General features: G+C 41.7%; 1 protein-coding gene across 1 annotated transcript; it reads right to left on the minus strand.

The window, feature by feature from the left end:
- Positions 1-8,823: 8,823 nt before the first annotated feature.
- On the minus strand, positions 8,824-33,073 carry RGS13 (regulator of G protein signaling 13). Its single transcript, XM_045509518.2, has 7 exons — positions 32,744-33,073; positions 31,369-31,439; positions 25,878-25,946; positions 22,673-22,734; positions 14,952-15,118; positions 13,587-13,798; positions 8,824-10,996 (listed from the first exon to the last, which is right to left on the minus strand). The coding sequence occupies exons 3-6, from the start codon at positions 25,940-25,942 to the stop codon at positions 13,613-13,615; spliced, it is 480 nt and encodes a 159-aa protein (XP_045365474.1). The 5' UTR covers positions 25,943-25,946; positions 31,369-31,439; positions 32,744-33,073; the 3' UTR covers positions 8,824-10,996; positions 13,587-13,612.
- Positions 33,074-72,089: the final 39,016 nt, after the last annotated feature.

The raw sequence follows: 72,089 nt of genomic DNA on the forward strand, positions 1-72,089 counted from the left end.
AAAATTGAGCGGAAGGAATCGAGACTTCTCATATACCTCCTGCCCCCCACCACACACACATGCGCGGCCTCCTCCCCCATTATCAACATGCCCCACCAGATGGCACATTTGCTACAACTGATGAACCTACATGGATGCATCATTGTCACCCAGAGTCTGTTTACATTGCATTTCACTGTTGGTGGTGTACATTCTATCGATTTTTTACACAAATGTGTCATGGCATGTATCATCATGGTATCATACAGAGTATTTTCAGTGTCCTAAAAATCCTCTGTTCATGCTTCCCACTTCCACCAGGCCCCACGACCACTCATCTTTTTACTGTCTCCATGGTTTTGTCTTTTCCAGAATGTCATGTAGTTGGAATTACATAATATGTAGCCATCTCAGATTAACTTCTTTCACTTAGTAATACTCACTTAAGGTTCCTCCATGTCTTTTCATGATAATTTATTTCTTTTTAGCACTGGAACTTTTTAGTTTATTTCTTTTTACACACAGACCATTGTCTCTGTCTTCTCTACAGCTTATCCATTCATCTGCTGAAGGACATCTTGGTTGCTTCCAAGTTTTGCTGATTATGAATGAAGCTGCTCTAAACATCTGTGTGCAGGAGTTTGTGTGGATGTCAGTTTCACTACTTTTAATCCCTAACCTTTCTTCTCAGCAGCCCTACTTCATTGCATTTTGCAGTTGTATTTTTGGACAATTTCATTGTTGAGAAATTTGCAAAATGACCAACTAAATATATATTAAAAACTTCTTAGTATATATTATTTACTTATTTATTTATTTTTCTGTAACTCCTATCAGGTAGAACCTACCAAGAACATACTTTTAAATATATACTCTGTGTGTGTGTGTGTGTGTGTGTGTGTGTGTGTATGTATGTTTATATATATATATGTAATATGTTAGGAATTGCATGTTGTATAGAATAATGAGGTCAGGGGAATAGAAAGAAAGAGGTGGTAATGATGATATGTTACTTTATTTAGGGTGATCAGAGAATGTCTCCCTAGGGCATTTGAGCAGAGAACTGACCTGAGAGCATCCCAGGCACAGGGACAAGTAGGTGCAGATGCCTTGGAGTAGAGAGAGAAGAGAGTGATGAACTCATAGAGGAGCAAGGAGACCCCAGTGTCTGGAGTAGAGGGAGGGGTGCTGGATCTTTGAGCAGGAAAGAATGATAGGAGGAATACGAGTTAGGCTTGACGGTGAGGTATCGGTGGGCCTAGCGGTCCATGGCAAGGATTTTGGGTTTTTTCCTTGAGTGCTGTTGAAATTATTGGATAATTTTGAAGAGTGACATCATCTGACACATTTTCAAAAGAATACTCTGGCTTGTATGTGAGAATACTCGCATGTGTGTGTATTGGGAAAAATGATGGAAGTGGAGAGGTAGAAGCTGGAAAGCCAACTAGGAGTCTACTGCAAAAATCCAAACACAACCTGACGGTGGTTTGGTCAAAGTAGTGAAGACAATGAGTTGTGACAGGATTCAGGGTACAGTTCAAAGGAAGAGATGACCAGGTTGACTGATGCATTGCATGTGGGATGTGACAGAGCAGATTTCAGGAAGATTCTGAAGATTGGGGCCTAAATTTTTATGGCCCATGAAATGCCTTTATGATGGTTGGTGTGGGCACTCAGAGGTGAGAGAGAGATGGTGATCATGAGGACTTTGGGAAAACCTGGTAGGATTTGAACTGGACATTGAGGGAGGAACAGGATTTGTTTAAAGCCAAGAGGAAGGGGCCAGACATTTCAGGCCAGTGAAACAGGGCCTGAGACAGAGAAAAGCACAGAACTAGGAAGAGTCGGTGGCATTTTCTGAGGTGAGGAAAACTGGGGAGGAATAGCTTTTGGAGGAAGATCAAGAGTTCATTTTCGGGCATATCAGTTTTGAAATAAATGTCCTGTTGGACACCCTAACTGTTTACAGGTCCTTAAGTATTTCATACTCCTTTTATGTGTAATAATTCTTTGTCTGTCAGAAGCAATAAACCAAGAACAGACAGTATTGTACTCAGAGTACTTGATAATCTCTTTGTCTCTGTCTTCAGTTATGATTCATGTGTGGATGATTTCACCCATTCCAGAGCCTATTAGGTTTTTAAAAAAAACTTTTCTCTCTCGCAGTGATTTAGTTGACAGTGATTATTTTATTCCATGTTGTACTTTTTAACTGCCTAGTTGTTTTTCAGGGTTATCACTAGCTCTGTTATTTAGAAAACTTTGTGTAATATTTATCATTATTTATTGCAGACTTCTGGTTCATTATGTTTTCTATTAATGTGATTTAGGTTTTTTTTTCCCTCTGAAGATTTATGTTACTTCATTAAAACCATGAAGCAACTTTAGCATCATCCACTTCTTACTTATGGGGACCATACTGGAGTGCCTGCTCGTTGCTCTCAGGTGACTTAGACAGTTGAAGGGAGAATGATTATTAATAAAGAATACTTTTCCTAAAACAGTGACATCAAAAAACATAATAAAATTATGTGTATCTGAGGAAGTCCTAGATGCGCATTCCTGCAAGTAGAAATTTAACGCTGGGGATAAAACTAAGTTCTGGTTTTCCTATTTCCATCTGTGTGGCCTAGATTAAATGACTTAACACCCCTGAACACTCTAAAGTCTGTTTTATCTGCAGAAAAATAAAGGTAATAATGGAACCAAATTCTTAAGTTTATGTGAGAGTTAAAGGATGTAATCCACATGAAGTGATTGGCACAGCGCCTGCACATAGGAAATGCTTAATAAATTTTATTATTATTATCATCATCATCAAAGGGAAAGCACCATATCAAATGTGCTTTTAGCATTTACTCCTTGCAGACCACCACTGATGTGGTCTCTGGTGGATAGAAAGATGGGAAACATAGTCAGCTTCCTCCGAAAATTTATACGCTGGTGGCAGAAATAAGAGTACTATTCTCGAAAAGAATATGGTGATAAAAGTATTAGAGTAGTTCAGTGAGGATGCAAATTGGAACAAAAGGCCACCAGGTTCATGGCCCATGGTTTCACTGATGGTGGTTGCTGTGGGCACTCAGAGGGGAGAGAGATGGTGAGCATGAGGACTTTGGGGAAACATGGTGGGGTTTGAACTGGACATTGAAGGGAGAGCTGGATTTATTTCAAGCCGAGAGAAAGGGGCAGATGTTTTGTTTTACTTATGGTTCTTTGAACTCTTTATTTGGTAAATTTCTTATCTACATTTTGTTTAGTTCTTTTTCTCAGGTTTTGTCTTGTTTTTTCGTTTGGAAGGTATTACTTTTTCTCCTCATTTTGCCTAACTCTCTGTGTTTTTTTCTTTATATTAGGCATATGAGATGCCTCTCCCGGTCTTTAAGGAGTAACCTTATGTGGAAGGTGTCCTGTGGGACCCAGTGGCTCATTCACCCCTGGTCACCAGCACCAGGTGCCCCAGGTGTATCCCCTGTGTGGGCTGCGTGTGCCCTTTTGCTGTAGTTGGGCTGGAATTGCTGCACGTGCTCTGGTGGGCAGGGTTGGCCCTTGACTGGCTGGCTGAGAGGACCTCATGCCAGCGCTGTGGCTGTGGGCATGTGGATGTGTTGTCCCCCAGTATAACCGGCCGTGAGGCCTAGCCATGACTCTTGTGAACGTGCTGTGGCAGGGCTGGGAGCCGCGTTGGAGAGGGCAGCTGGGGCAGGCATGTTGAGCGGGGCTGGTCCTGAGGAGAACACTGGGGTGGGCGCGTGGTTTTGGCCGAGTTGATGGAGAGTGACAGAAATGGCCCCTGCCAGGCCAGGCCAGGCCAGGTAGGTGGACAGAGAGTGAAAGAAAATGACACCTGCCAGTGCTTCTGTCCCTGAAGACCGTTTAACAGATCCCTGCCCCTCCAGCGCACACCCTGAAGTTAGTCACAAGTCTCCTTCTTCTCCAGTTGGCACTTTTCGTGAGGCCCTTTTCACGTTGCTGTCTCTGTGCTGAGAATCAGTGTGAGTGAGCAGCGTCCCAGTCTCCCGCCTCTCTGGCTCTCCCCATGTAGGTCCCATGGGGCTTCAGGGCAGACGTTACTGGGGCTCATCTTCCCGGTGCAGATCCCCCAGCAGGGGACCCAGGGTGGCTTGGACTCTCTGCTCCTCAGGGGCCCCTGTGGTCGGGGTACCCTTCCAGCCTGTGGCCGCTGCACTGGGGTGCGGGCGCTGAGTGGGCAGCCTCTCTCCTCTCCTGCCAGCCTCGGTTGTAGGACGTCTGCTCTGCTGGTCTTCAGGTTGCTGTCAGAGAGGGTTGTCCTGTGTGTGGTTGTAGTTCTGCTGTGTCTGTTGGGGGAGAATCTGAGCTCAGACACTTCCTGCTCTGCCATCTTGATCCCCAGAATGGAAGACTGTCACTTTAAAAGGGATGACAAATGATTAACCTTTGACTGGCCTTTTAATTAGGAATGTGTGAGGTAAATAAATGGGAAAAGGGCACTCCTTGTGCAAGAAACCACACACTGGATAGAGAGAACAAGGGTTTAAAGGGCTTACAGGCAGTTTCTGATGGCTGGACCACACTGTGTGTGTGTGTGTGTGAGAGAGAGTGTGTGTGTGAGTGTGTGTGTATGTGAGAGTGTGTGAGTGAGAGTGTGTGTGTGAGAGAGACAGAGAGCCAGCAAGTGATGAGAAGATTGGTAAGCAACAGTAGGAGCTTTGAAGACAAGTATCTGGTGGAGCCAGTGAGGGGTCACTGAAGAACCAGGTGACATTTGGTAGACAGTGTTGTGGATAGGAACCACCTCAGTGAGAAGGGTGTTTACATCATTAAGAAGAAAACTATAGTCATCCAGGCAGGAGTGGTGGGGAGAGTAACTAAGGCAGTAGTCACTCAGATGGAAAACTGAAGACAGCCTCAGGAGACATTTAAAGTAGAACAGACAAGACTTGGTTACTAACTTGGTTACTTGGGGGCAGAAGGAGAAGAAAGTCTCGGATGACCCCTGTGGTTCTGGCTAAGGTGACTGGGGAGCACCATTTATTAAGAAAATATTTACATATTAAGTGTGTCAAACTGTGTGTCGGGCTCTCTGACGGGTTGTAGGCACACAAAGGTGACTGAGAGCTTAATAGGAGGGACTGACACGTCAACATGCGCATATGTCACACTTGTTAAGTGATGCCGTTCATTCTGACCAAGAATACAGGAGAGAAAGAAAGCAGGCATGAATTACAAGGAGAAAAAGTGCATTCAGTTCTAGACACAAAAAATCAGGAGAGCTTTGGAGCCACGGGTAGAACGAACGGTGGAAACACCCTTCCCTCTGAGGTGGTTCCCATCCATAGCAGAACATTCCCAGAGGCAGTCAGGGCAGGAGGGACAAGAATGAGCCTTGGAATCAGAAAGACCTGGGCTCGAATCACTGCCTGGCTCCACCAGCCATTAGGTTTATGGCTGCAGGTAAGTTAACAGTCTCATCACCTGAATAATGGGATTCAGATCGCCCACTTTGCAGCGTTACCAAGGATGCATGATGGTGATGTATTGCATAGTTAGCACAGGAACTGTTCTGAAAGGTGGTGGCATTGCACAGCTCAGGTCTGGGGTTCAGGTACAAGATCTAGGCTGGGGGAAGTAAATGATGGATGATGCTTTGTTGGGTGAGAGACCAGACAAGTCTAGCAAGCAGGAGGGGCCTGGATGCTTTCTGAACATCATCCTGTTTCTGAAACATTATTCAGTTCATTTGTCTGAACAATTTCCCTGCCTTTGGGAAGACAGGAAATTACTGAAGACAGTAATATCTTTTAAAATTAAGTCTTTGTTTCTTTTTTTCTTAAAATGCACATCAGAGCGCACATATCAGTAACTTGCATGTTGCGTAGAAAAAACTTTATAACTGGTATATCTTTAGGATAATCCTCACGATATAATTTGAATAATGACAGTAGCTCTTCTGAGATTGATCAAGAAAATCAGTCAGTACTCAGTTACACGGGAGTCTTTGCAGTTTCAGGGGCTAATTCATAAGCATGTGACTGAGAGAGATTTCAGTTTTGGTCTTTAATAAGCAAAATCTCACTTGATTTATGGGAAGAGCATGGATTTCAGAAGTCAGAAAGTTTAATTTTAGTCCTGGCTTGGTTTCTTAGTCCTTGAGTGAGCTTGGACAAGTTTTTAATCTCTCTGAACCTCAGTTTTCTCATGGTTGAAATGTAGTTAATAACAACTTCTTTGCATGTTTATTGTGAGACTGAAATGAGATAAGAAATGCAAAATGACCATCACAGTGCCTGGCACCTAGTCACTTCCAAGTGTTTTCCTGGAAGCAGAACCTCCATATCTTTTTTTCCATTCCTCTTCTCAAAGAAGATGCATCGATGACATTTTCTGCCAAAACTTTAAACTAATAAAATAACATTCATCTGTGGCAACTCTAGAAACAAACTGCCAGGCTGAGACATAAAAACTGAGCTAGCACATACAGTCCAATTTTAGGTTCAATCACTTGGGATGGAACTTGCATATGAAGCCCCGAAAGGCTTCTTCTCCTCACTAGCAGAGGCCTGGGGGAAAGCACTCAGTTACCAGCACTGCCAGAAAAACACATCTATGCATCCACTAATACAGCTAAATGCAGTATTAATTAGAAGCAGCAAGACGAGCTGTAATCCTGACAAGAAGTCAAATTATCCCGTAGGGCTTCCCATCTCGTTGTGTCTACCATTCCTTTTAGAGGATACGTTTCAAACTAAGTGTGTTTACAGATCTGGCAGATTCCTTTCTGGTATTGAAGAGTTTCCTTTCCTCATTAAGAAAGGAAGCTCGCTAATGGTGGGTGTTTATCATCGCAGGGCTGCTTATTTACTCTCGTTTCTCCCCGCTCCCTGCTAGCGTTGGACGTCAGGGCTGCTGCTCCCATCTGTCTGTTGACAACACCACTTCTGCTGTTTCTCCTTGCGTGTTTCATCTGATTTTCCTCCTGTATCTGACTTACTGCGTTCCTCCATTTTCATTCTCACATGCCAGTGCTGCCTCAACTCCCATGCTGTCTTAATACCTACCTTTTTAGGCTCAGAGTGATCTGCTGGGTACAGTGGTCTGGACATCTGAATCCATCAACACACTTGTTTCACATGACACCCATGCAGGGCAGTTCCTGCTACCACCCTACTGCCGGGCTTTCGTTGTCATGCTGGAGCCTCACCGCTCGGCCGCCGCCCATGTGCTCTTTGGGTCTCAGTACTTTCCTCCTCTATGTATTGAGGGTAAAAATGCATCCTGGTAGGATTGTCTTGAGGCTCGAGTGAAATATGATTTTTTAATTTGTTAATTGTTAATTTATCAAGAGAAACTGTCCCTTAGACCAGATATTCATAGTTTATGGTTTCATAGTTCAGGAACACAGGTAAGTGACAAACTTCCATGGAACTGAACCCAAAGAAGTTCTTTACAACCAGGATCACTGTGCACTCTAGAAGATACCAACCTTCCTCTTCCCTTGAAATCTTCAATGGAATTATAATTTCCATAGAAATCTGCATATACCTTCTTTCTTGGTTCAGCCATAGCAAACTTATAGAAAGCTGCAACTCCCAGGGATTTATTGATTTTTGAAGCTGAGTTCTTCTTTCTAAGGCCTTCTGCCCATAAACTGCTAAAATTTGGAAATGCCACTGGTCAAATCCTTTTTATAAACATGCTTCTTTATACTTAGAGAAATGATCTAAGCTCTAAGTGACTGGTTCCTAATTTTGAGCAAAACGGTAGGACAGGGTCACAGTGGTAGGTGCCGGATGTAGGGTCGTGTCTTCAGAAAGTAGCAAATGCTGCTCTGTGTCTGGCTGATAGAGTTTAAAAAAAAAAAAAACCCATATGAAAAAGATGCTGCTAGTTAAAGTAAATAAAATGCCTTCATGATTTCATACTTCATTTTCTCTAAATTCATTGGCCATAGATGGCAGATTCTTTCAGCAATTCCGTTCTTTGGTTTTTGGTGTTTCTCATGATATTTTTCACCATTAGCCCACATCTGTCCCTACAGGCTCTCAGATGGAGGATGTGGCAGTTGGTACTGACTGACCGAGACTGTGGTCCTGAGCCTGGATCTCCTGCTCATTCTCATCCAGGACAGTGATGACCGCCACGGAATGCTGCGTGGTGAGTACCGTGACCTCCAGCCTCTTGACAGGCCAGTCGCCTGGCTCTGCCCCCCCCCCCACAGCTTTCATAAATATATGCTGAGTGACCATATGTGTGTTGCACTTGCTGTCTTCAGCAACACATTTGCGAATGAAAGAGAGGAGGTTTCAGCTTATTATTGGAACTTGCGGTGCCATTACATCAATCAGTTGCCTGATGATTCTTCTTTCTAGTAGAGACCTGAACTGAGAACATGAATGATGTTTTAAAGCAGTCTGCCTGAGTCTATCAGCAGCAGTGCCTAGAGAGAGCTGCAGTAGTTCCCTTCCATATTGAAACAGCCTGTAGAGGTAGCGGCATTTTTCATTTGAATTCACACTTTGTATATTGGATCATTGTGCGTTTACTTCACATTTAGCTTGTTTGTGGGAGGCTTATGGTGGGTAAGGTGTTAGGGTTAGAAGAAATTTTGTTCTAGTCCAGAGGCCCTGAAAAAGTAATAACTTCTCAAAGCCTTGGATTCCTCATCCCCAACTAGGGTTGTCAGGACGGAGGTGCCCAGAAAGTACGTGGAGAGGGTCCCCTGACTACTTTCTCCAGTATGTCCGCGTCCTGCCTCTGCTTCTCTTATCATACGGTCTGTTTTTCCTTCTTTATAGCACTTGTCATAGGCTGGTGTGACTTCATCTATTTGGTCACTGCTTTATTACATCATGGCAATGCAGACTCTGTGAGGGTAGCCATGTCTTCTGCTTGGTTTGTGGGTGAATCCGTGTCTCTGGGAACCAGGTTGGCATCGGGCAGGTGCCCCTGTAACTGTTTGTTGAATGAATGAATAATGTATCTACACACATAGCACCATATCCGCTACATGGTAAGACTCAATAAACGGTCATTATCAGTGCTATAAATACCATGACGAGCCTACGGTGAGAATGTAGGAGTCATTAGTTTGTTATTTTTCTCTGAGGTTTGATTAGGTGCTTTGGGTTTCTGCTCCCTGTTCTGCAGTTTCCCTCTAAGACCTTCTCTGGTCACTGACTCAGCTCTGCCAGCGGTTCCTGGGTCTACATTTCCACCTCTCTCTGGAGTCCCAGGTACGGCACGTGGACCCTCACACCGAGCAGGTCCCCCAAGCCTACTCATCTTCCCAAGCTGCCTTTCTCCACTCAGGGCATCAGAACTTACCCTGATACTCCTATTAGAAGCTTTGGATCAGCCTTGATCTCTCCTCACGTCCCTTATCTGACCAGCTAACCATTCTTCCCTCAGAAATGTCTCTCTTTTCCTCATTCGCCTAGCTTGGACTATCACCACCTCCCATTTGAACTTTTATGGCCACTAATAATATGATTCAGTTTTATTGAACAGAGAATCAAGACTTGCTCTGCCTTTAAATATACAAAAACCTACAAGGTAGACGTTATTAATGTTACTGTTATTATCATTTTACAGTGAAGAGAAAACAAGGTTCAGAGAGCTGAGTGCTAACTGTTTTGGAGCCAGGATTTGAACTTAGATCCGATTCAGAGCCTCCACTTTCTTTTAAATCTTCCTAATTGCCGCAGGATTTCCCTTCTTCGGTCCTCGTTTCAGTCCGCTCTGCCTCCCCTTTCCTCTGCATGATTTCTGCTTACTCTTCAAGAACCATCTGACACATCACCTCTCCTGCCCCCTCTAGGTTCTGGGAGGGGAAGACATGCTTCTGCTGGGAAGCCGCAGCTCTCTGTACACATGCCAGCCTTGGCCGTTACTGTTCTGTGTTTTGATTACCAGCTCACACATCCTTGAGAGCAGAAGCCTCATCTAATTAATGTTCATATGTCCAGTATCTGTATTCGATAGGAGTTGGGTAGATTTTTATTAAAGGAATGCATTTACAAATACTGTTTGTTTGGGAGTTTAATACTTGCTTTTCTATTTTTATAGGAATGGTATTCATTTTTTCTATTAAAATGTATAATTAGCAATTAGGGATAGCTGCTTTTTTTAATCATCCAACATCAGTTTTTTCAGTGGGAAAGAGTAGTTCAGAATAGCCTGAACAGGCACATTTTTTTCCATATACTTTATTTTATTATTATTTTTTTTATTGAGGTATAGTTGATTTACAATATTATGTTCATTTCAAGTGTACAGCATAGTGATTCAAGATTTTTTAGATGATATTCCATTTGAAGTTACTATAAAACATTGGCTGTATTCCCTGTGCTGGACAATATATCCTTATAGCTAATTTATTTTATATAAAATAGCTTGTACCTCTTAATAACTGCTTTTTAAACAAAGGCCCCCCCTTCCCCCTTTGATTTTCTGTTAACAACATAGGGAGATTTTAATAAGAAATCCCCTTCTACTTGTCCTGTTTGGCATCTGCTGGCCGTTCGTCACCAGCAGCCTTGTTCTCTCAGCCTGTTTTCCTGTGCCTGCTCCATGCCTGCAGTCTCTCTCCCCGAGTTTCTCCTTCTGCTAGGCAGCGGGTAAGGTGTCAGCACGAGTGTTCACTCTTCACTTAAAGCTTGGATTCAGATGCCACACTTCATCTTTTATGACCATGACGGGAATTTCAGGTCCCAGATATGAGAAAGATATTTGGAGGCAGTGAGATCTCATGATTTTCTTCACATCACACCCTATTATGTCTTTGAAGACAGCTTCATGCATCTCTTTTCTATAATCACTCTTCCAAAACTGGTAAAAAGCCCTTTGCAGTTGATGAAACTATGGTGTGACTGATAAATTATAAAGAGTAAAGTGTTCGTCTATGCCAAGATGCTTGAATCTGAGTTGTACAAATTCCTGTCACTATCTTCTTTTGGAGAAGTTAAGGCTTTATTTTTTTTTATGAGGAGACAATGAAGGCTTATCTTGTACATCTCCAGAGTTTGAAAATGTATGTCTAAAAACAGGAAAAAAAAAATCTTAAATATATCCAGGTTTGATATCAGAAATCTAACAATATGTTTTAATTTATTAATCCGAAAATACTAAGGATAAAACAAATGTCATGTGAAAATGTGTTAATGTGAACATATCTTTGTAGCCATTTGATAAATAACATCAATTTTTGAATTATTTTAATAAACTGAAATATTTATTATTTTTAAAAATCCCAAGAAAAATGAACAGGATTTTACATATTAAGTTAAAATGATCTGAAAGCTATTTTAACTATTAGTCATGTGAAATACATACTTCCATGTAGAATTCTTGAAGAGATAGCACTTTAAGTTTAAATTCTCTACAGACTTGTGGTTACCAGGGGGGTGGAGGGTGGGAAGGGATAGACTGGGATTTCAAAATTGTAGAATAGACTACACTGTATAGCACAGGGAAATATACACAAAATGTTATGATAACTCACAGAGAAAAAAATGTGATAATGAGTGTGTATATGTCCATGAATAACTGAAAAATTGTGCTGAACACTGGAATTTGACACAACATTGTAAAATGATTATAAATCAATAAAAAATGTTAAAAAAAAAAAAAGAAAAGAAAAAAAAAAGTTTAAATTCTCAGTTCCTAAGTAGAAAATTTCAGAACTCCCTTAACCAGTGTTAAACACGAAATGAGTAGTTCATTATCCACTTTCCCATGAAAATGTCAACTTTAGGAGGAGTTACTCTTCAAACTGAGTATTGTAGGAATGAGCTTGAGGGAAATGATGAATTCATTAGTAACAGGATGTAATAGAACATACTGCACGGGGCCCACTCCATCAGCTAGTCCCGTTTTTTGTTTGATAGATGAGGAAACTGCGGCCTCTTGGTGCTGAGGGTACAAAGGCATCAGGTGAGTGAACAGGCACTGGTCCAGTTGCTTTGTGCCTCCGTCCAGAGCTCTTTGTTCCTTATCACCAGGCGGCAAAAGCACAAGCAGAACTGAAAACTCCGACCTGTCCCGTACTGCAGTACAGGGGGAGGAATAAGCAGCAGAGGATGCTGAGAATCTGTTGTTCTGCCAGTGCTTGGCTGACTTAGTACAAGGTGGACGAGAAGGGCCTCAGGTGTTTGAAACCACGTGCATCACGGCCACGTGTGTATGGGCTTTCCGACTTGCCCATAGATAGACTGCTGGTGGAGTGAGATGTGGAGACTGTTTGAAACATGTGGAAACTTTTTTTTTCTGGCTTATTGTGGCTGGGGATCATTGTCACATTCAGATATCTAAGACTTTAACCTGTATTCTTACATGGGTATTTTTAAAAGAAAATAAATAATTCAGTGGGTTAGGTAAAATTGGACTACTGTGGTAACACCTCCTACAAGTGACTGGAGACCCTGTTAACCGGCTATGTACTTTTTAACAACAAAAAAATGTTCTTTTGCATAGCTGATTCTCCTTCTCAGAAATGAAACTCCAAGTATTGGTTCTGTGTTATAATAATTCTTTGCTTAATGAGAATAATTCCATTTAATGTTCATTTTTATGTGATGCATCTTAGGTTTAGTGTAATTTGGAAATAGTAATGCTGTTTCAGTCAAATTTGAGATCTGAGAAACACTTTTCTCACAGTAAAACTAAAATTTTTCCTGCACTTAATTCTTTGGAAAAAAACTGTGATTAAATATTTTAGGTATCTTACTCTTTATCAAAAGCACAGATTGTTTGCCCACTCCTCTGGCGCAGTCACCCTATGCCGTATGCTGATTGCAGCAAGTGAAATAGAGATTCTTTCTTCTAGAATCTTCCAAGATATTTAAGAATCTTCTATGACAGGACAAATAAAAATAGTCTTACTGGAAAAATAACTTTATCATGTCTTTGGAAAAAAATCATATACTTACAAACTTTTTAGTTTATATTTGGATTTACTGATTATCAGGACCATGAGGGATTCAAATTGTGAGAGCAAAAAAATTCTCAAAACATAGTAACCAAAATCTATATAAGTATAGAAATAAATGAAGAATTTCATACATTTAAATAGCTTAGACTCTTGGAATTTTTCACATGTACGAGATGCATGCAGTATAGAAGTTCAGTTATGGACATAATAGAAGGAGAATTTTACAGATAAAATATCTTCCAAGAACACATCTTTTTATATTGCTCATGATATAGTACAGCTGATTATACTTTGAGTACCAAGTTTATCTACTTATTAAAGTTATTATGAGCACTCTAAAGAATACGTTCATGCTAGAGACACAGCTCATTTAGCTACAGTTTTTAAAGAACTGATCTGGGCAGTATGACAGCAAAATTTCATTAATAAGGAGACATCCATTAGCTGACTTCTACAGTAATAATTTTATAGTTTTGATGTCATGAAGAAAGACCTTCCTTTTTCTTATGTATTAACTGAGCTACATATGTGTGTCGTACACTATGTTATTCATGTTATAAGAGTCCTAGAGTCCATCCTTCTTGGGATCTGTTTCTCCTTGTTGACAGTTTAATTTCTTCTATTTCATTCCTACTCTATTTCTGATTTTATGGGGTTTTTATATTAAAAGAACAAGCCCAGTATTTGAATATACCACCTTCAGTTGAAACGTCTGAGTGGTGGTCAGGAGTTGCTGTTGGGCCGACTGGTCTTCAGAAGGGCCTGGTACATTTCTGACTTCAGAAACCTGGGATAGGAGTCCCTCTCCATGTGCATATACACTATTTTCTGAGCCTCTTCAAAACATGTCTGAGTGGGTTCTTGAATATTCCTGATGATGGTTTCTCTTGTCGAACTGTCGATGTTAATCTGAAAAGAGAAAGTACACGTCGAGCGTAAGAAGGCGTGACTGAACGTGAAAATGGGATGGAAAGGTCTGACTTATACCCCACCCCCCCTTTCAGTGGAATACGGTAATTTTTTTTGCAGCTTCGTTGGTATCTAAAAAGACTTAACAAGAGATAAACTTCTTGCTTTTTATAAAGTAAACATCCAACTTCACATCTTAGATTTAAAAAACCCCCATAAAACACGAGGCCCCAAACCAGGGAAATCTCAGAAACCACTGCTTACTTAGGTGGTTGCAAGTGGTTTGTTAGTGAAGTCTACAAACAAGGAAGTTTATAGGATGGCGGCCTCTCTTTTTAAAAAAGGGAAGTTGGTGCTATTTTGAAGTTTATCTTCCTTAACAGTCCTGAATGTTGATTTAACTGAATATGCCCAGAAATGAGAAAAAAAGTGAAGTAGACAAACAGAGGCGAGAAGTGGTTATTTCAGTAAATCAATACTCTATGCTTTTGGTAAGTGGTTATTTCAATAAAACAGGTATTTCCAGACAGAAGTTCTGAGGGACAAGTCAGTAACGTAGGACTGTCCTCTGGAAGCATCCTCTGCCCTTCTCTCCTCTTGGCAAGAATCTTCATTCCTCGCTCTCTCTCCGCCAGGAGGAGTCTCAGTGTTTCTGTTTCACTCATGACTCTGTTTTCTTTCTGTAGTTGTAAGTGATTGGCAGTAAGGTCAGTGTGGATGTTTGCTGGGTTTGCTGGATTCCAGCAGAGGTGAACAGTGAGCTCTGGTGTGGTGGCGTGGACTGTGCCCGACTCCACGCGGGAGTCAACATGTCTGTTTATGGTGTGTCTGTAGTTCCTTGTAGCAAAGTCAGTTCTTCCTACTAGGTCTACTTTTTTTTTTTTTAATTTCCTGAGAATTAAGATAATTTAATGAGGAGAGACTTTGGAGTCTAAGACCTAACTTTCCCACTTAACTGCTTTGTGACACTGAACATGTTAATTAACTTCTCAGATTCAGGTTTCTTATCTGTAAAGTAGGGTTAACACTACTGACTGTATAGCACTGTAGGAGACACTGGGCGTGAAGTGCTGGCACTTATCCGTGCCTGGCAGATATTGACACCTCCCCGGGATGCGCTGATTTCTGGGTACCAGCGTTGCCAGGTAGTTACCTCTCTAGGTGACTGTGGCTGGATGTAAATTTTATAAAGCTTCTTGGCCCTGGAAGTTCTGCTCCATCGTGATGCAGTTTTCTTATAGGTTTCACATGCCATCCAGAATTTAATATTCTCATCACTATGCTCCATTTTTAAGTACGCTGCATAGACTACTGGCCCATCTAAAAGTAGAGGAGAAATCAGTTTATTCTCATGGGTCAAAATCATAAAAAATCTGAACAATGTTTAATGCAGGTTAAAACTGAAGCCTGAATCAAAGCTCCCAAATTATTTAACAAGTGAACATTGTATAATGATACACACAGACACACAGATACACACACACCCCGCCACATACACACACACCCCGCCACACACACCACACTTAGATCTGTACTTCTGAAGCTTGTTCTAACAACGCCAGTCAGTGGTAGTAGGGTCATCCCTTTATTCCCTTTTGCTGAGGTACTCAGAGCAGAATACCCACTAGTGTGAGTGCGTCTAGGATGGGCCACAAGGACCCAGAAACAGGGCTTAAATATGATCAGCGGGCAGAGCTCTGATCATGAAACTGACATGAAAATCTAAAACCCCAGGACAAACTGCAGGGTGAGAGCAAGGTTTAAAAGCTAAACAGACAGGTCAGGATTGGAAAATACCCAAACCGTGTAGAAGTGATACATTGATTAGAATGTATAGCCTGGGGTGTTTCTCAGTATCCGGTTAGAGCAGAAGAACCTGGATAATGAAAAATACAACTTCCTAGTCATGGTTTGTGGTTCACACGAGCAGTGAAGGACTAGGCAAAGAATGGAATTCAATGGGGTGTTGGAAACTGCCTCAGAATCTAGACCAGGACAGTGAGTATGTGTGGAGCAGCCATCAGGTGACACTTGATGCCAGAAATGCTCCTCCCCAGCTCCGGTCTGCCGCTGCCTTTCTGCAGTCGGTGGATAAGGGCAGGTGGGTGGGAAGAGCTTTTCTGACTGAGCCACTATGTTGTAGGTGCTCCTGTTTGAAGAGGGGGTTAGGTGGGTGCTCACAAATCCAGCACAGAAATAAGACTCATTGCGGATTCCAGGTGTTCTCAATATTCAAGATGAACACTCTGAGAAAAATATTAAACTTCTTTTGGCAACTAGGAAGTCTCCTGGCCTATCTGAGAAATTGAATTGCTAACTGATAAAACAGCGATGTAACTTTCCATCGATAGTGACAGAAATGTGTATGTAAGCACGTAGACTGTGTGACCAAACATACGATTTTTGATGGACAACACTTAGTCTCATTAACTGTTACAAGAAATAATAGTAAATCAAAGGGAATGGCCATGGTGAGTAAAATCAGATTTTCCCAGATCTTCGCATGAGAGATTGAACTGCATTTCCCAGCACTGGAAGACCAGGCTCCTTGATGCCTTGGCTTCTGCTGGCTCTGTCAGCAGTGATGCAGAAATCAAGGTAACAGTTAGGGTATTTTGTATAAAGAGAAAAACTCAAAGGGAGGCAGACCTCTTCTAAGGAGGCATTAGGGTTCAGAAAGGCTGGCATCTGCAAGAAATGTGCCTCCTAGGGAGACACAGAATTACAGCGAAGTTCGTTACTCTCGTGTGAGCAGGTGTAAGCTTCACGACGTGGGGTGGGAGATGATTCAAAAGAAACATAGTTTGAATTGAGAGGACAGACAAGGTGGGTGTAGGGCATGTGTAAAATGTCACATAGGAAATGATATTGATTGGATATTTCCACCCAATGGGGAACATATTTTAACTTCAGTTTAAAAGAAGGAGTTTGTTTTCAGAGCAATTAACTTTAACACTGTGCCTCACCTCATCACCGGCAGAGACAGAAAGCTAGGGCAGAGAACAGATGTAGCAACTGGGGTTCCTGTCAGAGAAACAGCTGAATGGGGAGGCCAGCCAAAAAACAAAATGCAGCAAAACAAAAACCCATTTCTAGCCTCACAAGTAAAGCTGGAAGCTGATAATTTGCCATGTGTATTGAAAGAAGTAGAGTTCTCTTTAAGAAAATGAAAAACAGTTTGATATACTTTGGACTTAGAGAAATTCTGACTGCTTTATTAAGAACAGAAAATAAGGCTCCTAAAATAAAGGAATGAGTTATGGACCAGGAAGAAGGTGAGATACCAGATAAAATCTACAGATCCTGGAATGAGAGTTAGCCACCGAGGTACCTGGATGGGTTGAGTGGAGGAGTGGGTGGGGTTAGGGAGATATTTTGGAAACAAGCGTTAGATTCCATGGTACAGTATTCTGAATTTGTGTTTATGTTTATGTTGAACTTAACTGTATATGAAATGGTTTAAAGCTGTTTAATTTAGAGCATTCCAGCATCTGTATCTGTATTCTTTAACTTCCCTCCTGACTGAGGGAAGGAAGGATCTTTTGGGGCTGACCAGAGGGTTCAACAGTGCTCAGCCTACCCAAGTTCTCTGCTAATGAAGCCATCTCTGTGTTGTGATATATATTTTTATATAGATACTTGATGTGGTAGATTGTAGTATTATTCTCAGTTATTCCTGCCCTTCTTGTCAGAGGATTGTACTTTCAGGCCCCACGTGTATCAGCCTTGCTTATTGGACTTGTGCTAGCCAAGGAAATGCATGCAGAGCGCCACGTGCAGGTGCGTGCAGAGGCTTAAGGACCATCAGGTGGCTCTGCCATTGCTCTTCCCCCACTGTGAGAAGGACACATCCTGGAAGAGCTGTTCCTTTAGCCTGAAGTCCAGAAGAAAGACATGGAACAGTTGACCCCAGTCGTTGTGTAGCATGACCAAGAAATGCAGCTTTTTTATAAATTAGTGGGATTTTGATGTTGGGTGTTACTGTATCACAACCTAGTGCCTGCTGACCTGGACCACCTGAAGCTGTCTGATATTTCCGATGTGATTTTGGTGTGTAGCTCAAGTAGACCCATGTGATTTGGTACGTTTTACAGATTTTTGTCTTCGTTGGGCTAATTTTTATGGTAACCAAGTAAGCAGCCCAAAACCCATTTGTACAAAAGTGTTCCAGGAATCTGAGCAATTATTAAAGTCAGAACTGAATTGCTCTGTTTAGAATTTCTACTGATTCATATACCAAGGGAAACACAAGGTGGGAAAGCTTTTTCCAAATGAGGCCACGCAGCCCAGTGTAGCCTGTTCTGAAGTTCTAAATGATGCTCTTTTCTGAGCATTCTGCTCTAGAGATCATGATTCTACTTGAGCACAGTAATAGGGATGAACCACGGAATTGCTCATTCTCATTAAACTGAGAAGAGGGAAGAAGTAGCTTTATGTCATACACAGTGTACATCTTTTTCTTGAAGAATGAGCGTGGTGCCTTTGGGACTCCCTAGCATATTCTTTTTAAACTAGTTACTGAAATGAACATTTCTATGACACACAAGGTGACACAGGCTGGCGTCTTGATGCAGAAAGGAGACGTGACACTCCTCTTGGCTGAGTCAGAACAGTGGCCCAGGTACCTTTTCTGGGATGGTTTTCTGCGGAGCGGCAGGGCTCATGCCATGCAGTAAACCCTAAAAGTGAGCTATGTTGCAATCTGCCATCAGAAATGTGTTTAAAACAATGTTAAATCCATTTTATTTTCAATATATACCACTGGGGAAAATGAATCCCATAATTCTACCAGCCTCTGTGTCAAGCTTTAAAATAAATGTTTCATTGAAATTCTCTGGTTAAAAAAAAAAAAAAAGAAAGTCTCTGGTTTGACTTCTGTGATATTCATCACTTCTGATTTTTCTCCTAACTTCTCTTTGCTGTATTATTGTAAAAGTAACTTGCAGTACCATACATTGTTTTTAATACAGAAATTTGTTTAACAATTTGGTATATTTTCTTTTATTATTTCAGTCTTTTGTTTCTGTTTACCTTTTTTTCTAGCCAGTATTCGTTCATCTTTACAAATACAGATACACATTCAAATTACTTTATTGGCATCCTTGTATCTGGTTTATTTTATACCTAGTAGATTGACCCCCCCCCCCAGCCTTCCCCCTGCCCCTCCCCCAGCCTCAGAGGGTATTTTAAAAGCATATGAATGCTTGTTACTCAGCAGTTTAAGGCCATTCACGTGGCCTCTAAGGCCCTGTGCTCCTGTCATGTTGAATTTCTTTTTGTTACTTGAAGGCACTAACCTCACTCATGTCTTGGGACTTTTGAACATGGTGTCCTCTGCTTGGCCCACTCTGCCCCCAGGCCCCAGTGCTGCTGCCTGCTTCTCACTGTGCAGTTCTTAACTCAAATTTTACACCTTCTGACAGTTTGGTTCTAATCATCCCATTGAATTGCCCTTTTACTCCTGCCTTTCTTTGTCCTATGGCCTGGTTTTATTTTCTTCAAAGCACTATTACTTTCCGAAATTAATTTATCTAATTATTTGCCTGTTTGTCTGTCCCTTCCCGCTAGAGGGAGCACGTGAGCCGAGCACAGTGACCCTGTAGGCAGCCAGAGGCGTGGGAGGACTGGATGACTCATCCACAGGCGTTAGTTGCAGTTTTGAACTTATTTTTATTTACATTAAATATGCTTTACTTGAATATTAGTGGGCAACCTCTATCCTGATCTTTTGAGATTTAGCTAATAAATATATGTATGAGCCTTCTGCACTTTTTCTGACATTGTTTTCTGACATTCTAATCAAAATCAAAAATACAACTTTGATTAGTCAAAAGTTTTGTTTTTAATTATTTTTCAGTCTTCACCTTGCCAATTGGAAGAGCCCTCAGATTTTAGGTGATTGTTGGTTCCCTGGTCATTTTAATGCACATTTTTGTATCTTTTCTAGTTCTACTAGATTTAGACATAAGAAATATAGATTCTTCTAGGTTCGCATCAGAAATACCCACAGGATTTTCTTCCCATTTTTCACCTTAGTGATGCCTAACACTTTGATGATATTTTGTGGTGCAGCATCATATTTTAGGTCAGCCCTCACTCAAGGAAAAATCTTTGGCAAATCTCAGGTATTTTGGCGGGTAGATAAATAGCTCAGATTTTTTCCTGACCCATTTAAAACTTTATTACTACTTTTTGTCCATTTGAAAATAATTTTTTGCTAAAAACTGGGACGTTTGAGAACTTGGAGGACACTCTGTCATCTGTAGACTTGGAAATTTTGCAGGGTACTTTCTGCTTAATTCATTGTGGAGATTGTTTTAATGAGATCACTTTTCACACCAAATCCTGAGGAATCCTACACACTAGATTTCCTCATTGAAAGAAGCACTCATTTATCTTTACTGTACTTCTTCTAAGACCATTTTCTATCTTTAAAATACAATCAGACCTCTTTATCATTTTATAACACTCTGAGTCCTTTGAATCCCAGCTCAAAATTTGCCTCTTGTGAGAATCTTTCCCACATCATTTCTGAACTACACGTTCTTTAGACACAGGCTTCTAGTCCGTGTAGAGGCATCCGCATAGCTTAGCTATGGGGTGCGTTTTACTCCTGTCCTTGGTTGATGTAAACACACTCTCTTCTCTGGCACATCTAATGTTTCTATTCTTAGTTTTATCTTTCTGATTGCATGTCCCATAGAATGATTTGTTTTATAGCTTTTTTTATTTTATGTGATTGTTGAATTTGTACGTGAATTTCGCAGTAACTCAGTTTCTGGTAAGATTCTTACCCTGTTTTTGCTGGTTTTTATAAAGAGCAATATGCTGTCTTCCTGTCTTCATCTTTTCTGTAGACTTAACTTAGTCTCATGATGCTTAATCTCTAAATTGCTAATTCTAGCCAAGCTCCCACTTGAAATTACTTCTGAGTAATTTTATTCACTTTGTTGACGAGGCCTCCAGGACTGGCACAGGCAGTCTTACATAATATGGCTTAGTGTTTTGATCTTTTCTATTTGTCTTGTGTTTATTCGCTGAACATTTATTGCATGCCCAGTGGGTCCAGAACACATTTTTTGTCTCTGAGAGGAAAGATGAAAGGTGAATTAGAGGTGATCTGTGCTCTTAGGGAATTTGCATTTAGTGAGAAAGTGGCTGTGGAAAAAACCTTGAATAGTTATAATTAGAAGCAAAATAAATAATGGTATTAACAAACAGAGGAGAGAGAAAAAAATATTTCCAAGAGGTTTCCAAGAGGAAAAGGTGGAACTTGAATTTTGCTTTTAAGGGTGGGAAGAATTGATAGAGGAGGCAGGGGGTACTTTGTGTGAAGCCTGGACCAGGAGAGCCGTCCACGTACAGGATGGAGGAGTAGTCGTGGTGACAGAGGGCACGTGATGTGAAGGGACAGGGCAGGGCAGTGTGAGAAAGTCTGCTGGGTTAGGGTGTAGAGTCCTGGAAACCAAGTGAGAGCTTCTGGACTTTTTGATAGGCAGCAGAGAAAAAGGAAGGATATTCAAGACCAGCATTTTATGACTGTGTGCCTCATCTGTCTCGGGCATTGAGCTGGGGGCTTGTATCTAACATGCACCGTGGTGCTTGAGGGACAGATGATACAATCCCATTTTGCAGATGAAGAATCTGAAACTCCACGAGGGAGATTAACCTGGCAATGTTGCAAAATATGGATTACGGGGGGTTGGGACTGAAATCTGAATTTATAGCAGAGGATCAGTCATTACGGCTGACTAAACACTCTTGTCTCTCCCTCCTAGTCCAGTGTCCTAAAGTTGACCAAACAAGTACTTTAGAAAAAAATTTACAAACATGCTGGCAAACTGGATGAAGAACACCTGAAAAGGGAGAGGTAGGGGTGGTTGTGACAAAGAAAGAAACCGAGGCCTTAATTGTTCACTGGAAAGGGCTGCTGCGTGGGGTGGGGGCTCCGGCAGAACGAGCCTGGAGGTGTGGGTCCCTGCACTGAGCAGGCGTGAGGTCACAGCCAGGGTGGCTGTCAGGGCTGTTCAGTGCGAGTTGCCAGGGGGCCACTCCTGCTGCCACTGCCCAGCAGGCCAGGCGGTGACGGCTGCCTCCTCCCCTGGAGGGCCTGGCCTAGGGTCGGAGGAGCAGGCGGTGCCCCAGGATCCAGGCCGCCCCCTGGGGGTGGGGAGAACAGGAGGAAGCGGATCCAGAGTCACCGCCAGCACCCCCGCCGGCACAGCACCCAGTCCCCTCCTTAGTCAGTGCATAGTCAGGTTGTCAACCTATCTGATAGTTAACATTTCCTACAACCTCCCAATTTCCAACCCCAAACACAAGGGACTGCGCCTTCTGTTTCTGGCATCGAGCCTCTGACTTCACCTTCCTGGGTCCACTGCTCTCACCTTTCTGTTCCATCTGAATGTGGGTACTCACATGCAGTCAACACAGACTCATATAAAGTCTTAAATCACACACTGATAGAAGTTAGAAGTAAACTTTGAGGAGTTCTAGAACATCAAAACTCAAATTTATTCATACTCCTCAAGGCATGAAGAACAGCAAATTGTTCATTTTTCAAAAAAATTATAACTTTAGAAAGTGATGGGAAGGCAGTGTATTTCGGTGTGTTACTATTTAAGCACATTTTCCAAGGGCTTTTACACATAGACTTGTGAAGAAGAAATATTCACAGTGACTAATCTTGTTTTAATTAACACCAAAGAAAATAATAGTGGTTGACACAGCAAACCATTTTCAGGTTTTCTTTTTTTAACTGTGGCAGTTACCGTTGAGAAGTCTGAACAGCACACGTTCAGCACAAGTGCCCGCCTGTCCCCCCGAGAATAAAACTGACTAGTTATTAAAAACTGACATGTATGTAATACTCACATTTTGTAGCCATCAATTTTTCAAAAGACTGTGCCCACTGTAATACTTCCTCCGAAGTCAGGCTTTGAAAAGAAACAGAAGGTGCTCATTGTATTGAAGGGTTCTCAAGGTTTGTGCTGAACTAAACAGAAGTACACTGTCTTGAAAATGATGCTAAAATATAGCTACACTCTATTTGTGCGTGGTTTTGGATGGAAATTTATCTCCTAGTGATCTTTTACATTTAATTTTTACTTTCTAAATGATTAGAATTATCAAAAATATAAAAGTAGAATAAACCTGAGAATCTGATAAAATAAATTTCAAAAAGTTAAAGAACCATAGTCCTGTAATCTCTGTGGTCCCGAATTACCATTGTTACTGTTTTGTTGTATTTCTTTTCAGTTTTGTTGTTGGGTGAATGCCTGTGTTCTTTTAACCAAGAAGTAATCATTGTGTGCTTGTGTGTGTGTGTCCTTTATGTGTGTAGGGGGATGTGTATGTACATTTTAGTAAGCTTTATATGTCTTCATAGCTGTCTTAGTGACCACCTATAGAGTTATAATGTATAATTGTTAATGTATAGCAGCTGATAGTCACTGTCCTCGTGGTGATGGCGTATTCTACAAGGGCATTCCATAGTTTACATAATTATTCTCAGTGAGCATTTTGATCATTCCTCATTTTTTACCATTAAAATCAAATGTAGCCCAGTTGTGATTAAGGCTTGCTGTGCCCACAATTAGGGTTGTTCCTTGGGAGATGAACAGAAGTAGAATCGATGCTTAATTTTAAAAGGATCACACACTGTGTGCTGTGGCCACCAGCAATGTGTCCGCCCCTTTATCTGTTAGAATCTTAGAGTTTATCCACAAAACTTGTTTGCATGTATTCATCTAATAAAGTTAATAACTCTGTATTTATTATGAATAATTATTTTCTCAGTTATTTGCTCTGTATTATTTTACAATGATGGTTTTAGTTTTTTACTGCTATGAATAATAGATCAAATTACATTTGACCTAAACAGTATGAAAAAAATTATCATTTTTGATAATATTTGTGAAAGACGCTGGCTTTGAAGCTTCATTTCTGTTCATTTTGGTGAGCCTTTTGAAGTGAATTGGCAAGTGACTGTTCTTACATATGAATCTTTATTCCTCCTCTTTAACATACTTAGTGTGTTCATTGCTATTCAGTTTGTGGTATGTTCTTGATTTTCCTGTTTTCAATAACCGTGTGTAATCACAGGCAACAAGCAAGCCCTGCCCATTGGCTGTTACCTGGCATAGTGAGCTCAGTGCTTGGAGTTGGGGGAACAGCCACCAGCATTAGCAGGTGCTTAACACAACAAAGGACGGTTAGTTAAAGAGGTTAAAAAATAACCTGGGACATGGAACAATATTGGGAGTCCTAAGAAAGTCAAGTATCTTTTGTTTTCTAAAAATTCAGATGGCTCTTGCTAGTTTCAAATGGACGGTTTGCATCAGTGCTGAGGCTTAACAGCTTACTGCCGTGAAGATTGCTTTCCACAGACATTTCCATGAAACGGTGTCTGACTCATTGTTCCTTTCTCTTATTAGAACTCTGGAAATAGAAACCTAAAATAACCTTTTCAATCCAGTGGAAGAAAAGCCCTTGGCAAAGTGTACTGCAGACCTCTGTCCCACCTATTGCTGTCATATAGAAAAGAATCACATCTACATATGGGTGGAGATGCCAGCGCCGTCCTGGGTTAGCTTAAACTTCAGTGTTGGTGACCGTTGGCAAGGGAATTCCTTTGCATCTAGGATTCATGAGATTTGTGGAGATACATCATGATTGGGGTAATTATAGTTAGGGATAAACTTGAGAAGGAAAATTTGGTTTTGGTTTAATCCCATTTTTGCTTGTAATTTTTTCTGAGTGTTTCACCAGTTTCATGCTATCCTGTGGCTACCAGTTTCCCTTTGTCAGAATAATTCGAAACAGCTTTGTCCTTGCATCTGCTAGAACTTTTTGTTTCCCCTCCCTTCTCTGGTGAGAGAGAGAGCAGGTACCAGATGGACACGGGAGCATCCTGTGATGTCAGCACGTTGCGGAGAGAGGAGTGAGGAGTTCTTGGAGTCCGGTGGTCCCAGGTCTAATTCCAGTGCTGTACTCAATAGCTTCTGGCCTCACATAAAATCTCCAAGCTTCATTGTTACTGTTCATGAAAGGGGGATAATACTGTCTACCTCACAAAGGTATCGTGACAGTTAAGTTAGGTTATGAATGTAAAGCACTTATCAAATGACTGTCATCCCCGGGTTTGCCAGGAACGTGACTCTCTTTCCCTGGCCTGCGCCTTCCCTGATGGTGGGTCCACATGGCAGGTACAAGGAAATATGAGCATTGATGGAACCATCCACGGAAGAGAAGGGAACTGTCCCGACTAGCCTGTTCCATCTTTCCTCTCACACGTTCCTGTGCAGTTCAGCTGCCTTAGTGCGTCAGTTAAAATGCTCAGTTTTGGGTCTTGCTGTCTCTTCCACCCACCACTGTGGCCTCCTCCTACCCACCCCCTCACTCCTCCTCCACACACATAACAGCTGGTAAGCATTTTTGGACATTTGGGTGCCTCAGGACAGGAGCATGTGCACCAGGAGCTCTGACTGCAGCAGGACGTGTGGCCAGAACTGAGGTCTCCACGTGGACCGGACCAGGCACTCTGCTTAGCCTCCACCAGGCAGTCTGCTGAGGTGAGCGCATCCAGTCAGTGCTTTGTTACCCTCCTCAGGTGTTGCCCTTTCCCATCCAGACGCTTCATTTTCAGTTGTGGCGAATGTGGAAGAGACTTGGGAGCTTGGTGAGCATCTGGTAACCCCTCCAGTCTCACCTCTTCCAACTGGGGATGAAGGTGTCTGGCACTTCGTAGATGGAGAGTTTGAACCATGTAGATATACTGGATCAAAGAATCTCATTTTAACATATAAAGTTTTAACACTATAAAAAATCTAAGAATATCTTTTCATAATAGACTCTCTAAAAACATTAAACGTGCTGAATTCTCAAGTGGAAACCATGAATGATGAAAACGGAACCTTAGTGTAAGGCATGACTGGCCTTCTGGTGGAATTACTCATGTGTAAATGCAAATTTTACTTTCTGAGCAAAATATATTAAGATAGCAGTTGAATAAACATACACTGATTTATCATGTGATAAATAGGCATTATAATGGTAATAGAACTTAAATGCTACTTACTTTGAAGGGAGCCTCTTAGATGCATCTCTGCACATCTTACAAATCCAACAGTTCCGCCTACTCATTTTTCTAAAGAAATACAGCATATACTTGGTATAATTTAGTCATTTAAAACGATTATATGTTAGAATCAATTTCTAAAGAACACAAAGTTATAAGTCACAAAAATGTTATAAATCATGAAAAAATAAGGATAGGTTCTTGAAGTTAGTGGGGTATAGTCACTGGCGGGGGTGGGGAGGAGGGAGGAGAATGAAATGACTCATAAGTATTTTACGGGAAATCCAGGTGCTCTGAGCTGTGACGTTAGAACTCATCTGGCCCACCTAGTCATCAAGTGACGGCTTTAAAAAAAATACAGCTCTTTGAAGAAGATCTCCCCATGTCGGGTCTCCCGACAATGAATTTGCCAACTCCCAAGTCTTCCCTTTTTGGATAACTCTTATTTTCAGAAAGATCTCTCAATATGCTGAACAAGAATTAGCCTCTTTGTAATGAGCCTAATAAAATAGTGTAAATGGCCAAATTAAAAAAATAAGCCTTTGAAGGGTGAATTCTGGGCGGGGTGTTGCTTCCCTGGCTTTCCCCACTCTGGATGGTGTGATCTTGACCTTAAAACTCAGGTGGAGTTAATTCAGCCTAGACGCTGTCTAACAGAGTATGTCACAGAGGGTTTTTAACTCCTACTTTGAGAAACAAACTAAAACATTTGTTAAAAATTATTAACTCCACACTTTATAACAAGAGCTGGATGTATTTTGCTAAACATATATTCACACTTATCTCTAATGAGTCATTAAGGATGAACAGTGAGTTTTTATGTCAGTCTTTATTGATTCATTCACAACATCTGGTGAACCCTTGTTACGTGCCAAGTTCTGGCTGCCAGGGGTCTAAGTAGGTCCTCTTCCCTCTTCTGTCCTCACTAACAAGCTGGGGAAATTTACTTGGTGGGGACTTTGAAGCAGGGAGTCCAGGGGCCCGTGAGTACACACAGGAGGAGAACCTGACCCCACGTGGGGAGGTTAGGGAAGTCGTCCCAGCAAAGCAGGAGCTGAGCTGAAACCAACAAGGTGTGTGGCACCTGCTGAGGGAGGGAGGGAGCAGCTTGTGCCAAGATCAGGATGCAGCAGTCAAGTCCTAGTTGAGGAAATGGAAGTGATTTGGTCACCACGTGAATCCAGAGTATTGGCAGGGAGAGAGCTCGAGAAAAAGGCTCCAGAGTGTTCATTGCAGCAAGAAGGTGGTGGGAGGTGAGGTTAGTTGTAAGGACAGACAGAAGCCAAGCAGGACAGGCCTCACTCATCATCCGTTTCATAATAAGAAATTGAAAAATCATTGCAGGTTGTAAAATACAAAACAGAAATGCTAACATTTGAAACTGTTTTGTGGTAGAACAGATTGTGGTGTGGCCAGGGTGGAACTGGGACCAGTTAGGAGGTGACTGCAGGTGTCCAGGTGAGGGACATTAGGGGCTGAGGCGAGAAAAGTGGCCGTAGAAATGGGGGAGAGGGGAAAGAGTTTAGATGTTCTGGGGGAGGAACTATCATTGGATGTGCACAGTGGATGAAAGAAAGGAAGCAAGTTCAGATGAGAGATTCACCCTCAAGGTGAAGGTGGGCAGTTTTCCTAAAACACATCAGAGAGGCCACGAGAAAAGATGCGACGGTATAGGAGACAGTGTAAACTGAGAAGAGCAGGTGGCTCAGGACGGACAAATGACAGACACACATTTAAAGGAGACTGAGGAAGAGGCACTTGCGAGGAGAATCAAAAGAATCTACTGTCACAGAAACCAAGGATGAGTTATCAAGAAGTAAAGAGTGGCCAGTTGAGAGTTAGAGGCTGGGAAGACATGAAAAGAGCAAAAGACCGAAAAATATCTGTCAGATTTGTTAGTAAGAAGGTCATCAATGACCCTGGTGAGCGTGGCTTCAGTGGAGGGAGGAGGGTGGAGACCAGGAGATGGAGACCAGGACAGATGTGCGGATACTTGCACAGCCCGCCTGCACTTTTCCCCTCCCTCCCCCAACCTCTCCCTCCACCCCCCCTTTCCTTCCTTCCTTCCTTCCTTCCTTCCTCCCTTCCTTCCTTCCTTCCTTCCTTCCTCCCTCCATTTCTTTCTTTCTTATGAAAGCTATGGACAGAAAGGTTTACTAGAAATGGAGAGGCAGGACTGTGACCTGTGACCCTTCTGGCCTGCCCATCTCTGAGGACATCGGTCATAAAGTCTGCAGTGTGAGTGATTCAGCCTGAGGTTGGCTGCGGTAGCCATGGACAGAGGTTGAAGACACAGGGAAAGAGAAAATCAGTAGAATTTCAGTTTTCTGAAAAATAAGGAGGAGCGAGGATTCAGAATGTGGGGACTGGGACCTTGGAGAAGTCCCAGTGGAAGCACAGGAAGAAGTGACCATTCCCTGGTCAGTGGAAGGGCTGGGGAAAGCATAGGAGCAGGTCTAAGAATATTCGTGGTTTTGGGGGGAAGAACTTCTGGGCGTCGTGGTCTGATGGTGTTGACTTTCTTTGTGGGTCTCCACTGTGAGGAGGACCAAGGGACAAGGTGGTTTAATATACCTACAGGATGGAACAAAATTGGGGTTCAATGGCAAATATAGATTCAAACTAGTTTAAGCAAAAGGGAGAGTTTATCAAAGGGATGTGTTCATGTGTGCAGGTGGATTCTGGAGGGCCTTGAATGGTGGACTCTATCCTGTTGGTGGTGATAATTCGTTGAGGCCTTTAATAGTGTGATGAAAATAAGTCTTTTTCTGGAAAGATTAACCTGACTGAAGATGATTAACACTGAAATAACTGAGGCTGAGAAAACCGTTAGAGTGACTAGCTATCCATAACTGATCCTGTGTGTGATTGGACCCTGAACCACATTAATGTAGTTCAGATCTGAAGATACTTCATCTCTGTGATCACCTCTAAGACACAGATTACCCAGTCAGTCCCTGCTTATCTTCTCAGAAGGAGGACAGTCGAGAACTTCTTTCCTTTATGTGTCTTTTCTGTCTGTGGAGCTGGTCAGCCCTGTCTTCTCCCGGGCCTTTACTTGTCCTCCAAGCTCTACCTCTAAGAGTAGTTTTTACATCTCATTGTCTCCTCACTTGACCTGGGGATCCACATGCACGCACTGGTGGTTTCTGCAGCTAACATTCCTGTCTGTTTACAAGTTACCCTGTTTCCTTCTGTCAACTCAGTGGAACTGTTCGACAGAAGCAGAATCGTCTCAGCATGCAGCGCCCACGGAGGGCGAAGCACAGGAAAGGTAAAGTCATTTCCAGATGCACTCAAGCCTGGGGGCTCCCGTGGCTCCTCAGAGGTACCAGGTGTATCAAAATAATTCTGGGCTCTGAAAACAGACACGTGCTTGAATCCAGGCTCTTACTAGCTGTGTCAACTTGGGTATATTAATTGCACTCTCAGTTTCCTAATTTCCTTTTTTCTGAAATGGAACTGTAAAATTAGAAAAGTGCACATGTGCAGAAACTTTCTGTTCCAGTGAATCTGATCCTTCAGCCTCTTGAGCTCTGTCACTCAGGAAGTATTTCCTAAGCCCTTTTGTATGTGCAGGAAACACACGTTCTGTCAGATTGCATTCATTCCTCTTTTTAAATTTCAACTCAGACCTAATACGTTGTTCCAGTTAATCTTCCTCATCCCTCAGTGTGCATGTACTCCCAGTAAGTTCTCCTTCCTTCACTTGTGTTTGTTCTTGTGTTCCTGTCCTTCTGTTGTTCACATACAGCATAGTAGCGTAGGTTCCAGCTTTATAGTTAGCTGGGTCCCTGCTGCAGGCATCCAGACGCATTGGGCATGTGCATCAGACTGAAGGGATGGGGCTGTCAGGGAGGATTTGTTTGGCCAGAAGAGCTCTCGGGCAGGCCTGAGTGCAGGGGGGAAGGGACGAGAGGATGTCCCCTTACATACAGTTTTGCAGGTTGTCCCCCGACACAGATACCTGGAGAAGAGGACTGAGCTCCACCCACACTCGCCTTGCCGGGCTGTGGCCCCCAGGTAGGGTTTCATCCGTGTCGTGGAAGGGCTACCTTTGTAAATTCCAGCTAAGGCCAGTAGCAGCCGTGTGACTAATTCAGACGGAGGTTCTCTGGCCCAAGTGGCTCATTAGTTGGGTGACGTTGGAAAAGGAGTGGAATGTAAATATAAATATGTATAAAATACAAAAATGTATACAAGTATACCAAACTAATGTCATTTGTATTTCTGACTTAACCGCTCCTGCTAGACTGTGCTTTCCCTGAAGCATTATGTTCACATGCTATTTGCTAGTCACATCTAAGTAGTTGTCTAGTCTTCTGAGTCAGACAGTCACGGATTTACTAAATTATGGGATGCCAACAGAATATAAGGACATAAAACCATTAACAATTAAATTAAAGAAAATACTTAGTGGGGGAATTATGTACAAGATGTATTCTACGTAGGAAAAATAGACCAAACAGTCTTGCTTTATGAGGTCCCCTGGTTTTCTCGGCCATTGAGAAATGGAGCGTACTGGATAGACGCTGTCCCAGTGGCTGGAGCCCTGCTGCCTGTCTTCTCAGATTTCTGGGACTGGATGTCCGTTGCCTGCCTGCATTCTATCTCTTGATTATTGCTGGGTTGACTGTCACTATGCACCACCACTTTGCTGGAATATCACAGAACATTCTGCCTGTCCCCATGTCCTCATAATGCTTTCTGTGCACAGGTGTGCACAGGTATGCAACCCCGCGTCTGGTGATAGAACAGACTGACCCCCTGAGTTTCTTACTTCTTCAGAGTGACACTGCTGAACGTACAGTAAAGGAACTTACAAGGCTAAACGTGGAGGAAAGGGGTGGGTCAACAAGGAGTCAGAAAACAAAATATTTCAGACTAATTCTGGAAGGTAGAAAGCAGACAAAGTAATAGAAATTAAAATGTTCACACCTTGAAAATGAGAAGAGAAAAAGCCTTTGGAATTTCATCTGACAAAATGAAGAAAATATAATTCACCATGTGAGGACTATGAACTTCCAAAATAATTAGCGGTTTAAAAAGAAATATCTGCAGTCCTGCATTCAGCGATACTTGTCATTAAACAGTGTATGCACGTCTATAGTTTAATAATACCAAGGTACAGAGTGGCAGAGTAAAGCACTTTCATATTTATAATTACAAACTTTTAAGAAATATTTTTGGTGATTCCAAAAGGAGTACATTCTTAAAAAAAATTAGAGTATAGTTCCTCACAGAGTTTTATTAAAATATCCTATTGATAAGCTCATATTTATTTTGCTTATAGTTAAATCCAATTAAGAACATTTGCAGTTAAATTGTACCCTTCAAATTAGAGGACACATGATCATTTACTGGTAAAAATAAACAGGAGCTTCAAATATTCCATAGAACTACAATTCTATTTTGACAAAAAGAGAGTTCCCTGTGAAAGAATGACTTAAAGTGATAGGATATAGAATGTATTTAAGTTGGAGAAACTCACCAAGCTTCAAATCAACAATAATCATTTTTTTCTCATGTTGGTGGTATGATATGTGGAAAAATTCCATTGACCTAAAAATAAAATAATAACAAAAACAAGCAAAAACAAACAAAATTATTGGGTGCTTCCTGGAGAATGCACATTTGGCAAAGATTTCTATAAATACCCTGCCGTATATTTTAAGGAAATAGTTATTCCACTTTGTAAGTGCCAGATTATGGTTATCTTCATTTTTGATTTATTAACTCCTTATTTAGAATTTTGTTAGTTTCATGAATTGATATTATACAAATTCCTATACTTTTTATTTGCATTTTCCATTGCTTTTTCTTTCAATATTTTATGTATTATATACTATGTACATGTAATACATAATGCAATATTATGTATTAATTGACCTATCTTTTTTATTTTTCAACATCCTCTCAGTAAAACTAATGTGCACTTTTACTATCTAAGTATAGAATATTTAGAACAAGTTGTTTTCCATATGATTTTTCCTCCAATGTTTTAAAAAAGGAATACATTTTATCTGTGGAATCCAATTCTTAGAGTGAGTATAAATGCATTAGTTATCAATTGAATTGGGTATATATTATGCCAGAAATAGATTCAAGCTTCCCCTAACATTTAAATGAAATCTTCCTTCAAGTGATACGAAAATAAATTTCCTTAAATTGAACCTTTTAACATATTTAAACATTTTTATTATCCTGATAGGCAATTGATAAATTCTTTCTGTTCATATACAATATCTGCATTTATATGTGTTTATTTTACGATGTAGCATGTCACGTAAATTTTAGAAAAACCTAGAGACATGTTTTATTTTAGCGAGATTTTGTTTTCCATAGCACAGAAAATTCTTGCCTTTTAAAAAACAAGTCATTTGTGTGTAGTTGTGCTTAAGCATAGGATTAAAGAATGAAGAAATTTCATAAAATCAAGTTAACAATGTTTCATAGAAACCTAACAACTACATCTGAAATCAGTACAGCTAATTACATGATGGAACTCATCATTTGGTAATGCATGATTTTTAAAACAAACAATTCTGAAACACATGACTTTATAATATATCTTTAGCTAAACATATACACACGCGCACACACAAAACATAAAATGAAAGACCATATTCTACAATAAAACTGGAATATATATTTTATTGCCTAGTTTAGAAGCTTCATTCATACAGGGGTGACTGTAAGTTTTGTGGAAGTACGGACAGCCTAGGCCACACAAACATAGGTGTGTACTAGTTTGTTTTTTTGTTTCCCTTAGAAGAAACCTGCTGAAATAAACATCCAACCACTGGTCATTCACATCAAGTCACAGTATTGTATGCATAGACTGCTTGATAGAATCTCATACTTACGAATATATGCTGTAGAGTAGTCCAGCATGCTAAACTTTATTTCCTTCCTCCATGATCCTTTTGAAGTCAGGTTCTGAAATTCTCTGGGACACCCAGCATTTATTTTTTTCTGGCATCAAAGAACTTTACTGTCTCTATAATTACCTTCAATGGCACTGTGGCTTCTGTACCAAACGTTCTGTTTTTACACACATTTCTATGCAAAGAGGGAGTTTGTTGAATATGGAAATTAGAGCTTTGGGATCCATTGTGACGCACTGGTGATGAAGAGGTTTTATCTAACATTACAGCCCATCTGAAAAGGTCTGATGATTGGAAACAGTAACTCCATGAACTCTTCATGCAGTAGTCAAAGCTTTTTTCCCCAGATAACTCATTTTTCTAGTTTTAGGAAATATATAGCTTAAAGTAAAATCCCCCTTTAAAACAAGACAGAGAACTGACTACCAAAAAGTATCACATTGTGAAGAACTATTAAAATCAATCTGTATGGAATAGTCAAATTACTAAGGACTTGTCACAATTGAGAGATCTGAAGAGGCCCCTTTTCTCATTAAAACTTTCTAGTTCTTTCAATTGGTCCTCATAGGGCAGTTTTTGGATTTTCCATCATTCTCTAGTTTGTTAAAATACCTTTTAAAATCTGAACGGAACACAGGGGACTGGTGTGAAGACTGGTGAATGCAGAGGATGGCAAGCAAGGTTGCTAATGCCTGTGTCCTGTATCTTATGTAATTGTGTGTAGGGACTGGGGGTGATTAAGGGGAGGAACAGAGCTGGGGGGTGGACCGATGCTAAATAAAACAGCAGGGAAGAGGGTAAGGTGTGATTGATGGACTCTTTCTTTAAGTATTTAGAAGCCTAATGATGTAGAAGATTCCCTTTACTTGTATTTTATGATTTTGAGGTTTAAACCCAGGGAAATTGAGTCCATCAAGCCTAGGATAAGTTGTGGACTAGAAAAGGCAGATGAATTTCAGAAACTCAGAAGCTGAGTAGGTGTAGCAGTGACACAGGAAGTAAAGGGTGAGGTGTGGATTATTTGGGGAGGACCCAGGTGTTTGTGGAATGCATGCACTTTCTTTGGTTTCTAGTTCCCTACCTCAGGACACTTGGGACTCTCCCCAGGCGTTGTGGCTGGGGTTCAGGAATGATCCCTCTTTCTCATGGTTGGGGGCAAGGAGCAGGCAGGAAGATTCTGAAAGTAACACCCTCTATGAGTGGCCGTTTCAAAGCCTGCATAATGGAAGAAAACTAGAGCATCTTCCCATATGGAGTGAAAACTGGGTGCCAACAGGAGCTGGGAAACAAGAAGGCCACAGAGTGAAGAGTAACAGAGTGGGCAGGTGGAAGGCAGCCCTGGAGAACTGCAGAACAAGGTGTAGATGCTCATGGCAGGTTTCTAAGCTTTTGTAGCATCTCTGGAAGAGGGTGGTTAAGTACAGTTAATGGAGTCAGAGCGATGTAATCCTTGGTGCATCAGTGGGTCCGACTGTCTCAGAGCTGTCAGGTCAGGGCAGGTACCAAGATCACTGTGTTCTCACTGGTGCAGCTCAGGAGTGCCCTTGCCTTTGAAAGCCTGTTGCTTTCTGATAGCTTTGATCTGCAGACTCTGCATAAGCATTTTTACTCTTTTTCAGCCAAACTAGACTAAGTCTACAGTAACACAAGTTCACATGTGCACAGTGAACATTTAATATTTTTGTATGGTTAAAATCCAAAGTGAGCTTCATATGAACAGAATAATGAAGTGCTGGAAGTTTGCTGTGGGTGGTGGTGATAGTTTAAGAAATAAGTCTACTATTTACAGTGCATCTTATTTCTGTTGTGTTGCCAATCGTAACACGTTTTAATATACCCTGGAAGCAAAAGAAACCCCTGGTGAATCGGCTGAGAGGCACAGGTGAGTTCTTCAGTAAAATGTATTCTGCAGTCAACAGTTTGTGGCAGTGTTTTCATTCCCACGTGGGAGACATTATCCGACACGTCCACAAATACAGTCACCTCTTCGAGGACTGAGGAATGGTTACCACACATGCTGCTCTGGGGGGTTTTCTGTGTACGTGGAAGCATAACCTTTTATCTTCTGCCCACCTGCCAGTGTAGACTACTTTTCAGACCAGATTTTGTAATCATAGTCAGCAGCTATTTCTGGATATGCTCATCTGATACTTAGGAAGACTCATTTAGCATATGCTTTCATTTCCTTTAACTAAACTGAAATCAAGTGGTTAGAAAATAAATTATAAAAACATTTATAAATGTGCTTAAGTATGGTTTAAACATACTAATTCCTTTTCACTAATCTAAAAAGACAAGTGAAAAGAAAGATGTATTGGAACAATCTGTCAAAGACAATATTGTCTGACATATGTCAGACTTTAGTCTTTAACGGAAGCTTTTTATTAAGCAATTGTTTTAGCTCTACTTTCTTTCATTAAAGGATTTAAAAATATCTTATTCACGTTCTTATTTACAAAGATCCAAAATGTTTACCTAAAGTTAGGAGACGTTTGAGGCTTGTGTCATTTATAGATGATCATACCTTGCTCTAAGAACCCCTCCCAACTGCTAGTTTCTCCACCAGAATCCTCATTGTATCACCAAATAAGAGACAAGGCCCCTTTTCTGGAGTGAGCAGGTGTCTGTGATCTACCCTGCGTGAGGACACAGCGGCCGTTCCCCTTCCTGAGATGTCCCTCTTAGCTTCAGCGTGGGTGTCCCCGTGGTCTACCTGTGCCCTTGGCTCAGGATCGTTGGAATCTGCTGGTGCCTCCCTTCAACTCTGGATCTGGCTTTCTTAACCTTTGTTCTGGTCCTGTCTGCTTGCCTCTCCTTCCCATGTTACATCGTTGCAGAGCAAGGACCTTTCTCAGTAGCCTCGAGGCCCGTGGCTTGGAGTGTGGTCCACCGTTCTGCTGCCGAGAGCTGGCTCGTCGCCCTGTCTGGTCCCTCTGGCTTGCTGCCGGCTAGAAACACTCTAACTTTGGCTTCTCCCCTGTCTGAACCAGAAATACTGTGATGACAAAAATTAGAAACGCTTCCTGAGAACCCCACACTGTTGCCGGGGCAAAATGCACTGAAATGGCCGTTAAAACTAGCTACCAATTTTGTCTGCGTTTATTCAAATGGCTTACTCTAGAGATGTCGCTGTTACAGTCACGGTCCCGCCCATCTGTAAAGTTCAGCCACTAACTCCCAGTCACCCCAGTTTCCACTGGCGGCGGCTCTCAGCATTCTCTCAGCATCCCAGGAAAGCAGGGTTGCTCTCGGGTTTCTGATCTCCAGCTTCTGATTGCAAAGCCACAGCCGCCCTACTTGGTTTCTTTCCATTTTCCCTGAGCGCTTTGTAGTCCCATTCCGTCTTTACCAGTTAGGTTCCTGGGGATCAGTCAGAATTTTATTGTTTTCCCCAGTGTGTTTAAGGCGGCATTCACATAGCTGGGAAAGTGATGTTCTTTTCCTGGAAAAAAGAACACAGTGCACAGTTGTCTAATTTGGACTGGGGGGCCCTTATTAGCTTTTTGTACATTCATCTTGTTTATCTTGGAACCTCCCTTTGAAGATTTGCATTGGCTCTGTCAGGTGGCCCAGGCCTTTCCAACACAGGGCAGCTTTGTGATTTTGTTGACTGGATGAGTCGGGTTTGGGGGAGTTGGGAGGTGGGTGGGTTCATGGACCACACAGGCAGGGTAAACCTAAATGATAAACCCAGCAAAGAATACACCTGGGATTATGCTGAATCCAGCGCGCACTTGCTTTGTCCTGCTGGCAGTCCTTGCAGGTAACTGCTTTTTCCCACCTGCTTTTTCACGAAGGTGCAGCCCTTTGAGGGTCCTCAGCTCACCTTCCTACCCGAGGTCTCTTTTTCTGGTTTGCGAAGGACTCCTCAAAGCCAGCCCTGTACGTAGACGAGATGAGCGAGTACTGAGCTCAGCTGTGTGCATGGAGTGTTTACTGCTCTGCTGGAGGAGCCCCTGACCCCGCATTCTTCCTTGGGGGTTTCTCTCACTTTCTGTGAGCTCAACTGTGCATTTAACTGGGGCTATTTGTTATATATTTTTCTCTAGCATTTGTAGGTGTTTGATAGTGAGAATATCTTTCAAGATATGTCTTGTCATAAAAGAACAACAACAGAAAAAGAAATAAAAGAATGTGTCTCGTCTACTATAATTCATATTTTCTCTTAGATGAAATAACATGATGTATTTATTTTATAACAAGATCAAATGCAGTGAAGTATCAGGAAAGCTGGGACTTCAGTATTTCCTTGTTATCTCATATGGAAGACACAGTTATTTGCTTCTTTAAGTGAGAAGTTATTTGCTTCTTTAAGTGAGAAGTGCCTTAGACATACTGGGCCCCCTGGAAGTGGTTGCAGAGCAGAGGCCTGTCTGGTTTCTCATCACCTAAACAATTCACCTCACTGCCCTTATTCTTTATATGAGCCTGTCGTCTTATGCAACATATGTGAATTTTCTGCTGTAGGTGGGCAGAACAAACACACCTGGGCCACATTTCCTGTGTTTTGTTTAAAAAAGAATTTTTTTTTAATCATAGAGATTCAAACGGCTCTTCTGCAGATCACTATTCCAAAACTTGCTGACAGTCTGGAAGCAAAACAGATCTGTCCCCAGAGCAGTGTTGAGTGGTGATGAGAGCCCCATTTCCCCCATTCAGGGAGGTCTGTGTGGTGTCCAGGGGCAGGAAGGCAATTGGCTGGGTAGTGATTCAGAGGCATGGGCAGCTGGAGAAGAAGTAGGTCCTTCCGCCGGCTGGTAGGGGGCACATAAAAGGGGAGAGAACTCAGGTTAGCCTGGTATCTCTCCCTCCTTTACCAAAGGAACTCCTGCTTTTCTCACAGGTGTTTCATGTGCATATATGGACAGAGCCCTGAGACTGGCGTGGTAGGTGCTCAGGAAATATTTGAATAGTTAATGAATATATTCCCTTTCCAACAAGATCCACGCAAAATAAAAACTCTCCTTAATACTCTTTTAACCAGTTCTCACTTACATAAAAATTGTGGAGTTTAGCAAGAAGGATTATATTGTGTAACTTTTCCCATCACAAGCCTTCCTTGCGGACAGTCCTGGTTCTCTGCTGTAATCTTTTTATAACCTATAATTGGTGTAGTAGTTAATGAGATGTATCCGCAAATGCTAAGCTTTGGAAGTATAATTTACTCAAATATGTATCTTTATGAAGCATGCAAATCTGAACAATGAAGTCCTTGTGAGTCTATCAAACAAGGAACTACAATAAGACACAAAGCAAACATTTGTCTTTAGAATCTGAAAAATAATGGAAAAAAAACTACATCTTAAAGCCTTTGGAAGGACATGATATGCAAATAAGATTACTTAAAACATATTTAATTTTTCAGAAAGGCAAGGAATTAAAAAAATTGGAATCCTAAAGGTTTAGAAATCTACTCTGATATGTTTTCCTCCATAAAAAATACATGTTTTCCCCCAACTTAAGTTTGAATATTTAGGGGTTGCTTTAACAACTGTGTAAGTCCATCAAATAAGTGATTTTTTCAGATACAGAAAATAAACCCTTAAAACATTTTTGCATAAAGGAAGAGTAATTTGGCCCAAAGAAAATTATGCCCAAAGGAAAATGAGAAGTAATTGCCATTATAAAGTGTATAATCCTGGAGGCTAGAATCAAGGACCTCAGAGCAAAGGAAATTATCGAATGGTTTCTATAGGTGAAGCCAAGGAAAAAGGCAGAATGCGAATTAGACAAGGGGGACTGAGACACAAGGAAGTGTGACTTTAGTCTGAAGAGGAAACATTCCTGGGCTGTAATCACAAACATCCATTTTTTTCCAAATATAATTTCAAACAATATTTAATAAAACATGAAAATTTTAAGCTTTATTGAAACCTTCCAAAATAATAATACAGGAAAAATGGAATTTTTTTGAGGTTAGTGGACATTTATCCCATCTTACTGCTTCACTAAGTGAGTAGGCAGAGGGTAAATAAAAGTGTGAAATTTATATTAATTGGTTGTTTTCTTAATACCTTTGCTGAACAGCTTTGTGAAAGAGACTTTTACAATCAGGGTGCTATTTCTGTATTTAAGTCTTGGTTGTCTATGTAAGGAGTTGAAAAGCTTGTATTAGAGCTACTTCTCCAACCTCATTTTAAAGTAGAAATTCTACCACGAAAATTTAGAGTTTAAAGGAAACTTGGAGATAATCTAGTTCAAAGCTTTCACTTTATTGACAAAGAAACTGATCTCTTTTACATTGTTCCAAATCACACTAAAACCCAGGCTTCCAACCCATGCGTTCTGTGGGCTTTTTACTATAAGGTCTCACATCCTTTTTTCTGATTTACTTCTGATTGAAAACTGAGGAATTATACACATCTTATGTTCCTATTTCGACATATGTAATAACTGAGAGTTCTCAGGAACATGTGTCTAGGTGTCCACCACCCCCGCCTTTCTTTCTTTACCAGAAAGACATGTGACAGAGATGTACTTATGCAAATTCTGCTCCATTCTTACTGTATTATCTTCATGGCAATTAATTAGTTTCATGTTGAGAACTTGGCGTCTCCATTTGAGTGTTATTAACATGGTTTCATGAGTTGAATACATAGAATGCCATACTTCTAAATCTAGTTTATCTGTCTCAGATGATGCAGTTTTGGGCATCATTCTTTGCAGAATGTATAAAATACTTGACAGAAAATCTAGATTAAGGGATGATTATTCATGTTGAAAAATAGTGATTTATTTTACCAAAGAATTCCAGAAGAATTCCTTTAAGTGAATTCCTCTAGTGTAAATTTCTGAAACATCAGTTGTTGCTCAGTATTTCAAGAACTTAACATGAACGAAAAAGTGCTTGAATTTGATGATACATGAAAAAAGCCCAGACTTTTTGAAGTAACTCTAGCAGTTCAAAACGCTAGCCCTGTCTGATTATATGAACAATAATATACTTATATTTCCTATTATTTTATTTTTGTTTTCTGCCAGGGCGCCGAGTGGTTTGGTAGGATGAATGATACTATCTGTAGATTGGAAACAGATTTAAAATTGCTGAATTGTAATGCCTAGTAATACCCTGGAGAGTCAAACATGCCTGAGAAAAGAGAGTCAAAAAAAGTATTATGAAACAGCGGTAATTAAGGAATATTCCACTTGGCTCTGGTTTAAGTCAAGCAGCGCTCCAGAGGGACTGGGTGGCTTTATTTTTAGGCTGCAGTTTATTGATTCAGCCTGTGGCCTCTGCTAATTGTCAGGGCTGCTCTTAGCTCACAGATGTGTATTTGGTTTTAGAGAATGAGAAATTAAAATTTTATCTGTTATCCTGGAGAAAGAAAACCAATTCCTTTGCTGGGGAGACTTTCTCCAGGCCTAAGCCATGTCTCTAGTGGCTGCATGCAGGGTCACTTGACAGATGCTGGGAGTCACACTGTCCACACACACAGGGTGTCCCCTGGGCCGGTTAGGGACAGACGTCTCAGTACAGTGCAGCCAGGGTTCCAGGGACTGCTTGAAGCGGGGTGTGAGGTTTAGGAGATGGTGCAGGTGACTCAGGGCACAGTTCACCTAGCCAGTCAGCTAGCTGGCAGCTTGGTCTCTGAGGGCTTGTGACAGAGCAGATGTCAGTGGTGCACATGATGAAGGCCCTGACAGACAGTCCCCGGAGGCTGCTGTGGGGGGAGAGGCGGTGTTTCAGGGTTGATGAGGACACTGGAGTGTATGTCGTTAGAAGAGACACTGGGAGACAGGGCCCCTTCGTGTGCCATGACCTGTCCCACAGGTGCACAGGGCCCAGAGCGTGGTTTATGCTCTGCTCTATTGTCATGATTTTAGAATTCTTCAGGTTTTTTTTTTTTTTAACAAAGGGCTCTGTGTTTTCATTTTGCATTGGGCCTCACAAACACGTTTGCTGGTCTTGCTTGATAGAATGGGAGATAAAAGGTGAGGAATTGATGTCAGAAGGCAAGTTCTGTGTAAACCTCAGCTTGAGCTGTGGAAAATTCTATTCTCTGTGATGGAGTTCAGAGGGCAGGCGTTTAAATAATCCTTCTAGCATCACGATTGGATGCAGTGTCTGGAGGGCTTTTGACCATAGAGGTGCTGAGGGGAGGGAGCCCGTGACAGTGGGGCTGACAGCGGCGCCTGGGGCGGGGTGGTGGTGAGGGGCAGGGCGGCGAGGAGGCCGGGTTGGGTGCTCGGGGGAAGAGGCTCAGCAGGGGCCCCAGGGCAGCAGTCCACTGACACTGGCATCCTGGCTGCCCGGACAGTTGCAGGTGATCAGGAGTCCTGAGCTGTGGAGATAGTTTGTAGCTACGTGGCCTTTGACTTAATGTGGTGCTCAAGGGAAAGTCACTTGACTTTCAGGGTTGCAGATCCCTTATCACTAGAAGGATTTTTCTGCACTAGTTGGTCTCTAACGATGACCAGTTTTAATGTGACAGTAATCTGTCAAGGGCTCCGAGCCCCCAGAGATAGGCTCTTTATCAGTCAGTACAGTAGCCTGTTCTTTTCAACAGACAGTGAATTTGGGGTCTCGCAGGGCTGCCTGGGAGGATGTGGTTTGAAGAAGTTCAGGGGTTCTACTTAACAGTTATCCGGGGAGACATCTTTTTATTTTACTTTTTTATTTTATTTTGTAAAATTTGTTTAATTGACATACAGTCAATTACACTGTGTCAATTTCTGGTGTACAGCACACAGGGAGATATCCTATATGCAGGCCTCCTCTCCCCCGAAGCTCCAGTCACGTGTGGGGTCAGACCCAGACACCAGGGCTCGCAGATGTTGTAGGTGGGCCCTGCTTAATCTAGAGGATTCATGAAAACGATAGTCTGGGGGCTCCGGAGCTTTTACAAAACAATTTGGTTCTACTCCTTAAATTTTCAAATGACAAAACTGGGGGAGAGAAAGGTGATGAGTGGCCCAGGTCGCATGGCCAAGGGCGTAGAACCTTGTCTAGTGACCAGATCTTGTAGCTCCTGGTTCAGGGCTTTTCCCTACTATCACAGGTCTTCTGGGCAGTCAGGTCCATTGTCGGTCTGTTTGAGGAGTTCTGTTGCATTTTGTGTTTACACATGTCCCAGACTTATTACGGGGTGCTTTTTAATCAGAGCATTAATAATAATAATAGGTACCGTTTATGTAGGGCCTGTGATGGGCACAGGGAGCTCAGAACGTCATCCAGTCCTTTCAGCCACCTTTTGAGGCAGGTCTTATTATTTTCAATTTTTTGAAGAGGAAACCTGGGGCTCAGTATCCTGTGGCTCTTAATTAGGGAGATTTCAGGATTTCATCAGCCTTCTAGCGGTTCTTAGCAGCTGCCCATGCTGGGCATCCTCCAGGGCGTTCAGTGGGGGCTCCTCCATCCCGTCCTTCTCTGCTGAGCAAGAACTAGAGCACTAATTACAGGGATGTTCATCTTACAGCATTTAGTCTTTCATTATATGCATTAACCCGTGGTATTTAATGTCACTGTTTTTCCAGTTGATGACACAGAGGACTTAATTCTAGTGAGAGAAATAGGAGTGAATAAGAGCTCTGAGGGCCCCCTTATAGCACTGCTGTGGTGACTTCTCTGTGTTTGTCGATTACCCGGAAGACAGGGTCAGACGAGGTGTTTGGGTTATAAGAAAGGACACTATTTGAAGTCGATTTAAGCAGACTTGACTAGGAATTGAAAAGAAATGGAAGGCTTTTCTAGGTCCTACTTGCCCAAGATGTTCAGCATTTAGGCTTCAAGTCAGAGCAGGCATAGTGACCCCTCTGTGGGGTGCAGAGCAGAGTCAGAGGAGTGTGGTCCATGCCAGTCTGGGGAGGGTTGTAGACGTGGTGGCCCTGCCCATGCAGCATGGTGCCAGACCTGTGCAAAGGACATGGCCCCTAGGAAGGAACTCAAGGCCCTCTGTCACCACTGTCATTTGTGCTAAACAGTGGAGCCACCAGACTTCATTTACCTAAACTTTTGTTGTTTCTTCCCCCCGGAACATTCTTGGTCGGCGAAGCTGCTGGAAGTCCAGCGAAGTGTAAAACAGCCACACAGGTTCCTGTCCGACCAGGGGGAGCAAGTCTCTCATCACTCCCCAGGGGCCACTTATAATGAGAAACTGGCCTTGTGAGCTTTGAAACTTTTCCACTCACCACCCTGTATGTCTTTTATTATTTTGCCTTTTAAAATTAGCATGCTATTTCAGAAAATAAAGACAGCCAGCTTCAGAAGCACAGCAAGGGCATCTGCTCTGCGGAAACTGCTACTCAGTCCCCATCCTCTCATGTTGTCCTAACTTGTTACCAGAAGAAAATAGGCCAATACAAGCCCTGCGTGCTGATGACACTTTTATCTTCAGGCTCTTCTGCATGTCTGAAGGGGGCTATCTGTGTGCCGACTTGATTCCTGTTTCTTCAGATGACCGTGCTTGTGGATTCTGGAGTGTGGCATGCCCCGGAAGGCATGCTCATTCTCTCTTGTGGTACTTGGCACCTTGTGCTGTGCCCCCAGCGTGGGACCATGACATGGGTTTCATGTTAGTACGGACCATGCTTTGTAGGTACTGAGTTTTCACTGCTGTGTGAAGACGTGAGGAGAGTGAGGACATTGGTTCTGATGCTGTGGGGGCCCCTTGTCGGGGCCCCGCGGGCCCCCTGTACTTGTTGCTGCCTCTCCGGGCGGCTCCCAGGGTCTACATCTGCGTGTTCGAGTGTGTCTCCTTCACTCGGCTCTAAGCTCTTTGAGAGCAGGGCTGTCCCAGTCTGGTTTATTCTTCGGTCCTCAGGGCAAACTCGTGCGTGATCCTGAGCGAGCACTCAATAAATATTTGTTTAATTGATTTGGTACCTTTCATTCAATATTTATTAGTACCTTTTTCATGTTGGGCATTCAAAGAGTGTCTTAAACACATTTGGAACTCAGATAGGGTAAGCAGCATGCCTGGGTGGTCCAGCTGAGCTACATGATTTGGAACTGGGTCTGTGTGACTGCAAGGCACTCACCTTCTCTGTTTTGTACGTCAGAAGGTAAAGGGATATAAAAACCACTCCAGATACTGATGAGGATATGCAAAACACGACAGACGGGGGGTTGTGTAGAGACATTGCCGGAAGGACACTGGGGAAGAGATGGGCCCCCTTTGAGATTTTCACAGAGAAATTATTTTCTTTGAGTAGAAATATTTTTTGCTCCTTAGATAAAGAAACTAGATGAGACATGTTTGTTCATTGTTTCTGCTGTTTGAATTCATTTACATGGATATTGTAATTATAGGTAAGAACGGCATACCCGTTACTACTTGATTTAATTGACATTATTGAGCAATTTCTAATTCTGAGAATGATACCGGGTGAGACAAAGGGTTGCGATCACATTTGAGAACACATAGTACAAAATACCTCTTATTTTCATAGGCTTATAGTATAATGGAGAATAAGAAAAATAATCAAATTACTATATACTAAAAGAGAACATAACAAAAGTGGTACAATATAGAGAGGGTATAAAAGGAGTAAGAAATTATATCTGGTTGGGATAGAATTATATTATGGAAGGGTAGTGTTGGGATAGATTCTTGAAATATGGGTGGACTCAAACAGCTGGACATTTGAAGATGAGTAATGACATGGTCTCTGCAGTTAAGAACAGCTAAGACTCCTTGGCAGAAATGAGTACTGAGTGAGTATTGATTGGTCAGAGAACAGTGGACCAGAGAAAGCAGTTTCTGTTGCAGCACTGTTCACAAGAGCTGAGATGTACAAGCAGCTCATAACACTCCTGTCTATGCGAGTGTCCACGGATAAAGAAGATGTGTTGTATACACACACACACACACACACATATACACACAACGGAATACTATACAGCCATAAAAAGAATGAAATCTTGCCATTTGTGACAATATGGATGGACCTAGAGGGTATTATGCTAAGTGAAATAAGTCAGAGAAAGACAAATACTGCATGATTTCACTTACATGTGGAATCTAAAATATAAAACTAACAAACATAACAAAACAGAAACAGACTCATAGATACAAAGAACAAACTTATAGTTGCCAGAGAGGAGAGGGGTGGGAGGATGGGAGAAGTAGGTGAAAGGGATTAAGAGGTACACACTTCCAGTTATAAAATAAATAAGTCACAGGGATGTAATGTACAGCATAGGGATTATAGTCAATAATATTTTAATAACTTTGGTAACAGATGGTTACTAGACATCATGGTGATCATTTCATAATGTATAAAAATATTGAATCACTGTGTTGTATACCTGAACTAATATAATATCAAAAGTCAACTATACTACAATTTAAAAAAAGAAATAATTATGCAAGGTAATATTTAAAAGGTCATGTGGGACTTTGTGTCTTTCTCAGGGAAGTAAAGATGTCCAATATGGGTGGTCAGCAGCCCAGGAGCCTGGGGTTTTAGGTTGTGTTCATCTGGCCCTTAAATTTTGTTCCAAGAAAAGGATCCCAAGGGGGTTTTAGAGGCACGTAGGTTGCTCAGCTAACATAAGCTCCTGGTCAGTGACTCAGTCTTCATGAGAACTCAGGATGCTTAAAGGATGGAATCCATGATGCCAGGAAGGGAAAAGGATTCTTCCCTAAACAGCGGAGAGTATTGTAACGCTACTCATCAGAGTTGGCAGAGGAGAGTCAGGCCACATTTGGGTTGCATTATGTTGACATCATGTCAGAGCCTGAATAATTAAAACCGCCTTTAAAAGGAAGTACAGCATTCCCCCTTGCAGTACACATGTGACTCTGACACAGAAACATTTTTCTAGTTAAATTACGTTTCATTTCCCATTTAGGATTTGTCATGGTAAATAAGCCTTTCTCAAGTGGCAGTATCTTGAACATAAAATATAGGGGGTGCTGTCCAAGTATTAGGCAGCCAGCCCCATTGTGGGAGCAACTACTTCTCCTTAGATGAATGTTGTGGAACTAGTAAAGCAGCACACGTGATCCAGCGCCAGGAGTGTTTCCATGGTGAGGTTGGCCAGCGATGCTTTCACTAATGGAAGGAAATGGGGTGGACATGAGAGATGTTAATTAGCTGTACTACGGCAGCAGCTTCTTTTTGAACAACCCTAAGTGTCTCCATTTGTCTCCCATGTCTGCAGCTCTGTGTTGCTGGCTATGAGCATACAAGTCATAGAGACGTGTTTTATTAAAAATTATCACTATTATTTTTAGCAGCCTTATTGAGAAATCATTTATATACCATAAAATGTACTCATTTTGATTGTATAACTCAGTGAGTTTAGTAAAAAGTACAGTTATGCAACCAACACCACAATCTAGTTTTAGAACATATCCATCACTCCCAAAGGGTCACACATGTCCGTTGCAGCCTCTTCCAGCCCCTGGCAACCGCTGATCTGCTTTCTGTCTATAGATTTATCGTTTTTGGACATTTCACAGTAAGTTATCCTTGATTAAATTCTGTAAGCTGGGGACTATGGGATATATATATATATAAAAGAATAAAGCATGTTTCCTGTTTTTAAAAATCTGACAAACAGCTAAGGAAGGTGAGATTAACATCATTATTCTTTCAAAAGTGAATCATAAAATTAAAGGTTATATTCTGTATAGAGACCAGATACTGAACTAAAAAGGGCCAAGAATTATTCGTGTAGAGATGAAGAAATGAAACATCAGACACCAAGACATTTCACCAGAAATGTCCAGTTTATTTAAATGAAAATGTTTGATTGAATAATGCGATAGTCCCTTTAACTCTGTTTTTTAGTGAAGAAAAATATTTATTGGGATCGTGTGAAATCCATCTGAAGTTGTAGTTGACCTTGATTTTACATGTTGGGCAGGTATTTTTGAGCTGGAGGGCATGTGATGCACATCACATCAAGCCTGTCCTGCCTGGATGTGGGGGCGGGAAGCCTGCTTGGCAAGGGTGGAGAATTCACAGGCTGCTGGGTCATGTCACTCCCCACGGATGGGACATCCGTGCAGAACGAGGCCAGTGCCCTCTCTCCCTGTGGTCCTTGGGGAGGCGATTCTTTCTCAGACCACACTGGAAAAAGGAAAGTGGGTGTTTTCTTAGAGAGAAAGTAGGTTTATTTTAGACTTCGTGGTCCTGTTTCAGGTTAGGAGTGTTTTATCCAGTGTATCAGTTTCCCAGAGCTGTTGTAACAAAATACCACAAACTGGGTGGCTTAAACAACAGAGATGCATTGTCTCACGCTTCCAGAGACAAGATCGAGGTGTCAGCAGAATCGGTTCCTCTGGAGGGCTGAAAGGGAGAGTCTGTGCCACAGCTCTCACCGAGCCCCTGGTGGTTAGCTGGAAGGCTCTGCCGTTGGCTAGTAGAGGCATCCCCAGTCTCTGCCTTCATCCTCACGGGGTGCTCGTCTGAGTGCACGTTTCCCCTTCTTGTCCCGCCCTACTCCTGTATGATTTTATCCTAACTGACTTCAGCATATGAACCTTTGGGGGACACAAGTCAACACATGATGTCTAACAATAATAGTAATAAACCACAAGCACACAGCACAGAATGTGCCAAGCCCTGCTCTGCCAAACACTTACAAACATTAACTCACTTAATCCTCGTAAAACGCTCTGACATGGGCGCTGTTATTATCATGTCTATGTAGATTAAAACAATTGAGGCACAGAAAGGTCATATACAGCTTGCACGTGGTGGCTCTTGGGTTAGAACCAGGATCCCTGACTCCAGCGTACATCCTCTCACGCCCCGTAGGACATGGTGCCACCTTCTAGGTATTCATAGTCTGTCCAGATGGCTCTTATGTTATGAAATTTCATAGATGATGGAGAGTTGATGAGCCTAATCTCTGCAATGGCTCTAGGAAAGGAATTATATTCCTTCTCTACAGAGGAATATAGATTCTGTAGATTCAGAATGGTCCTCAATTTCCCTGTTAGCGAATCGGTTAAGCTGGTGAACTGACTGATTCTAACACTTAGGTTAACCTATAAGAAATCATCCTTTTATAAGGTAAAAATGATAGTTTATGTTATTAATAATTTTGTATCTTTACTCATGTTTGAAGCCAACTCTTGTTGGCTTCTAAGACTTGTCTCTTCTTTGCAAATAGTGCAGGCACATCACCTCATTTCTTTGGAAATTTCTTTATCCTTCCATATTCTGCCACCCCAACCTGGCCCAGAGATTTGGGAAGTTAGTCAGGCTGCCAAATTCTTTGCTTCAGGGAAGGATGGTACACAACACAGGAAAAAGAGCAACAAGAAAGTACAATTCAAACACTTAAATCAAAATATAAAATATAGATTTTGAGGACAAGTAGAAATGCTGCTACTTCTGTTCCCAGATTAAAGGTTCTTAGTACCACAAAAGGAGAGGAAGTTCTGTGTGGCAGCAAGAACCTCCTGTTCTGAGGAGATGGGAGCTGGTTACTGAGCAGGGGCTGTGCCGTCCTTCCCAGGCTGTTCCTGGAAAGGGTGGACGGTTAAGGATGATAGAATTGTGCTCTGGGTTTTAGTTGGTGCTGTGGAAAAGATCAAGATGTTCTGCTGGGATCACATAGTCTGAGTCACATTAGGGTAATAAGTCTTAGTGGTTCATTTCATGGTAAGTCTAAGCTTATTGGTAGACAGTAAGTTTACTTTAAAAAAGTAAAGTGTTTTGCACATTTGAATTTGTTGACTGACATAATAGCTATGTGATAAAATTATGATTTTGAAGTTTTAGATCTTAAATTCAGTTTTGCTCTTTATTTTTACACTAAATAAAAATTTCTTATAGACATAGTTGCCAAGGACTGAAGTTTCAGTAATCTCTAGGGAAATGTTATATTTTTATTTTATTTAAAGCTGTAGGTTATGCTGTTAAGTACTTAGAGAAAATATTTTCAGATCATTCTGACTTCATTTTGCAAAATCAGGCACTATGAGGATGTGGGATTAGATAGATAAGTAAGACAGAATCTCTATTCTTGGTTGTATTTTAAGTATTTTTTTTATGACTTAATCTCTATTTGTGATAACTTATGCAAGTTGACAGATTAAAAAAAAATAAATTCTGGATGTACAAGCTGATGGAGGTGAACCTAGTGGATAAAGGGAAAAGTACCATGCGTTTTACTTGGGTAAGCTTGAGTGCAAGAGTTCACAAATAAACATCCAGAATAAGCAAAGTGCTCCATGATTGTGACCCACGAATGATACATGGAAGTTCCTGTGCAGGAAGCTTACCAGCTTTGTTGTCAGAAAGAGATGGATCTGGGTTCCCAACTCAGTCATCAAACTAGCTGAAGACTATGAACAAGTTCATAAATGCTAGTTTCCTGAGGGAAGTTGAGAATTATTATAAGGGTTAGTAGCAGCTGACACATTGCAAGTTCTTTTTTTAATTGAAGTGTAGTCAGTTTACAATGTTGTGTTAGTTTCCCGTGTAGTGATTCAGTTATACATATATATGTGTGTGTGTATATAAATATATATGTGTGTGTATATTCCTTTTCATATTCTTTTGCATTATAGGTTATTAAAAGCTATTGAATCCAGTTCCCTGAGGACCTTGTTGTTTGTCTGTTTTGTATATAGTAGTTTGTGTCTGCTAATCCCAAACTCCCAGTTTCTCTCTCCCCCACCCCTTTTCCCCCACTGGTAACCAAAAGTTTGTTTTCTATGTCTGTGAGTCTGTTTCTGTCTTGTAAATAAGTTCATTTGTGTCATTTTTTAAGGTTCCACATATAAGTGATACCATACGTTATTTGTTGTTCTCTGACTTACTTAGTATAATAATCTCTAGGTCCATCCATGTTGCTACAAATGGCATTACTTCATTCTTTTTTATGACGGAGTAGTATTCCATTGTGTATATACACCACATCTTCTTTATCTAGTCATCTGTCAATGGACATTTAGGTTGCTTCCATGTCTTAGCTATTGTAAACAGTGCTGCTATGAACATTGGGGTGCTTGTATCTTTTTAAATTAGAGTTTTCTCCATTTATATGCCCAGGAGTGAGATTGCTGGATCATATGGTAAGTCTATTTTTAGTTTTTTAAGGAATCTATATTGTTTTCCATAACGGCTGTACCAAACTACATTCCCACCAACAGTGTAGGAAAAGCCCCATAAATTTAGAGCCCAACCTCACATTGTACACAAGAATATGGGTTCAAGACATAGATGTTAAAGCTTTAATTTAAAAAAAATTAATAGAGACTCATTTTATGACCTTAAGCTAGAGGAAAATCCTTTAAAAATTAAAAGTATAAACCTTATTGGAAAAGATTGGTAAATTTTACTGTTGAAATGTACAGCTTCTGTACAGACCAAAAAAAGATATATACTTATATAGAAAGTGTATATAATGTTTAAAAACATGCAAACCAATACACTTACTATTTACAATTATATTGATAAAATATAGATACACAGGTAGATTATAAGCCACAACTCTAGACAGTGATTTTCTGTAGATATGGATATAGAGGTGGGTACACAGGGTCTCAAGTATACAGTGTTCTATATTTTACTAAATCAAATATGACAAAATGTCAAAATGTTCTCCCAAAACATGGTGGCTCCATGAGCCTTTGACATATCATTACTTAAACTTTCTCTCTGCTCAAAATAGTTACTAATAATTTTTTATAGAAAAAAATGAAAACTAAAATAACAAGAGACTGAAGATAAGAAAAGTGGTGGGGACACCTAGTGGGGAGTGGGGGAACTGTGAGAAGAGCCCAAGCAGGATGTAGGCAGTGCAAGACTGAGAAGACTTGGTGGAGCTACACAGAACTGAGAGTTTCACGGGTCGAGTATAATATAAAAAGATCTGTTTTTTAAAAAATACTAAGTAAAAGGTGCGAGTGATTCCTTTTTCATTTTAGTGAAGTTGAGTGGAGAAAGCATTCAAAACGAATATCACATTATTCAACAGCTAATGAGATCATGAAACATTTATTCAAGGTTGAGACCTTAAATGAACTAAGTTTTAAGGACCTAAATTTTATGACCTAAAAGAAAATTCTTGTGCCAGAAATGCTGACATATATTAAAACTGTAATCCTGAGTCACAACAGGGCGCTTAGATGTTCTGTAGTGTTAGGAACAGAGGTCAAAGTAAGGAAGACTGTGTAACAGATTGTTGGAAGCCTCTCAGAAGTCACCTAAATTCTAACCTTCTTACACTTCTTACACTACCAATTATGGATTTGTGGCACAGAGAAGTTACACAATTTTCCCAGGGTCACAATAGCTAATTAGTGGTATAGTCAAGCCCATAAATCTGTGACTTCCACACCAGTACTTTTATATTAAATAAGTCGGCCTCATATTGTGATACTTTTTGGGGGGAGTTAACTGATTATCATGCATGCATTCATTCTGAACTTGCATAATTTTATTTTCTGTGTTTCTTTTTAACTATTTGTGATTAATAGCTGATATCAAAAGCTTTATTTAAGTAGAATTTTAAAAGGTGTCCTTTCTTAATTACAGAGTGCTCTTATGAGCATGTCTGTCTTTGTGATGGGAAAGGGGAATTTCATATATTTATTTTCTTCTTTAAATGTGCCAGAATCCATACGTGGAAATATAGCTGCATTTATTTAAAAAAAAAAAATTGTTTAAATTGATCAAACTGGGGATTTCAAAATATGCCCATTAGCCACTAGGTGGCATCATAACCCACTGTAATTAAAAGCGATACAGTAATTTTGTAGAAAAAGTTAATAGCACCATTTGTCCTGAAGCTTAATAAGTGATACCTTTAGAGGGCTAGATGCATAGTTCTATCTTTTTGATCCCTAGGATTCTATATCTAAGCCCTAGATGGAAAAATTAATTAGGAATAGAATTCATGTAGTTATTCTCATGGTCCCTGAACTAGTGATAATTATAGAACTGAGAGGATTTTAGTGACCAAAATAATGTGTTCTATCAGTGTTAAATAATGACAGCCTTCCTCTTGCTCTGGAGTTCCACGTGTCAGGTGTGTGTTATTCCCCAGAGAAAGCAGGCTGGGGGAAGACTGGTCCTGTTGTGGGGCGGGGCTGGGCCTGGTGGGGGCTGCCAGGAGGAGGAGGCCCCTGCGCTGGTTCTGCAGGACTGCAGCTTTGGTGCTTACCAGGCACATCCAGCTGGGCATCTACTCTCTCCTACACTGGTTTGCAGTACTTCGGTTTAACCTAGATGCAAGTTTATTTTCTTCAGGTAAAACACTCTTGGCTGAAAATGAAGGTGTTAAAGAGCTTTTAGAATGGGTCTGTCACATCCAACATTGATTTCTTTGGTCTCTGAGTCCCTTGTTTCAGAAAAGAAAACTCGGACAGGGTGAGACACTTCGAGTTCTCATCATTTCCGCCACAGTACTCATTGCTGAGTGTTTGTCGTTCTGTTTGATTTCTCAGCATCTGAACCCCATGAAGAACCCCATACTCTCCAAGATAGAACCCATCTCCCACTTTGTAAGTGAAAATTTAAAATCCTTCACACTCCCTTGTGGCAAAGACATAGGTACAAGTCATAGCACCTGCCAGTCAGGTGTGTCTGCACGTTCATGGGTGTGACTCAGAATCAGTCACGTGGAAAAGGGGGACCGCAGAGCCTTCTGGTGAGAGTGGTGGGCGAGCGGCAGCTGCCCTCTGTTTCCCAGGGCAGCAAGGCTGAGCCTCCTGGAAGCAGCATGTGGTGCCTGGTGTTAGGAGTGTTGGTGAAGCAAGGAGCAATGCCTGTGCCTGGGCGCACAGAGCTGTAATTTGCTTTCTTAATTACGCTAGGGTATCATTTACCTGGCATGTCCAGGATTTGGTCTGTACAAGATGGATGAAGTATCCAGAGTTTAGATAACCTTAATCCCCAAGAATACAGAGCAATTAAAAAAGATATCATGGCATGCAATGTATATATTCCATGCCAAATGTGTATTTTGCGTCTGTATATAAATCTGTGTATTTACATTCTTGTTGTCCTCAACATTTGAGTAAATATGGATTTCAGTCCATTAACTCATGCATTCACAAAATTTTTCATATCCTCTAGCTTAATTTCAAAATCTCTCTGGCTGTTCTAGAGGTTTCCATAGAACTGTGGCATCAGAGTAAGGAGTGTAAAAAGATAAGCTGAGGCATATTAAAGATTTTAAGAGTTTTTCTGAGTACTAGTTGGTTCAAATTGGGGAGCATCTAATTTAGCAGATAGAAAGGAGCTCTAAGGAGCTGTACAAAATGAAAGACTCATAGTCAGAAGGAAGCAGGAACAAGGAAGTCGAAACAAAATCGTGTTGGTTCTTGCAAGGTTACTTTCCTGCTTTCCTTTAGGGGATGGCAGGGATCTACCAGGCAGGTTACCTAACTGATAATCAGTGCTGATCAGGTGATTCCTGATTCACTCGTTTAAGATTCCATTTCTGGAAGAGCCAAAACTGTATTTAAGTCTCAGTTTGGTGATGTGAGGCTTATCATAAGGGACTCCATTTGAGGCCCACTGTCTTGTTTTTGCCAGGAAAGACTGCCTGGTCTGAGGCTCCGTCCTCTGTCCATCCTGAGTTCCCTCCATGCTGCCATTGGTGGCCCAGCCACACTGATGGCCTAGTCCTCCCGGGTCCTGCCTAGTCCTCAGCTGTTGGTCCAGGCAGGTAACTGCTAAGCTCCCCTCATCTCTGGCTGCAAGGCCTTCCCAGTCCAACTCTCAGCTATTTCTGTGCGCCTCGTAACTCAAGGAGAGGGGCATTCTGAAGCTTCCAGAGCCCAGCAGCCTAGGGACTCCAGGCAGTTCTCTGCTGCAGGAGCAGCAGAGAGGGTATGGGGTGTCTCTCCTGGACACACTGCTTTTTCAGACTCAACCCAGCACATCCCTCAGCACCCGGAGTCCCAGGAACCACCTGAGAATGTGTGATATTCCTCCCCTGCCGCCATCAACCCCTCTTGGTAGGTTGGTCTGGGAGACTTAGGATCTTTTGCTGTTTCTGTTAGTTGCAATCAGTGTGACATTGAGCAAGTCATTAAACTTTGAGTCTAATCCTAAATAAGAATAGTAAGAATGCCCACCTTTTTAAACTCATAATTTCTACAGCTAATAGGAAGAAAGGGAAGATAACATTTTACTGATGTATCAGGAACTGCTATAAGCGTCTTAGTGCTTCACTGACTCTTCCAAACAGTCTTTCCTGGCAAACATTATTATCTCCGTTTTACACATAATACATGTAACTAAGTTCACAGGGCTAGGAGTAGGATCACTGGAATTTAAACCTCCAAATTGTTGCTCAGTCCAGGATAGTGTGCTGTTTGCACATAAGCTCTTTGTTCTCTCTAAAACACTGTACAAAACTCATAATCCCAGAATGTGGAAGATGTTTTAGCCAGTCCATCTGACCACGCATTCCTGAGTCTCCGCCCTGTGTTCTCCATCGAGGCTGCAATTAGCTGGAGTGGCAGAGAGCAGGCGTCCCCTGCGCATTCGCAGCAGAGACGCAGCCTAAGCTGGGATTCGACGTGGTTCTAAAATTCCGTTGTTTGGCAGTTAATGCTTTTTTATTTAGTTAGAGTTGGACAGAATGGCAGTTTGTTGTCATTTCATAAACTTTCTTTGGAAACACTTTTATTATTAGTTAAATAAATTAGGTTGAGAACCGTTGGCCAGCCTGTTTTCATATCAGAACTTCACAGACTTGAGGAAGTAGTGGTCTGTGCCTACCTCAGTGTTGTGCGGTGATCTGAATGTTTTCCAAACTACCCAAGTAGAAACACATGTTAAAATGATATTTTTTTTTAAAAAAACCAAAAACCAAAGAAGAAGTACGTTGTGATCAAACACGTCACACATCTCTGTCTCAATACAGATGATGACTCTTCCGTGTGGAGTGAGACGTCACCAGAAGGCCTCGGCTCTGGTTAAAAATAGTTGCTGTGGTCAGACATGTGAGACCACAGAGCAGAAGAGGGCTGATCTTAGGCCACATGTGTTTTTTTAGATACATCCTACTGCCCATTTATTTACAGCAGCAACCTTGGCCGTTCACTGGTAACCAAGGCAGAAGGATGTCATCTGATATTAATGTGAAATTTTAGCTGTTTCAATTTGAATGACTTTAATCTTGAAAGATTTAGTTTTTAGATGGTTATGTTTATTCTTAAAACAATAATTAAATTTTATATAAAAACATTATTTGTATAGCATTTTAATATATATTATCTTATATGTTTTTCGTAATATTGAGGAAGGAAGGGTAATTGTTTTTATTATTTCTATTTTACAAATGAGGGAATAAGGTCAGAGAGGTTAAGTGCCCTGTCCTAGGAATGTGGCTATTTATTGGTGGAGCCCAGACCTAATCCAGTCTCTAATCACGAAGACTGAAGTCTTAGAATAAAGTTGGAAACCATAAAAAATATTATCCAGGCCTGTTTCTTTGCATATAGTCTACCTATTATTGAAATTAAACTTATCTCAAGAACCTGTTGGCAACAGATAGTTTAGTATTTTATTAACCCTGTAATTGTAAAACCAGGTAGATCCTAGAGGTCTAGCTGGCCATCTTCCTTTGTTTTGTGTTGTAATATTTCCTTCCTGTTTATCCATAAAAACCAAATTTTAACTATTCATGTTTGTTGAAAAATACCAAATAAATGTAGTTTGTAACAAGTTTGGTCCTAGGATGATAAATACTTTTTTTTTAATGTGCAAGAAGGTCGCATCACCATGTACTAGAACAATTACTATAATCTCTCAAGAGAGAATATAACTTAAAGCAGTTTATCCAACATCTGTTTACATCAAATGGTTTATATTTTACTCTTCCTAGTGTGTCTTTAGTCTACTTAATATACATGCTTTGGATAAGCACCAACAGCAGAATAGAATTTATGCTGGAAGGTGCTTGAAAGCTTGAGGCTAAAATTTTTCTACGGCTTTGACATCATGTAGATCATCTATCTCTCCATCTGTATACTTGGGTTAAATTTGTAGTATGACACTTTGTGATTTATTTTATACAAAAATCCGCACAACGCTCCTATTTTGAAATATGCTGAATATTGAAATGCAGTTTATGCTGAAATCAAATTTTGTTCTATAAATGCAGTATTATTAGCAACAATTGTGTTTCACACTTGAGGGAATAGAGAAGGAATTTGTTTTTATCTGTTTATTTTCTGGTGTGCAGCACAATGTCCCAATCATGCATGTGCATACATGTATTCATTTTCATTTTTTTTCCATTAAAGGTTATTACAAAAAAAAAAAAGGATGCTATGAACTCATCTACAAAACAGAAACAGACTCACAGACATAGTAAACAATCTTATGGTTACCAGGGAAAGGGGGTAGGAAGGGATAAATTTGGGAGTTTGAGATTTACCAATGTTAGCCACTGTATATAAAAACAGATTTTAAAGAAGTTTCTTCTGTACAGCACAGGGAACAGTTGTTCAGTATCTTGTAATAATCTTTAATGTTTTGGTCTATTTTTATGTATAGTGGTTAACATTTACAAATCTCAAAAAACCAGGACTTTTGACTGTTGGGAGAAAGCAAAGTGGGTGACTCATCAAGGGTTCAAAACAAGGACGAGTCAGGGAGGAGAGAGTATAACTGTCAGCAGAGGTTGCAGCAGCAGTCAGCAAACAGAGGTCCAGGGAGGCAGCAAGTTGGGAGATCCATCAGTGGAGGTCTAGTACTAGTGCCTGCGTGCATGGGGTTGATAAAAAGTAAAGTACATGAGTATGAGGTACTGGTGGCCAGAAGGAAGGATGACAGTTACTCATGTCAGAGTGGAAGTAAGCAGCAAGACATGGCCCACGCACCACCAGTGAACTATTACTCGTGGGATCCTCGTGTTCCCCTGCTGTAAGTGTAGGACTGTGCAGAGCCTAGAGACATAGTTGAACATGTGAGTAGGGTTACTGAGGCTTCAAGGTGGAAGGGATGTAGGGATTAGGAACCAAACACACCATTCTTCCTGATTGGATTTGGGAGCATGAGCCGGAGTGTGGGAACTGCAGTTGGAGATGAACACCTTAGAGACTGCGAGAGGAGTTCAGGTTCGGTGTGATTGGTCTTCAGTGGGTTCTTCAGGGGAACAGCCAAGTCAGGGTGGTTCTTCATGCAGACTATTCTGGCAGGGGCACGCAAAGTGACTTGGAAAGGGAGGTTGAGCAAATGTAAGTGTGGGGTCCTGGGACACATTAACTTCGTTTGTCAGGCAGTCTCAGAGAAGTTGTGGGGGTAGAAGTTTCGATGCATTGGGTTGTAAGTGAACGGGAAGTGAGTCAAGTGAATGCCTGGGCGAAAGGGAAACAAGTAGGAAAGTAGTTGGAGAAGAGCTCAGGACATCATTTTTTTTTTTTTTTTCCAAAGGCAGGGAGACACTGACCATTTTTATTTCCATGTGGACTCTTGAGGAAAAACACTTCTGCTTTTAGGACCAAGAAGAATGGTACTTCTGAGCATTGCTGTGTCTGTTTGTTTGTTTAATGTCAGAGACACTTTTGATTGTGAAATTGATCAGAATTTTCCATTTTGCCTTGACTAAAAACAATTCAAATTAACTCTGATCCACCTATGGGAAATTTATAGATCTTCATGGGATGGATTTTAAACCTAATTCCTGATTCCATTTTATAGCCTTGTTCTTAATTTTCTCCCATTTGCTTCTATTTTTAATGTCATGTTCTTTCTTTCTTTCTTTCTTTCTTTCTTTCTTTCTTTCTTTCTTTCTTTCTTTCTTTCTTTCTTTCTTTCTTTCTTTCATAAACATATACATCATTTATATTACTTTCTGGAATGAGATGGTTATATAAATAAATTAATTATACCCCTGCTACCTATAAATATATAGCCTTCACAGGGTGAGATCCTAATCAGTGTTTGTTAAGTAAATTAAATAAATTGAGCCTAGAATATGAAGACAAAGAAAAGTCTTACTGACACTTTGAAGGATGACATGACAGGGTTTAGTAGCAGACTGGATAAAGGCAGTGAGGACAGGAAATAGTGAAAAATACATATTGGTTCTAACCTGGATCTCTGGTGGGGAAACCTGGAACATGAGTGGGTACTAAAACAATGCAGATTTATAGAAAAATGATTCACTTAGATTTGAATAATCTCTAATTAGCTATCATGTGTGAAAAGTTTCTGCTTTTTGACAGTCAGATGGTGACTCTTGTGCTCCTCATTTATGAGTTTATCTGGGCGGGGGAGGGGCATTCTGAGTGGGAGCGTGGGCCCTTGCAGAGGAAGAGAATGGTGATGCTTCATGTCCTTCAGCATCACCTAGGGGCCTCGTGCATAGGGCTGTGCTCACACCCAGCTGGACATAGTTAGGGACCTTTTTCTTTAAAATTATGTTACTGGGTCCAAACTCATACTGCTTGCTGCACAACAGGCCAGTAAATTGGAAGGCAGGGTGTTGGGGCAAGGAATAACGACTTTATTGGAAAGCCAGCAGACTGAGCAGATCTGGGACTGATGTCCTGGAGAACCATCTTCCCCAAGTCAGAATTCAGGCTCCTTTTATACTAAAACAGGAGGGGGTGTGGATGGTTGTTGCAAATTTTTTGCTGTCAGAATCCTTTGTTCTTGCAGCTGTCCACGTGGGTCAGGTCATTATATTCCTGTAAACCTCCAACAGGACAGATGTTATTCCCTGTTCTGCAACTTTTCATCTGTATGTGAATGGAAAAGTGTTGTACTCTTGAAGGTCAGAGCTTTGAGAATGGGCTACCCTGTATATTTCAGACTAAAGGCAACATTCTTTTACAAAAGGTGCAGAACTAGCATGACTAAGCCCAGGAAACAGAGCACTGAGTTAGAACCAAAGGAACAGATCTGATATGGAGTCAGGTTTGTTCTTCCCTATTACAATTAGAGATAAATTTTTAAAATTCTGATTCTACACCGTCAGCATGATCACTTCCTTCAATTCTAGTCCTTCTCGGTGCACATGGCACTAACGTGTGTGTGGGGAGGATAGGGGCATCGTGAGAGAGAAATGAGAGAATCAAGAGTAAACAGGGTTCTTAATACCGTAGAATACAAACTGAAAAAGTTAGCAGGAATAAATCTAAATCTGGCATTTAGGTTCAAACAATAGAAAATGCTTCCTTCAAAAAAAAAAAAAATTCACATGGCCATAAATGAGAACTTAATGCAGTACAGCTCAAAAAACATCATGTGATTAATTAAGGAAGGGATACAAACACAGACTGCGTGGACAGAGGTGAATTGGGCTCACGGGGGACAGGACTTCCTTTCTGTTCTGCTGAAATCCTCTGCTCTCAGTCTTTGTAACACTTTTTAGGGGATGACCTGCGGCACATTCTAGGGACAGAGACTCCAATGGAACAGGTTCTGGGGCAGTCAGATCAGGAGTTGCCACGGGATATGGGGTTGTTAATTCTGGAGAAAAGAAGGTCTGTTAAATATCCTAAAACATGTAAAGGATGTCACGTGGAAGAGTAACTGGATTTATTCTGCAAATCTCTAGGGAATGTACCGAAACTATTAAGCATGAAATCACGAAATACTGACTCCGTATCTCCTGCTAGGTGCTGGAGAGAGCAAGGAACAAGACAGGCACAGCCCCTGCGTGGGGAAGGTGACAGCTTGCAGCACTTAAAGGAGGTGAATGCCGAGGGGTGGGCCCACGGCACCATGGGTGCCTTGGGAGCACATACGGGGAGTTAGATATCTAAGTAATTAGCATTATACATGAATGAAGGGCCCTTCCCAGCCCTTCGTCCTCAGCCTCCGGTTGGGAGTGCCTCCTGGATGGATGAGTTCTGGGCGCTGCCAGATGGCTTTCTGTGCCGGAGCTCACAGAATCTTTTCTTCAGGTGCAAGACTGAATGAGAGAGCCTCTTAATTAATCTCCCAACTCCAAGACTGTATGTACAGTGTTAAAGGTTTCAATTGCAAATTTGTATACCTATTGAAGTTACTTAAGTCTTTAACACACCAGGTAGTGAAGCAACCATCAGTCTCCGTGACTTCCTTTTCTTCTGTGACTGAGTGGTCTCATTTACAGTAAGTGTTGAGTGGGCGGGAGTAAGGCAGTGTCTGAGAAGGAAAGAGAGTGCCTAATTCCTTTCAAAAGCTGATTGCCATCCTTAGGTTTTAAATAAACTTGAGAGGAAAAAAATGCCTCATCTAGTCTCCTTTTTTTCCAGAAGTTTCCCAACGGCTGGTGTTTTCTCACCTCTTGAGTAACCACAGTAAGAAGGAAGGGGGTCACACGGTTCATGGTTACGTCACTGAGCCACCAGAGACTGATGCTGGTCATCTCTGGGCGATGCCTTACGAGCCCACACCTCCTGGCTGCCCTGCTATAATTTATTCTTCTCTGGATTTTCCTTTGAGGCTTTCAGAAAATTCTCTCTGGCCGTTAGAGGCCATGGGCTGAATCATGCAAATTTATCCTTTTGGATTATTTTCAAATAAAATTAGATTTGAATCATCAAAATGCAAAAGAGAGTAAAACATCATTAAAAGAGCACCTGACTGAAATCCCAGAGAGCTGAGCTCTAGTCCCCCTTTGCTTTGGATGATGTTGAAAATAAGAGCACATCTCTTCAAGGGTTGTGAGTGAGGATTAAATGAGAAGCTCCGGCAGGACACTTAGTGGAGAGCCTGGTACCTGGGATGACAGCCACACGGGCCATCGGTCACCTTTACCTGTGCCTCTCAGGTAGTGACCGGAGACCTTGTCAGTAAGCCCAAGTCATGTTAGAGGGAAAAGCACTGTCTTTTCTACTTTTACAGGAAGAGTCTAGGTGTTAGGATTTGTTTTAGGAATAGCATTTACCCTTTTGAATGGTCCTAAAGTATGGAGAGAAATTATGAGTGATGGAGAGATCCTGTCTCTGAGCCCATCGGTTGTCCTCACTCTGCCCCTAACTGATTAGTGCCCGTGGAGGAGTTATTTGGCTTTTCTAAACTTTTATAAAATGTCTAGATGATCAGTACTTCTTTCAGATCTGATAGCCCATGATTCTCATGCATCTATATATGTACCTATTATTTATATTTATAAGTTATACATATATAATTGTATTAAAATCTATCTATCTATTTGTATCTATATTTATTTTTTTCCTGAAAATTTCTCTTTATAGTGTAACCATCACATGCTGGGAATTTTCCTTTGGATAAACTTATGGTTTGAGCACATCCTGAAATCACCCCTAAAGAAGGGAAGCCCGTTGATCCTGGCAGAGGTGCGCTGCGATAAGCATGAGGAAGTAGCATTTAGCCGGGTGGCTACTTTGCTTAAGGAGTTTGTCACCTCAGAGATAATGCAGCTTTCAAGTGTCAAGTGTACCAAGTCCGGCCACCATTTATTGCTGATTTTCCACATGCTGACCACCGAGTCGCAGGCTTTGCTAACAGTGCTTTATCACACACACACACGCACACACACGCACACACACATGTCAGTGAGGTATTTCTCTCATCTTATAGTTGGGAACCTTGAGGTGCAGAGATGTTAAGTACCTTGTCCAAGGTCACACAGGTGGTAGTGATGCCAAGATGTAGGCTTGGGTCTGTCTGACAGCTCTGACCTTGCCCTTGACAGCCATGCTGTCTCCATAAAATAGTCTAAGTGCGTAATGGTTCAGAAGCCAAACTAAACTTTCTGGGGAGATCCTGCTAACTTTCTGAGTTTGACGTAAATCAGGATAGTCTTTTTCTCTAGCATGTGTCTGAGCAGCAGTGGCAGACACCAGGCCAGATAAACTGCGGCTGCTCCCACCAGGGAAGGGTGGCGGGTGTCTTCCCCGGTGCCTACACTCAGCCCAGCACTGCAGTGTGGGGGGGTCCCATCAACAGGTGTGGAGAGACTCACATTCAGGATGCTGATTTATCCATTCCTTGTTCAGCAACCATTTCTCGTGCCTCTTCTGTGAGGAAGGCATTCTAAGACATGTTCCTAGCCTTCCAGGAGCTAGTAATTCGGGGCAAAATAGACATGTATGAAGTGGCATGTTTTCCTCCAAATTATTATTGCTTCATTCAGCCTTAAAAGGTAGACAATAATCAAATTGTCTTTAGCAAACTTTCATGTTGCTTGACTTCCTTTTTTTTTAATTGGCTTTTATCTAATTTCTCAGCTCAAGAAAATATTCTTATGTGTCTACTACCTAAAAAACTGAGCAATTAAATTCTTTTGCTAGGTTAGCCACCTCTCTCCTATCTATCCTCGTCAGTATTTGGCAAGACTGTTGCCAGTAGCCTGGTGCAGTCTGTCTACTGTATCAGAATTTTCCACAGAAACAGAGCCAGTAGGAGATACATATGTCTCTTTCAAGGAATTGGCTGCTGTGATTGTGGGGCTGGCAGGCTGGGAACTCCTGGGCAGGAGCCAGTGCTGCTGTCTTGAGGCAGAATTTCATCTCCCAGGGAAACCTTGATTTTACTCGTAAGGCCTTTCAACTGATTGGATGAGGCTCACCCACATTATCAAGTGTAATCTTTACTTAGAGTTAACTGATTATACATCTTAACCATATCTACAAAACACCTTTCACAGCAACACCTATATTAGTATTTGATTGAATAACTGGATGCTATAAACTAGCCAGGTTGACATAGAAAATTAACCATCATAGTCAACTTTTTGATTATGAAGAAAATTGCCCCCAAAATAGAGTAATAGAATAAGCAGTTTTTTGGGTTTTTTTGTTTGTTTGGTTGCTTGCTTTTTGGCAAAGTGTAAAGGATTCCTTTCATGGATTGTTACATTCAATCTCCAGATTAAATTTTGGGGGTTAGAGTCTTCAGGAGGAACCATAGAATCTGAGAGATGAAAAGCAGTGTTTTGATTCCAATAAAAAACAAAAAATTATATCCTTTCCAGGAGTACCATGGCAAATATTTCTAAGAAATCTCTACTTCATAATACACAATTGAAAAGCACACCATTTTGGTTAAGATTTCATTTTCATTTCTTCCTGCCACTTTGCACTCATTGAAGCAAAAACATCTTCTTGTAGCAAATCAAGTGAAGTCTGGCCTTTGGAGCTCATCCCTTGAGACAGTTTCTTGTAAACCAACACAGACCTTTAGCTCTTCTTAGACCCAGTTTCTAACTGGCTTTCACTGTGAGATGAGTTTGGGTTCAAAGTCAAGACTGATTCCACATCTAGTTTAATAAGATTTCTGTGCATTGATCTATGTATTTCTCTGAAACCATTTTTTAATAATTTTATTTCAGTTCACATTAGAGCGTTCATTCTCAGAAACCACATGAAAATGATACCTCTTTTGGGGCTTTCTTTCCCCCACTGAGTTCTTGGTAAAAATGTTCCTGAAACTGTTTCATAGCCAGTGTAATCCAAAAGCCGTACAGGATTTCCTGTGAATTCCGGGGGTGAGGGAGGGTTGGCTGAGGAGGGTTGGCTGAGGAGGGTGTGGACAGCTTACAGTGCGTGGTTTCCACTGCTTCCTAAGTGTCTTTTCTTTTCCGTTACAGGCTTTGCTTATTCTTTAGCACCTTGACACAGACAAGCTCAAACTCCTCATATAAGCAACAACACGAAAATATTGTCTCTGTTCACACAAAGCATTTATTAGGAGAAAATTTGAAAAAAAACCAACAACTGTGTTGAAATGAAGGGGTTCAGCGCATACCAAGTCAGAGAGAGTTCAATGAAACCTTAGCTCTCCAGTTTGCCAGGTTCCCTCCCTCCCTTCTCCCTGCCCTCTCTGTTTCTCTGGCCCTTTTCTCCTTTCTCCTTTTTCTCTCTTCTGCATTTATAGCTATCACTTCCTTCGAAGATCTGTTATAGCAAGTGTCTCTCCTTTCTTGTATGGAGCTTCTTTCCTCTCCCATATTCCTTCTTTTCATAATTTTTTTGCATATTTTAGATGTTTTAAATTGAGGTAACACTGGTTTATAACATCATGTAAGTGTCATGTGTATAACATTATAGTTCTACTTCTGGGTGCTGTATAGCCTGCTCACCACTGAAACTTTAGTTTCTTCTCTCACCACACAGTTGATTTGTTTGACCCATTTCACCTGGTCCCCACTTCCCTCTCCTCTGGAAACTACGACTCTGTTTGGTTTGGTTTGTTCATTTATTTTGTATGTTTTTTAAAATATATTCCACATATGAGGGAAATCATTTGATATTTGTCTTTCTGCCTCTGACTTCTTTCACTTAGCTCAGTACCCTCAAGGCTCAGCGATGTTGTCACAGCTGGCAAGATTTCATCTTTTTTATGGTCGAATAGTATTCCATTGTGTATATCTCTATCATATCCTCTTTATCCATTCATCCACTAATGGGCATTTAGGCTTCCGTATCTTGGCTATTGTAAATGATGCTGCAATGGACACAGGGGTCCAGAAATCCTTTCAAAGTAGTGTTTTGTATTCTTTGGATAGAAACTGGGATAGCCTGATCACCCCATATTCCTTCTGATGCCTATGTCTTTAGATTCAATTTTACCCTAAGGAAAATGCTGACTTTTTATCAGATATGCTGTAATTATCCTAAGACAACAATAAGATATTAAACACAAAGACTACCTAATGAAAAGGGCACACATTTACTGCGAATGATGAAAATAATACCAGCTAAAATAATACTTCCACCAGAAGAACATATAGTCTCCAGGTAAGGAATGCATCACCTTCTGTTCTGTGCAAAGCTGCTCCTGAATCAAAGGAGGAAGTTCTTTCCCTTCCTCCACTCTTTTAGGGAAATGTTCAGTGTTGTTCTTCTTAGCTCTACGTCCACAAAGTACAACAGTGGGCACTGTGGTTGGGACTTACTGATGGAGTGAATGATGTTTTCATTTATTAAGCAAACCCGCATGTTTATCAGAAGCAATAGGGAACAGTGTACAGAAGTAAAGAATATGTTTTGACTTCAAAGATGTTACAGTCCAATGATTAGCATTTAAATAAATTGTACAAATACATGTTGTCAGTGCTCCAATAAGCTCGTGTTTGGGGTCGATCAAGGCCACCAAAGACTCTCTGGACAGATCTTCATTGACAGTGTTTGGGGGTGGGTGACACAAGTCATTTTGAAAAACAAGTAACTGTTAAGTGCTGTGAAGGTGGAGAGTTGAGTGCTGGGGAAATGGAAAATGCTTTTCTAATGAATGAAGGTAGGTATTAGTTAAGGATAAGGGCAAGTGCAGAGAAAGATGAGAAATGATAGAAAAGTGGAATAAAGATGAAGGGAAAGTGAAAGACAACAGAAATTGTGCTCAATTTATTCAGTCTGCTGCAACCCAGTCAGATTACTGGCAGCAATTTGGTAGAGGTAGCTAGTGGAATTTTGCTGTTTTCCAGCAAAATTTGAGGGTAATAGTGCATGGAATTTTCACTAACAGGGTAGGAGATAATGGGGAGTGTGTAAGTGGTGGGTCAGCAAATGGGTCTTCGTGAGTATGATGTAGAGTCAGGTTGAGGTCATGTGTCTGATGCTCGTGTGTAGAAGAGTCATTGGCCAGACACGAAATTGATGCTTCATAAGTTCTTGTTTAACAAAATGTGTTCTTTCCTGTCCCACCTCGAGAAGCTTTGAAAGCCGTAGATGTGCTACTGATGTGTAATCGTGTATGTGGTAAAGTGCTTTGTTCTAATGCACTGAACGGATAGAGGGAACAGGCTCAGCGTGTCCTACTGAAGACTTCCCAGGCCGTGGTTTGACTGGAGTATCGCTGGACTGTGACCATGTTACACTTGCATGCACCAGCTTTCATTTATAAGTAAACTCTCATATGTCGAGGCAGGCTCCGGGGTACAAACAAAGTTAAAAAAAACTTGATCTTTTTGCACTGGGGCTTCCTAACCTACAAATAAGAAGAGTAGATGGGACAGCACCAGATCTGAGAGTCTGATCCCAGACAGCAGCAAACAGCAGTGGGATTTTGTTTCCCTCCCACAGAGTAGATGCGGGAGCACTTAGCTAGACAGAAAGCCCACTGGCACTGCTCCCCGACCTCACATTCTGCCCCAGATGTTGTTGGAGTGGAACAGACTGGTAGTGGTCCTTGTCTGACCAACTCGTGTTCTTCCCGATGGTCAGGAGCCCTCAGAGAGTTTTGCAAATAGTCTCTAGATTTGGACTCCAGTTTATTAAAGGAAGATGCCCTGTTTTGTTAAGTAACATTCTTTTTATGATACAGCAGAAAGCTTTGATTTAGCTTTGGGGGAAGGTGAGTAAAGTTGTTTCAGTCAGGCATGTTTCTGGAATAAATTTTAACTTCCAATTATAATTGGAATTTTTTCCTGTTGTGATTATATTCTAAAGGCTGGGACATGGGTTCATTTTGACAAATGGGAAAGTATTAAGTCATCCAGGCTAAGGAGATTCATGTTTGAAAGAGAACCAGGTGGAAATACAAGACAATCCCACCTCAGAAACTTGATGAACAAACCCCCAGGGAGAGAGACAGAAACCACAGATGATAGAAAAGGGCTCTGAACTGTAATAAGCAGGAAGAATGTGAAAGGAAGGGCCTGAGTTCTGACCACGGGAGGAGTCACCTGAATCTCCCTTTGTGGTTTCCAGGGAAAGGGAAATGAGTGGTGGACAGTCTTTCAGTTTCTCATTTTAGTCGAAAGGAAAATCTGTCCTGTTGCATGTGGCTCATGCAGAAAAGAGGGAAATTAAAGGGTGAGGAAGCCATTTAAAAGGGGGAAGTAGCTTTCAGCTAGTGTTTTTGATTGTTTTCATCTACCACGTCTGGATGAGACCATACATGTGACTGAGGATGGAGGACCATGTAAGGATATGAAGTGAAAAGTGGAAATAGTCATTTGAAAGAGAAGCTTAAGAATTTGGGGGACATGTTTAGAAAACTCTAAGTTAAGGCCTTTCTAACCTTTTTGCATCATAGCACACCTCTAAAAAAACATGATAAAATGTATCCACGTCACCGTGGTGAGCGCTTGAAGACACCCGTTGTCAAGGATGACAGGCCAGCTCTGGGACTTCGGCCGCCCCGGGCCCAGCCTGGCCAGACCTGAGGGCCAGGGGATTAAACATCCTTGTTCACCTGCAGTTTAAATACAATGATAATAAATATATCAGTGTCTTAGCAAGGGGAACGGTTCTAACAAAGAGACTACAGAGGCAATGGAACATCTCCCTCAAGAATTAGGGCAGGTGGGCCTCCCCTACCTCCCAAGGTTATCCAGAGACTCGGGCTGGAGAGTAGCTCTGTCCTCCTCCTGGACCTTGTCATCATCTGCAGACTGAAAGCGGGGTGGGTGCAGGTCTGAGCTCCAGCCGGCAGGGAGGGGAACACAGTGTGGGGGAGGCCTGCCCCCGCCTTGTAGCCTGGGCATCAGTGGGACATGTCACTGCCACCCACGGTCCACTTCAGAGGACTGAGCTCAGCCACACCTGCCGGCACAGGGGGAGGAGACGGCAGATTCTGCCGAATATTCAGCATTCTACACCATGGTCACCACTGTAGCCTGTCCTTAAAAAAAATACTTACAGTTTACAAAGCACTTTTATACCTGTTTTCTTTATTTTTACCCTACGAGGTTGGGTATATCAATTAAAGAACTAGAATTTCTCACAAAAATTTTCAAAGGTAAGTATATTTATAAGAAGTTATTATTGAAAACTTTATGCTGCGTGTGCTTTTATAAGATTAAAAAACATAATTAGCACATGGACTCTTCTCTCTAGGAACTTCCATAGGAGATAGAAATGCAAAAAAAAAAAAAAAACCCAAAAAACAAAAAAAAAACCCCAAAACAAAAAAAAAGCAGGTTAAGCTAACAATAGAAGGGGCACAAAATGAGTCCCTATAGAGGTGATTGCCAAGCGGGGGTGGGGTAGAGGTGGGAGTAGAACAGAGCAGAATAATTCAGAAGAGGACAGATTAACTGCAGTTTTGATTGCTCTGAGAGGGCTTGATGGAAAGGATGAAATGAACTGGAGTTTGAAGGAATAGTAAGATTTGGATGGGAAATAAAGAGAGGGAACTTATTCTGTATGAGGGAAAACGGCTACCCTCAGGTCCCCTTACACAGTATTCTGGGACTCACATGGAATTTGGCATATTAATGAAGTTTATTGAAGAAATCGAAGCACAGAGATAAGAAATTAGGAGGTTTACTGATGAGATACTTAGTTACCTTCTTGGATTCAGGCAGTCAGAGACTAACAGATGGCCGTTTGGGGTATGTTGCAAATATAAATGGCTTTTTATAAGAAAAATATTGGATAAACAGACAGTTGCTTGTTATTAGCAATAGTTACTGCAAACTGTGGCATAGATATAGTCCTTTCTTTTCCTTTTTCTTATCCAGAAAGGCTTCCTGAGGATTTTGCCCAAAGGAGGGACCCGTTCTTGAAATTATCTGCTTCATTTGTCTCTTCCACACTTTAAACATCCTGGGGCAGAAACGGTCTGCTCTATGTTCCTGTTTCACTTTTATCGTATACATTCACTGCTGGAAAGTGGCTGTCCAACTAGGGACCACGATTCCTAGACTTCCCTGAGGGCTCCTGAGGCCATGTGATTAGTTCTGGTCAAGAGAATGGGGGCTGAAATGATCATACTGCTTCTAGGCCCTGCCCATGAAAATCCATAGGTTTCTTTCTTCACTTGCCAGCTGGATACTGACGGCCAGGGTACCATGTGAGCACACGCTGGGAGTGCCAGGCAGGTCTTGGAATGCCAGGTCCGGAGCAGAACTTCTCTAATCCTCCTGGCCAACAAAACAAACAAACAAAAATTAGACTTTCTGTGACTGAGAAATAAACTTCTTTACTTAAGCCACTGAGATTTTGTCTTTTTCCCTTGTTAATACAGGTGGAATTGACCTTATCTAATATACTTTTGATTCCAGAAACATTTGGTCTGTGATTTTCTTTTAATACGCTTCTTAAGGTGCCTTACTTATGACACACTTAATAAATTCTTATGTAAAGATTAGACTATATGCATTGAGTTCTTTGAAAGAGGGCATCAAGAATCCATTTTGAGTTTTTCTTATTGTTTCAGCTGAAACTTAAGATTTTTTTGTGATAAATACAAATACATGGAGTTGATTAATAAATGGAAATAACAATAAAAATCAAGTTTAGATTTTAAACCCACACCCACCTCAAGGTGGTTTCTAAACTCTGAGGCATAGGGACTCAAAGAGAGAAGAAAGTAGAGAAGAAGGAAACCAGGCATCTGTACGTGCTGTTTGCTCCCAGGGCTGGTTTTGTCACCCTTGTATCAGACCATCCTTGCATTCATGATATGGGTAGGGAGGGCAGGTGATTGGGTTTCCTCCTTGCTTCCTATTTTGGTCTCCCTCTTCCTCCCTTCCTTGCTTCCCTTGTTTCAGTTCCTGTCCTCTTGCTGCCAGATTAGAACCAGAAGCTTCCCATCAGCTTGAGATAAGGCAGGTTTGGAATTCAACAGACTTGACCACAAATCTTTGACCAGTAAGTTAAAATGATGCTCCAGGTGTTCTGTCTGCAGCTGGACATCTCAGATGGCTCCTCGGGGGGAGCCTGCACGTCACAGGGCTCATCTCATGTCCCCTCGCCGGTGTTCTCATGTTCCTGCCCTGTCCTCATCCTCGTCCTGTTCAGCCCTTGTTTTAATACCCTTTGTCTGTTTTTTCTTTTTCTTCTTCTTTGCCTCTTTGCGTTGTCCCTCCTAGTCCTGATCCTTAGCCTGTTTTCCAAGTGAGGACCTTTGATCATTCAAGGGAAGGGGCTTCACGTCCCTGTCAGCAGTGACCCTCTGGGCAGCTGCTCTGTCTGGCGGCTCTCCCCCAGCCCCATTCTGCATCTGCCAGCTTCTCAACAGCCCAGCCCCAGCCTGCATCTGCCCTGCTTCTCGACAGCCCAGCTCCAGGGGCAGTGGTCCTCCTGCTGCTGCTTTTCTTCCCTGCCTTTCCCGCTCCGCTTCCTCCTGTTAGGAAGTCAGGTGAACCTTCTCCTCTTGATGATTCACCTCCTGCTGCAGGCAGCTTTGTCAGAACCTAACCCAGGAACTGAACCTTCAGAAAACAGAACTCTGCATTCTTTATTTTTACCATTACTATTACTAGTAAGCAGAGATCCTTCCGTGAAGTAGCAGTTTCATAATAGTGGAAATACCTAGGATATGAGTCAGCAGTTAGCCAAGTTGTCATTTTAATCTCATGAACCTCGAAGGATTCATTTAGCAGATGGTATCTAGCATTACCCAGAGACGCTGAATATTTTTAAAATGTTGAAAAAAATAATGCAGGATACCAAGCAAGATGAACCAAGTTCTCAAAATGGTTAGTGTCGCCCCCTCTGTCCCAGCACGCTTGCTTGGAATCATGATTTTACTTGGTGATTGGCCAGTTTAAACCTCAGAGCATTTGTGTCAATATCTATCATATGTCGCCCTAAATAGAGTCAAAGCCAGTGAGCGGGAAATACAGGCAGCCCAGCCAGCTCATTTTCACTTAACGTTTTCATCAGTTGCAAAATTTTCCATCATTTGTTCTTTCCCTGCTTAGCCCTCACCTCCCTTTTCTGTGTTGTTTTTGGCATTTTTCTATTCTCAGTTGCATCTGAAGGAAGCTTTTCACATTTTGTTCTCGTCTGTAGCTTACATCCTCTCTTCCAGGCAGCTCTATCTGGAAGAACATCACAAGGTCGCAGAGATAACCTTTGCCTAATGTGGAAACTAAGTAACAGGGCGCTATGACCAAGACATCACCCTGGTTTTTTCCAGGATGGCTCCACCTGTCTTTAGAGATGAAAGAAGAATCATTTCTTTTTGAAAGAAACTTAAATGTATATCAGCGTCTTTTTATTTATCAGGATACCCCTCCCAGTTACTCTGACAAATCACCCCCAGATCTTAGAGGCATTTAGTTTTCACTCACACAAGTGTCAGTCTTCCGAGTGTGGCAGTTTCTCCACGCGGCTTTGCAGTGTCAGAGCCCTTTGCTTCCAGCAGTGCATGTGGGGAAGAGGGCAGCCTTCTGGATGCCTTATTGGCAGCCCTGGGACCGGTGCCCTCCCTTCTGCTCACCACACAGAACTCAGTTTTGTGGCCCTAATAAGTCAAGGTAAAATATCAAATTGCAGTTCAAGAAAAAAAATTCTAGTAAAAAAGCTACTGAGACATCTGTACCCAAAAACTGATTGTATAGAAACACTCATAGAAGGTTCTGTATTTGCCACTTGCTGTAAGTGGGGCTGGGAAATGTCATTTTCCTGGTGCCCAGGGAGAGGGCCTAAGATTGGTGAGCCTGTAAGCAGACTCCGTTACACCCTCCTGCAATGAAAGAGAAAAAGAAGTCATTATCTGGGGACAATATAATGATCAAAAGCAAAAAGACATCAATGTGAGCAGAGTAATGTTAGTAAGTAGGAAGGCAGACTTATTCCAGCCCTTTTGCAGCCCAATAATGGCAGACTTTACATTTATTTATGCTTTTCAGAGCTTGTAGGGAATCCAGTGATACCAGTTGAAGATGTAACCTGGGTTACTTTGCATTTAATCCGCATTTTCTTGGGCGTCTGTCACTTCTCTGAAGCCACACTGGACTTGCTGTTCCCTCCACTGAGCTCTGTCTGCTGAGAGGAGGCTGGGACAGACCCCATGATGCCACAGGAGCAGAAGGGCAGGACATCTGTGGTGGCTTCGCCTCGCAGCATCCCGTGAGGGGGCAGGTGTGGGCGGCTTTCGCCGCTCCCTCTTGAACAGGCGCCTGGGAAAGGAGCACGTGGCACCCGCCTGAGTCCGTGGTGCTGGAGGCGAGAGCTTGCTAAAGGAGACACACTTGATGTGACTTGAAGCCCAAGGAAGCTGCACGTGGTGGTGGCATAACAGCGCCTCGGCAGCTTGCCACTGCAGTCTTTCCCATGAAGGGGAGGACGGGCCACCAGTCCCACGTGGCTTTTCCCCAGGGACCTGGAAAGAGCCTCAGGAGAAGCCATCTCTCAGACAATCTTTCTGATTCTCCTCTGCACCTCTCTCAGGAGGCTTAGTCTGTTTGACTGCAATTCTTTCTGCCTTTTTTTCCCCCAAGAGTATGTGAGCCTCTCACTAACTGAGGGCAGTATCTTGGTCCTCTGTCTCCCTGGCACTGAGCACAGCTTTTGGCACCTAACAGGTGTCACTCATTGGAGAGTCTATCAAGGAGGCGGTCCCCTAGACTCTTCCAGGGGTGTGCAGTGGAGCCTCGAGTTCTGAAGATGGGCTACGTAACCCCTGAGCAAGGAACGTGTTGTGCTTCTCCCCCTCAGCTTTGGCACTTTAATCATCCCATAGGTAGTGTGAGTTACAATCATTCTAGTCAAAATCATGCCAGATAAGCATTCTAGGAAGCATCTGATTGAGTTCTCAATATGGGAACCTGTTCTCCCAACTCCTTGTTCACGGTGGGTCATTTGTAAACTGAATTAAC

This window comes from Camelus bactrianus, chromosome 23, assembly GCF_048773025.1.
Source record: "Camelus bactrianus isolate YW-2024 breed Bactrian camel chromosome 23, ASM4877302v1, whole genome shotgun sequence".
Lineage (NCBI taxonomy): Eukaryota > Metazoa > Chordata > Mammalia > Artiodactyla > Camelidae > Camelus > Camelus bactrianus.

Coding starts and splice junctions, on each gene's coding strand:
- RGS13 (XM_045509518.2), bottom strand. CDS start 25,942: ATGAGTAGGCGGAACTGTTGGATTTGTAAGATGTGCAGAGATGCATCT. Junction 22,735..25,877: donor TCTAAGAGGCTCCCTTCAAA/GTAAGTAGCATT, acceptor TTCTTTTCAAAG/CCTGACTTCGGAGGAAGTAT. Junction 15,119..22,672: donor AAAATTGATGGCTACAAAAT/GTGAGTATTACA, acceptor CTCTACTTTTAG/ATGGGCCAGTAGTCTATGCA.